General features: G+C 39.2%; 2 protein-coding genes and 1 pseudogene across 2 annotated transcripts; 1 reads left to right on the top strand and 2 right to left on the bottom strand.

Moving 5' to 3' along the window:
• Window positions 1–15,596: 15,596 nt before the first annotated feature.
• LOC140180121 (uncharacterized) lies at window positions 15,597–17,411 on the bottom strand. Its single transcript, XM_072220517.1, has 2 exons — window positions 16,644–17,411; window positions 15,597–16,340 (listed from the first exon to the last, which is right to left on the bottom strand). The coding sequence occupies exons 1-2, from the start codon at window positions 17,409–17,411 to the stop codon at window positions 15,597–15,599; spliced, it is 1,512 nt and encodes a 503-aa protein (XP_072076618.1).
• A 948-nt stretch (window positions 17,412–18,359) lies between these two features.
• Window positions 18,360–19,967, bottom strand: LOC140180120 (zinc finger BED domain-containing protein RICESLEEPER 2-like). The gene has a single exon (XM_072220516.1). The coding sequence runs from the start codon at window positions 19,965–19,967 to the stop codon at window positions 18,360–18,362; it is 1,608 nt and encodes a 535-aa protein (XP_072076617.1).
• A 32,020-nt stretch (window positions 19,968–51,987) lies between these two features.
• On the top strand, window positions 51,988–52,862 carry LOC112757062 (WRKY transcription factor WRKY24-like; annotated as a pseudogene).
• Window positions 52,863–62,196: the final 9,334 nt, after the last annotated feature.

Here is a 62,196-nt window from a genome sequence, read left to right as displayed (position 1 = left end):
AAGAGGCCTTAGAGGACATTCTCTGGCTCCCAGCCAAGTCCGATCAGCCTGATGGTTATTCAAAGGCTGAGGAGGACATGCGCCAGATGCAGTTTGATTGGGATGCCGTCAAGGCACGGATAGCTCTCGACCCGACAGTCCCTTGGGAGATAGGTCAGGACACCACCATGAGGAGAGATCAAAAGAGGCATACTTAAACGATGAGGCTCGTTATGGCATCAGATCCTGAGTAATTATGTGATGCCGAGTACTCACGAGACGGAGATCCCGGACTGCTCTGATCACCCCTCCTTTGGTGTGTGCTGGAGGGTAAGGACCTTTATCTGCCACATTTCATTCGGCACTATATGGCCAGGGTCCACGTCCGAGGCACCCTCCCCTTTCATATCTAGTTACACAGCTTGGCCGTGGAGCTGACGTGCAATGGGAGGATGCCGATGAGAGTACCACCAGCGGCGGATTGCAGGAAGATTATTTCTGCTTCCCCAGTGCATGCAGCATCGTCTTACCCTATGCTCCACCTCTGCACCTCCCACCTGCCACAGAGCCCGTCTATCATCTGGTGACCGCTGTTCGACGACTTGACCAGATGGAGTGTCGCAACAAGCAGCGCTATGAGCACCTAAAGCATGATAACGATCGGTGACATCCCTCCGTCGACACACCGTCCGAGCATCTGAGGAGGGCGGATGTGCCGCAGAGACCCATCCCAGGAGCAGCGCTAGCCGCACCACAGGCAGCGGTCCCACATCAGATTGAGGCTGCGGATCTTGAGATCCCGATCCAATCAGTACCTCCTCCACAGCAGCCAGACCCTCAGCCCACCACACCCACTGAGACTCCAGCTACCATCCCTCCTCAGTGATGACACTCCTTCACACCCGGCTTGATGAGATCGAGGACGATGCTTTTTTAAGGTGGGGAGGTCCACTCTGCGTTTATTTGGTGAACCACTACATACTTTTTTTTATTTTGGATTTTTCTGTATTTTCTCTTTTTCCTTTACTTATTTTCTGATATTATACATTCTTTTATGTATTTTACTCTATTTTTGCATTTTGCATATTTAGTTCATATTTAGCCATTTAGTTTATTTTAGTTATTTAGTTTAGTTTGCAATTCTGATTTATTAGTGGATTAACTAGTATAGCTTACCCCTTTTAGCATAAGATAGTATAGTTTAAAATTGAAAAATATAAAAAGGAAGTAAGCTAGGAAATTGAACATATCAGATTTAAATCCACAAACCTTATATATAGCATTACATGATGTAGTTAAGCTGACAACATTTCATCAAGGAGGAACATTAAAACTTTAAAAGCTACCCTAAATAATTTTTTTATGAGAATAATGGGAATTTTTAACTAAACCTGCATACAATATATAAATGATATATGATGCTTGAGTTAGAGAACACACAGCCTGTGAGTCTTGAGCTTAAATTATATGGTTGCATTCAAACCATAATTTCATTTCTGTGTGTTACATTTCTTTTTATTTTGATGTTCTTTCCTTTGCTTTAATCTATATGTCCAATTATAGAATATAGAATAGATACATACCAAGAGAATGATTGAGGCCATCATTTGATTTTAGCTCACTCACCCCAATTAGCCTACCTTTTACATCACCCTTGTTAACCCCCTTGAGCCTTTTAAAACCCCTTTATTCTATTTAGCCAAATTACTAGCCTTAAGCAGAAAAACAAAAGAAAATCCCAAGTGAATCCTTGGTTAGCTTAAGATAGAAAATCATGAATAGAGTTAAATGTGGGAAACCTTTTGGGAACATGGATGATAGAAACAAAAGATAGAGAAGTAAAAAGGAATAAAATAAAATTTGGGAAGCATGCTCATGAGAAAATCTAAGTGATTCAATTACCATGTGCATTAAAAAAATTATTTTTCAGCATCTAAATAAAAGGGGATACAAAAAGAAATTCCCAATGAAAACAATGCACATGGAATAAAAATAAAAAGTGAAACATGAGCATATAACAATAAGTGGGAAATTATGGGAAATTAGGTAAAGAAATTTTATTTTACTAGATATGTATGTTAGGTGAGATCTTAGTCTAATTAAGGATTCACTTATTAGCTCACTTAACCTTATACATATATCCTTACCTTTACCTTGGCCCCATTACAAGCTCAATTAAAGACCTCATGACTTCTTGGTATGACTATATTCTAAAATTGTTGATTGGTTAGATGAAGAACAAAGCTATAGAAATTAAGAATAAAAAGAAAAATAGAGTGAATAAACCCAATAAACACTGAGTGACTAGAGAGTAAAACACAAAATCCAGTGAGGGTTCAATAACTCATCAACATATATCTGTACTTAATTTACTAATTGTTTTGGCAAGTTTGTACAATGTTTTCTTTCCCATCTCATTTGCTAAAATGCTTTATTATTAAGGGTTGGCTATATATATATACATAACTCCTTGGGAATGTGAATTAACTTGGCTACATGAAAGCTTTATATATGAGTGAATAAATTAGAGTTGCATGATGCATCATTCATTTAGGTAGTTGCATTTAAATTAGGATTGCATTGCATGACATTCCATCACTTTAACCTTAATTATTTACCTTAGATTTATCATGAGGACATGCTAGTGTTTAAGTGTGGGGAGGTTGATAAACCCATATTTCATGAGTTCTTTTGTGCTTAATTTGAGTGATTTATACAATCCTTCACCTACTTATTCACATTAATTGCAAGGTTTTACTTTTCCTTCCTTATTATGTGATGTAAATGAAAAACATGTTTCCTAAGCTTTAAAATTAATTAATTTAATTACCTTTATTTCCATTCGATGTCGTGATTAGTGTGTTGAGTAGTTTCAGATTTTCTAAGGCAGAATGACTTAAAGAATGGAAAAGGAAACATACTAAAATGAAAGGAGAAAGCAAAACGGATCTTTAAGGAAACTAGTATCCACGCGATCGCATGGACGACGCGATCGCGTGCCAAGCACGAATCAGCAGCGATGCGGCCGCATGACTGACGCGACCGCGCGCTTTAAGTAGAACGCACATGACGCGGTCGCATGACTGACGCGACCGCGTGGCAAGGAAAAGCTCCAAATGACGCGACCGTGTGACCCACGCGGACGCGTGACAGAGGCCACGCATCAGAATTTACAGAATACGCCCCCAGCGAATTCTGAAGCCCTTTTTAGCCCAGATCCAAGTACAGACAGCATAGACCAGAGGTTATAAAGTGTGGGAATGCATCCATTCAAAGAGAGCTCGCATATTTTACTTCTCAATGATTTAGATTTAGTTAAGAGGGAGATCTTCTCTCTCTCTTTTAGGATTTAGGATTTCTTCTTGTTTTAAGAGTAACTCTGGATCCCAGGTTTAATGTTCTTTTATTTTAGTTTTACTTGTATTTATTTATTCCAACATTTGAATTGATTATTATAATTTGATTTAAGAATTCTTCCATGTTACACACTGTTATTTGAATTAATGATAATTGAGGTATTTTCAGTTCATGATTGTTCTCTTCGAATTAAGTTACCATTGCTTCCCATCTAAGGATATTTTTATTATTCCAGCAATTTTACTTTTTCCCCTTTTGGTTCTGGTTAAGAATTCAGTAACTCAACAGTTATTAAACTCAACATAATTGATAATCGTTATCTTGCTAATTGAGCTGAACTTAAGTAATCCCAACCTTTTCTAAGGAAATAAATAGGATTCAAAGGCCAGATTAATTAGTCCCTTGACTTTCCTTTGCCTTAGTGAAGATTGACCAAGTGGAGTTTAGATTCAACTTTCATTATAGTTGAGAGAGATAACTACGTTGAACCTCCGACTTCTCTTACCTTGCCAAAAGTCTGCTTTACAGTATTTATTTATTTTAATTTCCATTTACTTTACTTGTCATTTAAATTACTTGCTTCTCATCTTCTAAACCCTGATTACAACTTTTATAGCCAATAATAAGAACATACTGCCTCGCAGTTCCTTGAGAAGACGACCCGAGGTTTGAATACTCGGTTAACAATTTCTAAATGGGTTTGTTACTTGTGACACCCAAAACGTTTGTATGAAAAGACTTTTGAAGGTTTAGAAACTATACTTGCAACGAGGATTTATCCGCAAATTTCTAGACCACGCAAAAATTCTCTCATCAAAATGGCGCCGTTGCCGGGGAACTGCTAACGTGTGCCTTATTATTGGTTATTGTAAATACTTTTCTATTGCTTGTTTATTTATTTTTGTTTTTTTTCCTTTTTATCTTTATTTGCTACTATGAACTCTCACCCCTCTCGCTTTGAGTTTGGTTCTAATGTTGTTAAAGGAAATAGAAGTTACAGCAGGAATGTGTACCAAGGTCAGACCAATCAAGGATGGATGGAACCAAGAGGATCTAATCAACCCTTTTGGCAGCAACACCCTCCGAGATATCCTGGACAAAGACCATTCTACAGTGCATACCCAGCTGAAAGACATGGTGGACAACCTTGTAACTACTAACAAGCCCCACCCCGTGCATATAAACCATCCCTTCAACATAACCTCGAACCACAACACTCACAAGCTTCTCTTCACCATTCGCCACCATATGATCCTTCCTTACCCCAATACCAATCCAATCAACCCCAATCACCACCACTTTCCTTTGTATCATGTCCAAGTCCAGCAACCCGAGAAGCAGAGGATCGCCTAAGGGAAATAGTAATTAAATTTCAAACAACCATTAAACAACTGGAGAAAGCAATGATTCAATGGGCTTCTAGGCGCTCAAATACACAAGGATTAGCTACAGCCCCATGTGAACAGCTCAATGAAGAGCAGAGCATGAAGGAATTGCCAGAAACTCCAGTGGACAAGACAGAGCATGAATTTGTACTAGAACAATTAGAAGAAGCTGTCATTGTTCAAGAAGAAGAGTTGGTTGAAGACCTAGGAGATGCTGAACTTCCATGGGAATCCAGAATTGAGGAAAACTCCGTCCAGGATGCTACAGTTGATGTTAAGGAGGATATTTCTCCAAGGCAGATCGTTTATGAAGAATTAGACGGAATAATCCAAGAAACAAATTCCTTTGATGATGATAGTCACAAGTCTAGCTCTCTGGGTGATGAACTTGCATCCGCAAGTGAATTCTCTGAGATCGAAGAATCTTCCCCAAGCGAATATGAAGATGATGCAGAGGTAGATTTCTCTCAACCTCCAATCTATGACTCAAGTGATGAGGAAGACACAGAAGACTTTGACCAGGACACAGATACAATTGAAGATCTTTGCAAAGAAGTGGAGGAATTCACAAAAGAGCACAAGGAAACGGAACTTGTAGAACCACCAGAAACACCTATCCCAAGGCCATTACCACCTAATACAAGCTTCAAGTGGGTACAATCCTTAACTTATAACTTTACTTATTCACTTGAATATGGTTTGCTTGAAACAGATGGCCAGCTTAGAGCTCTCTGCGGCTTTAAGAGTAAGAGGGAAATGGCTCGTACTCAGAGCTGGTGCACAAGGTTCAATAAGGTTCCACGCTTCACCTCGAAGTACAAGGATTGGTATCATGCTAAATGGCATGGATCACGGAGAACGTTTGGTCACCACGGTGAGATTCTACTTTTTAACCCGAATGGAAACATGCAGATCAAAACGGAGGCGGATTTAAAAGCAAGGCTTGGAATCCTGGACTCTATCCCGACATTCGTCATCCCGAGAGCCTAACAATACATTTGAAGCTGTTTAGAAGCTTTGCATGCCTAGTTTGGGACCCCAGAGGCTATTGGCATTCCAAGCACTGGTGGAGATTTTTAGACGAATTTAAACATAAGCCACCATAACAGGATACTCCTCCAATGTCCAACTTAAGGACTTTAACTAAAAGTGCTAGGTGGGAGACAACCCACCAAGGTATGGTCGCATCTTTTTCAATTTATTTCTTGTTAAATGCTTTCATTTTTCCTTTTTCATTTTAATTTAGTAAACCTGGAATCATGCATAACATTCATGTTAATCTTTGCATTCTGCATTTTTCATGCATATATAAAAAAAAAAGAGGGTGCACGACGCGACCGCATGCCCCATGCGATCGCGTCATATTGCGAAAAACACCACCCGCGCGACCGCGTGACCCACGCGGCCGCGTGATATATATATCGGCGTAAGGATCCAACGAACAGAAAGTTAGGCTGGAATCGTGCGGCCCTTGTGCATTTCGCACAAATTGGCCCACGCGATTGCATGCCCCATGCGATCGCGTCACTTGCACAATACTAATCCCACGCGACCGCGTGAGTGGCGCGATCGCGTCGCATGGATTGCACATCACCCCAAAAGGAGACAGAGAGTTGCACTAAAACGGCGCTGGATTCGTGCGTTTAGCACAAATTCTAGCGACGCGATCGCGCGACCCACGCGATCGCGTCACCCTTCTTTTCCCCCCTCATGCGATCGCGCGCCCCACGCGATCGCGTCACTCCCATTTTCACCCCAACCACGCGACCGCGTGCCCCACGCGGCCGCATGGATTCGAAAATATAACCCCCCAGCCCGCGAACCCTATCAGTCGCGAAGCCCCCCACCCCCAACCCTCTTCTCCCTCTCTGCTCCCTCTCCCTCCAACCACCACCCAGCACCACCCAGCCGCCATCGCCGGCCACCCAAACGCCGCCGCCACCCTGGACACAGCCGCCGCAACCCCCTTCTCTCCCTTCTTCTCCCTTCTTCCTCTCTCCTCCCCTCTCCACCACTGCCTCCGCGACCACCGTCCCCCACCTCCGGCCATCCATCCGCACCCCCCTCTCTCTGCCACCCACCCGCCCCCCTTCTTCTATCACTAACCCAAAACCCTCGCCGCCACTGCCCCCATTAGCCGCCACCGCGACACCGTGCCCTGCCACCGCGCCGGACGCCGCCGCAGCCACCTTCTGCCCCGTTCCACCCCTTCCGCCTACTAGGTTCCGCAAAACGCAACCCCCTTTTATCCGTTCGTCATTTTTCTGTACTTTTTTCCGTTTCTGTTCATCATTAGGATAGATAGATATGCATTATGTAGTGGATTTTTAGGTTGTTAGGTAGCTTAGGCTGTGGTTAGTGGATCTAGGTCTGTTTACTTGCACTGTTGCTGTTTATGTTTTATCATAACTGCAATTTTGCTGTTCCTGTGACCTCGTTTATATGTTGTGATTTCTTGCAATTTCTGCTTGTTACTCTAAAATTTTCCTGTTTCTTTACATTACTGGTAACTGCAGCATGTTTTTAATTCATATGAACTGCTATGATTGCTGTTTATTTTCCGGGATAATCCAATTTTAGCCGGAATGCTGCCCAAATTTTTTTTAAATTTTTTTCATTCATATTTTGGTTTGGCATTTCTGAACTCTATTTTACTCTGCTTTACCCAAACCATTTCATGAATGCTATGGCAGACATTCTTATCCTCTTTGATTTCCTGGTTCATAAATCGTATTTGTGATTCACTGATTCCAATTTTTGCTTTCTCTATTTCTATTCGAATCAGCATCACCCTGTTTTCCTTGTTCGATTATGAGTACTTCTATTCTTACCTGTGAATCCGTGTTATATGGAATTTTTCTATGCCACTTACTTTAACCCGCACTTTACTAACTCTCTAATTTTAATTTACTAATTTCTTTTTCAAATTCTAACCATACTACCCCTTTTAATCTCTTTTCTGATTATTTTCCCTTTCCTCTAACTTTCTGACCATGGCATATTGATTATTTTTCCGTTTAACACAAATTCAATCACATTTCAATTACTCATTTTCCTTATTCTATTTCTCCCTTGCTGCTTTGAGTTTCCTTTGTTTAATTGCCTATTTTCTTTCCCATTTTATCCATATCCTATTTTTTTGTTTTTCAGGATGTCTGCCTCACAGAGGAAAGGCAAAGGCAAAGCTACTGGCAAGCGCAAGAGAGGAGATTCCTCCCAGTCCATCATTGCTCTAATGCATGATTTTTCATGGCGGGAGAAGAACTTCACACAGCAGGAGAAAGCTGACCAGCTGCTCCCTGCAAATGATCCTATCAAATTTTCAAACCGGTACTGTGAACTGAAGTACCCGGCTTTTGCAAACTCCAGAAATCTATACCTAGAACGAACTCTGAAGATTCTAGAAGCCCTCCAGCAGTACACCACTGAGCAAATCAAGCAAAAGGGCTGGTTCTTTCTGGAAAGGACACTGACAGAGGTCAATTCATCTTGGGTACGGGAATTCTACTGCAACTACTATCTCACTACCCTAGATGCAGTGCACCTGAGAGGAAAACAAATTCTGGTCACTGAAGAGGCCTTAGAGGACATTCTCTGGCTCCCAGCCAAGTCCGATCAGCCTGATGGTTATTCAAAGGCTGAGGAGGACATGCGCCAGATGCAGTTTGATTGGGATGCCGTCAAGGCACGGATAGCTCTCGACCCGACAGTCCCTTGGGAGATAGGTCAGGACACCACCATGAGGAGAGATCAAAAGAGCATACTTAAACGATGAGGCTCGGTTATGGCATCAGATCCTGAGTAATTATGTGATGCCGAGTACTCACGAGACGGAGATCCCGGCTACTATGATCACCCTCCTTTGGTGTGTGCTGGAGGGTAAGGACCTTTATTTGCCACATTTCATTCGGCACTATATGGCCAGGGTCCACGTCCGAGGCACCCTCCCCTTTCCATATCTAGTTACACAGCTTGGCCGTGGAGCTGACGTGCAATGGGAGGATGCCGATGAGAGACCACCAGCGGCGGATTGCAGGAAGATTATTCTGCACAGCCGGAACTTCTTAGCCCTGGGCCACAGACCACCACCATTCACTACTGCTGATGCGACAGCCCCACCGTCTGCTGGACCCTCTTCCTCCACTGCTGCACCACCTACCCCTGCTACCACCTCTGCACCTCCACCTGCCACAGAGCCCGTCTATCATCTGGTGCACCGCTTGTTTCGACGACTTGACCAGATGGAGTGTCGCAACAAGCAGCGCTATGAGCACCTAAAGCTGATGATACGATCCGGTGACATCCCCTCCGAGTCCGACACACCGTCCGAGGCATCTGAGGAGGAGGCGGATGTGCCCGAGGCAGAGACCCATCCCCAGGAGGCAGCGCTAGCCGCACCACAGGCAGCGGTCCCACATCAGATTGAGGCTGCGGATCTTGAGATCCCGATCCAATCAGTACCTCCTCCACAGCAGCCAGACCCTCAGCCCACCACCACCACTGAGACTCCAGCTACCATCCCTCCCAGTGATGACACTCCTTCACACCCGGCTTGATTGAGCATCGAGGACGATGCTTTCTTTTAAGTGTGGGGAGGTCGCCATCTCTGGCGTTTATTTTGGTGAACCACTACATACTTTTTCTTTTATTTTGGATATTTTCTGTATTTTTCTCTTTTTCCTTTACTGTTATTTTCTGAGTACTTATACATTGCTTTTATGTATTTTTACTCTATTTTCTGCATTTTGCATATTTAGTTCATATTTTAGCCATTTAGTTTATTTTAGTTATTTAGTTTAGTTTGCAATTCTGATTTATTAGTGGATTAACTAGTATAGCTTACCCCTTTTAGCATAAGATAGTATAGTTTAAAATTGAAAAATATAAAAAGGAAGTAAGCTAGGAAATTGAACATATCAGATTTAAATCCACAAACCTTATATGTAGCATTACATGATGTAGTTAAGCTGACAACATTTCATCAAGGAGGAACATTAAAACTTTAAAAGCTACCCTAAATAATTTTTTTATGAGAATAATGGGAATTTTTAACTAAACCTGCATACAATATATAAATGATATATGATGCTTGAGTTAGAGAACACACAGCCTGTGAGTCTTGAGCTTAAATTATATGGTTGCATTCAAACCATAATTTCATTTCTGTGTGTTACATTTCTTTTTATTTTGATGTTCTTTCCTTTGCTTTAATCTATATGTCCAATTATAGAATATAGAATAGATACATACCAAGAGAATGATTGAGGCCATCATTTGATTTTAGCTCACTCACCCCAAATTAGCCTACCTTTTACATCACCCTTGTTAACCCCCTTGAGCCTTTTAAAACCCCTTTATTCTATTTAGCCAAATTACTAGCCTTAAGCAGAAAAACAAAAGAAAATCCCAAGTGAATCCTTGGTTAGCTTAAGATAGAAAATCATGAATAGAGTTAAATGTGGGAAACCTTTTGGGAACATGGATGATAGAAACAAAAGATAGAGAAGTAAAAAGGAATAAAATAAAATTTGGGAAGCATGCTCATGAGAAAATCTAAGTGATTCAATTACCATGTGCATTAAAAAAAATTATTTTTCAGCATCTAAATAAAAGGGGATACAAAAAGAAATTCCCCAATGAAAACAATGCACATGGAATAAAAATAAAAAGTGAAACATGAGCATATAACAATAAGTGGGAAATTATGGGAAATTAGGTAAAGAAATTTTATTTTACTAGATATGTATGTTAGGTGAGATCTTAGTCTAATTAAGGATTCACTTATTAGCTCACTTAACCTTATATATATATCCTTACCTTTACCTTGGCCCCATTACAAGCTCAATTAAAGACCTCATGACTTCTTGGTATGACTATATTCTAAAATTGTTGATTGGTTAGATGAAGAACAAAGCTATAGAAATTAAGAATAAAAAGAAAAATAGAGTGAATAAACCCAATAAACACTGAGTGACTAGAGAGTAAAACACAAAATCCAGTGAGGGTTCAATAACTCATCAACATATATCTGTACTTAATTTACTAATTGTTTTGCAAGTTTGTACAATGTTTTCTTTCCCATCTCATTTGCTAAAATGCTTTATTATTTAAGGGTTGGCTATATATATATATATATACATAACTCCTTGGGAATGTGAATTAACTTGGCTACATGAAAGCTTTATATATGAGTGAATAAATTAGAGTTGCATGATGCATCATTCATTTAGGTAGTTGCATTTAAATTAGGATTGCATTGCATGACATTCCATCACTTTAACCTTAATTATTTACCTTAGATTTATCATGAGGACATGCTAGTGTTTAAGTGTGGGGAGGTTGATAAACCCATATTTCATGAGTTCTTTTGTGCTTAATTTGAGTGATTTATACAATCCTTCACCTACTTATTCACATTAATTGCAAGGTTTTACTTTTCCTTCCTTATTATGTGATGTAAATGAAAAACATGTTTCCTAAGCTTTAAAATTAATTAATTTAATTACCTTTATTTCCATTCGATGCCGTGATTAGTGTGTTGAGTAGTTTCAGATTTTCTAAGGCAGAATGACTTAAAGAATGGAAAAGTAAACATACTAAAATGAAAGGAGAAAGCAAAACGGAGCTTTAAAGAAACTAGTATCCACGCGATCGCATGGACGACGCGATCGCGTGCCAAGCACGAATCAGCAGCGACGCGGTAGCATGACTGACGTGACCGCGCGCTTTAAGCAGAATGCACATGACGCAGTCGCATGACTGACGCGACCGCGTGGCAAGGAAAAGCTCCAAATGACGCGACCGCGTGACCCACGCGGACGCGTGACAGAGGCCACGCATCAGAATTTACAGAATACGCCCCCAGCAAATTCTGAAGCCCTTTTTGTCCCAGATCCAAATACAGACAGCATAGACCAGAAGTTATAAAGTGTGGGAATGCATCCATTCAAAGAGAGCTCGCATATTTTACTTCTCAATGATTTAGATTTAGTTAAGAGGGAGATCTTCTCTCTCTCTTTTAGGATTTAGGATTTCTTCTTGTTTTAAGAGTAACACTGGATCCCAGGTTTAATGTTCTTTTATTTTAGTTTTACTTGTATTTATTTATTCCAACATTTGAATTGATTATTATAATTTGATTTAAGAATTCTTCCATGTTACAGACTGTTATTTGAATTAATGATAATTGAGGTATTTTTAGTTCATGATTGTTCTCTTTGAATTAAGTTACCATTGCTTCCCATCTAAGGATATTTTTATTATTTCAGCAATTTTACTTTTTCCCCTTTTGGTTTTGGTTAAGAATTCAGTAACTCAACAGTTATTAAACTCAACATAATTGATAATCGTTATCTTGCTAATTGAGCTGAACTTAAGTAATCCCAACCTTTTCTTAGGAAATAAATAGGATTCAAAGGCCATATTGATTAGTCCCTTGACTTTCCTTTGCCTTAGTGAAGATTAACCATGTGGAGTTTAGATTCAACTTTCATTATAGTTGAGAGAGATAACTACGTTGAACCTCCGACTTCTCTTACCTTGCCAAAAGTCTGCTTTACCGTATTTATTTATTTTAATTGCCATTTACTTTACTTGTCACTTAAATTACTTGCTTCTCATCTTCTAAACCCCGATTAGAACCTTTATAGCCAATAATAAGAACATACTGCCTCGTAGTTCCTTGAGAAGACGACCCGAGGTTTGAATACTCGGTTAACAATTTCTAAAGGGGTTTGTTACTTGTGACACCCAAAACGTTTGTATGAAAGGACTTTTGAAGGTTTAGAAACTATACTTGCAACGAGGATTTATCTGCAAATTTCTAGACCACGCAAAAATCCTCTCATCACTGGCCCGCAAACGGTTTAGGCCAGGCCGTAACAGTACCCCCAATGTGCCATCAATGATCATGAAGGTGGTTGGTGGCATGTTATCTCTTATTTCGTGTGTTGTCACCAGGTCGGCCACCCGTGGAGGGGACGTGCCTCTTGCGCGCGGGTCTGTTTGTTGCTGAGGTGACCGTTTGTCGCCTCATTTCCTCGCGCGGAGCATTAAATGCTCATAATGGGTTAAAAACTCCGCGCGCAAAGACTATTTTGCCCCTAGGCCTTTCGCGCTTCTTGAGTGGCAGTTTTAAACAGTTTTGCATTTGTTCTCCTCTCATATCCTCACTCCAACCATCTCCATCATCTTCTCCTTCTGAGTTCCCAGAGTATCATTTCTGTATTCTTGCACAGTCGCTCTTCTTCCTCCTCTTTCGAATCTTCGTAATCGGTCCAGGTAAGCATTCTCTTCGTTCTTTGCTTTGTGTTTATTTTATTGTTCTTCTGCATGCATGCTGTTTGCTTGATTTGTATGATAGATGGCCTTTTAGTGTCAAGTAGGTACGTTAGGGGGGTTACCATTCCAGGATAGGCTTTTGTTTGGATTTTGCTTTTAGACATGCTTGATCTTAGCTGTTGAATAGGACAAATATAGTTTCTGGGCTTTTTCCGGACTCCCGACCTCATAGACTAACGGAGTGGTACCCCACTGTAGGTATGCCTCGCGTCGTTTCATGGGCCTCTCCCTCCGCCGCGAATTACGACCCCTACACCTGGGTGACTTCCGACGTGAAGGAGTCACCGAAACAGATGGGCGAGGAGGAGCTAACGGAGTTCCGCCAAGGCGAGTACTTGTGCGGAGGGACAGACGAGGAAGCCAATTATGACGTCTTTGTTCCTGCCCCCAATGAACGACTATATGAACTTAACTTCCATTCCCCTCGGGTCCCCAACTGGATCTGGTTTTATAAGTCCATGTTCACCCAAGTGGGGGTTCGTATCCCATTTTCTGCTTTTCAAATGGCGTTCCTTAATCGGATCTCCGTGGCGCCGTCGTAATTGCATCCGAACAGTTGGGCTTCTATCCGCTGTTTTGAGATGGTATGTGAATATTTGGAGTTGCCGACGTCTGTTGATGTCTTCCTCTTTTTCTTCAACCTCACGAATCCTTCGAAGGAGGGGAAAGCGAGGAAAGGGTTCATGTCCTTCCGATCTGCCCAGGGTCAGAGGATTTTTGGCTTGTTCGAGGACTCTTATCATGGGTTTAAAGACAAGTATTTCAAGGTGCGTCTGGTCAGAGGTCGTCACCCCTTTTGGCTGTCGTTAGAAGGGGAACGCCTCATCCCGACGTACTAGAGCTTTGGGGCAAGATCCAATACTTTTATTAAGGTGACTTATAAGGGGATGTCCGTTGTGGACAAAAAGGTTGCCGATGTATTGTTGGTTATTTTTGGAAAGAATCATGTGAACCCCCACCTTTTGATGGGTGACCGGGAGGTCGCCAGGAACTATATCTGTGAGTTATTTTGCCTTTTATTTTTTGCGTTGCTATTGCCTTACTTGGTTATGCCAGTTACACGACTAACTTGCTTATTTGTTTGTTGCAGTGGATATGTCTGCCTCAGTGACAGGGCTTGAGGACTTGTATAAGACTTTCTTGGCGGACAACGATGAGGAGGAAGCTGAGAAGGTTGACAGAAAACCAGAGGACCCTCCTGAGAATAAGGATCAGGCGATGCCATCACCCCGTGACACCGGGACGTCGGATAAAAACTCTGACGGGGCGCGCGTTTCTCCTATTCGTGAGGAAACGGCCGGCCCCGAGCACTCGACCTCCACTCAGCAAGAGGATGATGATTTGAAGCTTATCCACACCCCCAAAAGGTAGAGGGCATCCTCTAGTCCTGAAGGGGTTCTCACCGTAATAGAGCGAAACTTCGACGTTGGGACCTTCATAGATTTGTAGCTGCTTCCCGGCATAGAGGATCACTTCCTTGGCACCGAGCTTGCGGGGCAGGCGAGGTGGATGTATCGTACCCTCCTCCGCGGGGCCGCAATAGCTCGAAAGGCTGAATTCGAGTTGTCGGGAATGCAGTCGCTACGCAGGAAGCTCGAATCCGCTGTCAAGGCCAATAATGAATTCAAAGCTCAAGTTGAAATGCTTCAGGAGCAGCTGTCCGAGACGGGGAAAAAGCTTAAGGCTACTGAGGAGAAAGCTGCGTCTGCCGAGGAGAAGCTGAAGGCCTCCAATGACACCGTGTCCCGTTTAACTGAGCGGGAGATGACTCTGGAAAGCCAGCTTAATGCCGCGCAAGGTCGGGTGGTGGCTTTGGAGAAAGAACGTGACGTGGCCGTTTCATTGGCTAAGGCCGCTCAATTTGAGGTTGAGGAGCTCAAGAAGAAACATAAGGTGACTAGAGAGCAGGGAAAGAATGCAATCTTCATGACTGAGGAGGCCCTTAAGGCCCAGGTGAAGATCGTGGCTCCCGACTTTGACACGTCGGCAATTGGGGTTTTCAAGACAATCAAGGATGGCAAGATTGTTGATATGCCAAAGAAATGAGCTCTTGTACCTTACGCTTTTTTATGGATTTGTGGTTTTGTTGTAGAACTTGTGAAGTTTACTTTGTTATACTTTAAGAGTCGCTTGGTTAGCTTGTGATTATCATCTTCTTTGCTTGTCTGGTAGCATTTTCGTTTTGTTTCGTTATCGTTTTGTCAATGTGAGCTTTCCGCTCGTTTTTATTTACCGTCGCTTTGGTAATTCGGCGAAGCCATGTCGTGGCCTTGCTATCGTTGTAGCCATTTTTGTGGCTTTAATTTAGGTGGCTCCCGGGGTGATCAGTCCTGGGATGCCGTATCGTGGTTCAGTTTAATACGTTGTGGAACTTCTTGTCTTGTGATGTGTAAGTAGGAAAAAAAGAAAAAAGAATAATAGAGAGGTAATTTTTTGACAAGTAAACACTAATCAGTAATTAAACAAGTCTATTACCATAGCGGGTACAAAGGTAAATGATTAAGCTCGTTAGATCGCCTGGCCGGCGCGCTTAAGCTAGGAGTAAAACCTTCTCATGTTACCTGCATTCCAAGTTCTCGGGATCTCCCTTCCATCGAGCTTCTCCAGTTTGTATGCGCCCTTGCCGATCACTTCTTTGACTCTGTAGGGGCCTTCCCAGTTCGCCGCCAGTTTACCTTCTCCTTGGGTCGGTAGTTTGATGTCGTTACGCCGTAGGACAAGGTCGTTTTGCTCAAATTCCCTCTTAAGTACTTTAGAGTTGTAGCACAAGGCCATTCTTTGCTTTAGTGCTATTTTTGACAAATGGGCCACCTCCCTAGCCTCATCTACCAGGTCTTTTTCTACCGCTTCCTCTACTCCCTTCAGAAGTAATCGTGGGCTCAGCTCGCCGATCTCTACGGGTATCATTGCGTCCACCCCGTACATCAGGCGGAAAGGAGTTTCCCCTGTGGATGATTGCTCGGTTGTTCGGTAGGACCAGAGGACCGAGGCAAGTTCGTCAGCCCATGCACCTTTTTTGCTGTCCAGCCGCTTTTTGAGGCCCAGCAAGACGACCTTATTTGCGGCCTCAACTTGACCGTTTGTCTGCGGGTGCTCTACTGAGGAGAATTTCTGCTTTATACCCAGGCCGGTGAGGAACTCCACGAATTTCTTTTCGGTAAACTGTGTCCCGTCGTCAGAGATGACGACTTCTGGGATGCCGAATCGAGTTATCACCTGCCTCCACATGAACTTTCGACAATTGGCTGAGGATATGCTTGCCAGTGGTTCAGCCTCTATCTATTTGGTGTAGTAGTCGACAGTGACTATGAGGTATTTAACTTGTCCCGGGCCGACCGAAAAGGGTCCTAGTAGGTCGACTCCCCATTGTGCGGAAGGTCGAGAGGACGTCAGTAGGTTTAGTTCGGTCGCCGGTGCTTTGTGGAAGTTGGCGTTCTCTTGGCACTTGACACATTTCTTTACGAACTCTTTCGAGTCGACCATCATCGACAGCCGGTAATATCCAGCTCGGATGAGCTTTCTTGCTAGGGCTTTGCCCCCGATGTGGTGACCACAGCATCCCTCGTGGACTTCTCTGAGTACGTAGTCCGTTTGGTCGGGATGAAGGCATTTCAGTAAAGGCTGGCTAAGTCCCTTTTTAAATGGTTGGCCTTGTATGATCGCATATCTGGCTGCCTCCCTTCTCAGCACTTTAGCTTCCTTCTCGTCCTCAGGGAGTTTGCCGTTTTCCAGGAAGTTAGTGATGGGGTCCATCCATGAGGGGCCTATCTTTGTCAGGTGGAGGGCGACTGCCAGTTCCTTTATCATTCCTTGAATGAGGGATCTGTTGCCGACTCCTGGTTTCGTGCTCGCTAGCTTAGATAGGAGGTCTGCCCGTGTGTTCCTTTCCCTTGGAACGTGTTGGACTGTGACCTCTTCGAACTGTTTGGCCAGCTCTTTGACCTTCTCCAAATACTTTTGCAGCAGCGAGTCCCTGGCTTGGTAGCTTCTGTTCACTTGCGAGGTAACGACCTGTGAGTCACTGAACACTTCCAACCTCGTAGCCACGACTTCCCGAGCTAAGATCAAGCCGCCCAGAAGGGCCTCGTATTCCGCTTGGTTGTTTGATACGGGAAAATTGAACTTGATTGATTGTTCGTATATGAACCCGGCAGGGCTTTCCAGGATGATTCCTGCGCCTCCCGACGTTTGGTTGGAGGCTCCGTCCACATGGAGCTTCCACCATGTGCACGCTTCCTCGGTCGGGTTTCCTGTTACTTCCACCAGGAAGTCTGCCATTGCTTGTGCCTTAATCGCATGTCGAGGCTCATATCTCAAATCGTATTGAGATAGCTCGATGGCCCAGGTCATCATCCTTCCTACTAAATCGGGTTTTTGGAGCACTTGACAAATTTCCTGGTCCGTTCTCACGACTAGGGCTGGAAGTGAGCCGAGCTAAGCCGAGCCAGACAAAGCTCAAGCTCGGCTCACAAAAATTGAGCTTGGCTCACAGCTCGGCTCATTAACAATCGAGCTTATTTCTTAAGCTCAAGCTCAGCTCATGGAAAGCTCACAAGCTGGCTCAAGCTCACGAGCTTGGCTCAAATAACTGGAACATAATCTATAGTTCTATATAAAAAATTATAATTTTAATATAACAAAATAAAAAACAATGCATCCATATATTTAACAAACTTAAAACATTACATCTTATAGTTATCAGCTATCAAGTTTTAAATATTTATTTGACAACTTAAATTGGTAATGTAATCTCCACATAGCTATCTTCAACCTTAGACTTGTTTCTAGGCCATAAAAAACTCGAAGCCAATCTCCTCCACAAATTAAAGCTTCAAATGTAGTCGGACTTAGTGAGGATCAAAATGTATCAATTACCCTTCCACCAGCACTAAAAATTGACTCTGAAGCCACAGTTGAGATTGGAATAGCAAGAACATCAGCTACCATTCTAGATAATATCCTATATTTTCCACGATTTACCTTCCACCATTCTAAAGCACTGAAGCTAGTTACATCACGTTCTCTTTGAAAATATTTTGGTTCATCCAAGTAAGTCTCTAACTCAGATTTTAAAGCTGGAACTGCTTCTTCATCCTTTACAAAATTTATCATTATTGACCACCCAGTTTGTGAGGAGTTTGAACTTTGTATTGTAGAGTTGATACTACTTTTGCCACTTGCACTCAGTGAAGTTGATTCTTCTTGCTCGTTGGATAGAATGACATATTCTTGATACATTTCTGTCAAGATTTGATGCACCAATGTCATATTTCTTGTAGCTTCTTGCCCATATATCTGCTAAAAGCACATTTTAAGACCTGTCAATTTGCATCTGGGATCTAAAACAGTAGCAATAGCCATGAGAAGGTTACATTCACTCCAATATTTATCAAACTTCAGTTTCATTTTGGCAGCCATTTCCTTGATGAAAAAAGGTCCACTATTAACAACTTCATCCAAAATTAATTTAATGCGAAATACCTCCGCAAGATAAAGGTTGGCAGTAGGATATTCACTTCCAGATATGATATTGGTTGCACAATTGATCACTTGTAGAACTTCAGCTATTTTTTCAACTTTATCCCATTCTTCGTGGTCAAGAAGATATCTATAATTTGGCTCACAATCTTGGAATCGAGGGAAGACTTCCTTAAAGTGCAATGCTGTAGATATCATTTGATAAGTTGAATTCCATCGTGTAGGACAGTCAAGAATCAATTTTCTCCCAGGAAGTTGCAATTGTTGAACAATCTCAGAGAATGTACGCAACCTTGCCTCAGACTGATTGATAAACTTCACACTCTCACGTATATTTTCAATTGTTCCTGCTATTTCCCCCAATCCATCTTGAACAAGTAAGTTTAAGATGTGTGCATAACATTGCACATGAAACAACTTTCCTCCACAAAGCAATTTTCTATGCCTTGAAATCATGTCCTTCAATGTCCTTAAGCATGAGTCATTATAGGATGCATTATCAACAGATATAGAATAAATCTTTGATTCGATACCCCATTCAATAAGACATTTGAAAATGGCATCTGCAATATCAACACCACGTCGAGGTGGAGGAACATGAACAAAACTAAGAACTCGTTTTTGCAGTATCCAATTTGTATCAATGTAATGACCTGTGATAACCATACACTCAATTTTCTGGTTCTGTGATTTCCATAAATCAGTAGTTAAACTGATTTTACTCACATCTTTTAAACTTGCCTTTAACTTCTTCCTTTCAGCTTCATATACTTTGAGACAATCACTTTTCAGGGTTTTTCTACCAATCTTCTCATAAGCTGTATTATTGCACTTCATCATCAATGAAAAACCAAATTCTTCAACAATGCTGAATGAATGCTCGTGCATCATTAACCAATGTGCAGTTGCTTCTCTTTGTCTTGCATGATCATACTTTCCACCAGGAGTTACTAACATAGGACTAATGACATTTGGATGCTCTGCTGAATCGCTTTGAGGGAAGTTCAATTTTTTTTGTTTTGCCAACACCATTTTTCTGTAGCTAGGACAATTGTTCTTCAAATGCCTATTCAATTGACTTGTAGCTTTTGAGTCAGTTATAGCATATTTTCTTTTGCAATGAACACATTGATTCTTCACAACCCCATTAGACAATTTCACTTCTTTAAAATGTTGCCAGACAAAGGAGGTTTTCTTCCTTTTATTTTTGTGAATAACACCCTCATCTTCATTGTCTTCTACCTCTTCATCTTCTCTACTTTGATTTTCTCCTTCATTTTTGTCTAATGCTTCTGCTTCAAGCTCCACTTGTATTTCTGGTGATGATATTCCATCAATAGGAAGAAGTACTTCTTCATTTTGTCTATTATTTGCGCTTTCATTTGAAGCAGACAGTAACAATTGATTTTCAAGTTCAGAAATTTCCATGATACTGTCAGTAGAAAAATAAATGTGTTGAACAATCAATAAAAAAAGAACTCTAAAGATTAAAAAAAATCAACAAAAGAGAAAAACAAAAATTGAAAGAGCATAAAAAATATAACTTGATAATTGATTCCCAGAACAAGAAAGATCAGACTTCAAAGTAATCGAATTTTTCAAAATTGATCGATGAACAAACCAATTCGCTATTTGAGAGAATGAAGTAAATCAATGATTCACTGTAAGTCAAGAGATTTTCTTTTGGGAAAAACTCTTCCTCCTCTCTGGTTCTCTCTGTTCATTATCATTGACCAATGACCATTGTGATTTGTGATTTGTATAAAGGTGCTCTGTACCGCCATACTATATTTCATGATATTTATCCTTTTAGATATCTTTGTCTTTTGGTTTCTAATTTATTAAAAATCCAAATGAGTAGACCGTATAATTAATTATATTTTCTGTTCCCTAAAAAATAGAAACTAGGAACTTGATAAAAATTCATTTTGGGAACTCACAATTTTTTTTGTATTGACGAATAAATCAAAATATATATATAAAATTATATATTATTACTTTAATGTGTATATATAATATTAAAATATAGATTAAATATATATATATATGTATGTATAATCGAGCTAGCTCAGGAGCTAATGAGCTAAGCTTATCCAAGCTCAAGCTCGGCTCATTTAATTTATGAGCTCAATTCCAAGCTCAAGCTCAACTCACCAGCTCACGAGCTCAGCTTATCAAGCTATTATCGAGTCGAGCTCGAGCTGGCTCATGAGCTGGCTTGACTCACTTCCAGCCCTACTCACGACCACCTGGTGACCTTGGAAGTACAACCGCAATTTGCGGGAAGAGGTCAAGAGTGCTAGTGCTAGTTTTTCTAACTTGCTGTATCTCAGTTCTGCCCCTTGCAGTGCTTTACTCACAAAGTAAATTGGTTGTTGAGCTCTCCCTTCTTCCCGCACCAAAGCCGCTGCCAGTTCTTCTTCTGTTATGGCTAGGTACAGGTAGAGCGGTTCTCCGACCTCGGGCTTACTGAGTACAGGTGATGTTGCAAGGATCTCTTTGAAGTGATTGAACGCTTCCTCGCACGCCGAAATCCATTCAAACGCTATCCCCTTTCTCATCAGGTTAAAGAAGGGCAGGGCTTTCGCTGCCGACGCCCCAAGAAAGCGAGATAGCGCGGTGAGCCTTCCTGCCAGTCTCTGAACGTCTTTGACGCAGCCCGGACTCCTCATTTGGAGTATCGCTTGGCATTTTTTGGGATTAGCTTCCACCCCCTTTGGGTTATCATAAATCCTAGGAACTTCCCAGCTTCCATGGCAAAGGCACATTTGAGGGGGTTGAGCCTCATGCCGTTTTGTCGGGGGGCCGCGAACACATTTCCTAGGTCACTTAGGAAGTCCTCAGAGCGAGTGGTCTTGGCCAGAATATCGTCCACGTAGACTTCCACCGTCCTGCCTATGAGGTCGCTAAATATCTTATTCATTAGCCTTTGGTAAGTGGCCCCGGCGTTCTTCAGGCCGAATGGCATTACCTTGTAGCAATATATCCCCCTCGGCGTTATGAACGCTGTTTTCTCTTCGTCAGGTCGGTGCATCGGTATCTGGTTATAGCCAGAGTAGGCGTCCATGAAACTTAGGTATCGATATCACGCCGCTGCGTCGATGAGTGCATCGATGTTGGGTAGGGGGTAGCAGTCCTTGGGGCATGCTTTGTTGAGATCAGAGTAATCTACGCACATCCTTCATTTTCCATTGTGCTTTTTCACTAAGACTACGTTCGACAGCCACGTCGAGTAGTCAAGTTCTCGAATAAATCCTGCTTCGAGGAGACTAGCCGTCTGCCTGGCCACCTCCTCTGCTCGCTCTTGTGACATCTTCCTCCTCCTTTGGGCTACCGGTTTGGCCTCTGCCGTCACGGCCAAGTGGTGTGACATGAGCTGGGGGTCTATTCCCGGCATGTCGGCTGGCGTCCATGCAAATAGATCACCGTTGGTCCTGATCATTTCCATTAGGGGCCCCTTCAGCTCGTGTGGTAGGTTTCTGTTCATGAAGGTGAACTTCTCGTTCGTGTCCCGACTCTAAACTTTTCCAAGCTCCCTTCCGGCTCGGGTCTGGGCTTGTCTTCGACTCTCACGTCTAGGTCGGCGAGGAACACTCCTGCTACTTCCTTGAACTTCTTCCCTAAGGAGAGACTAGCATTGTCACAGGCGACTGCCGTTTCCAAATCTCCTTTTATGGATCCCACGGACCCGTCGTCAGCCACGAACTTCATTATCAGCATCTTCGTGCTGATTACTGTCCCGAGATCGTTGATGGTCTTCCTCCCCAGGATGATGTTGTAGGTTGTGGAGTCACGCAGAACCACAAACTCGGCCATTGTCGAGCCTCGTCCCTGCTCGTGTCCTACTGATATCGGCAAAGAGATTATGCCATCTGGCTTAATGAAGTGGTCGCCTAACCCTACGACACCGTGCTGGTGGGTCTTCAGGTCGGCGTCCCGCAGTCCCAAAGCGTCGAACACGTTGCGGAACATGATATTCGAGTCAGCACCGGTGTCTATGAGGATGCGCTTAATGAGGCCGGTTCCCACTCTGGACATTATGACCATGGGGGCTTTCCGCGACCTCGTCAAACCACTGGTCCTCCGGGCCGAATGAGATGGGTGGTGACCTCGACCTCTTGGGGCTTTGTGTAGATGATGAAGAGATCGCCAGGACTTTGGCGTCTTTCTTGTGTGCCGACTTTGACCTTGGGGGTGCGTCTCTCGTCGTCACAACATTTACTATGGTGAGACCTTGTTCGTTGTCATTCTGATCGTGACGTCGTTTTACCGTACGAGTCTTGTCCTCTGTCTCTCGGTCGCGGTCTCGTCTTCTTGGCTCCCTGATGAGATGGGAGAATTCAGCCAGCTTTCTGTCCTGGATCGCTTGTTCCAGCGCGTCCTTTAGGTCAAAGCAGTCCTGTGTCTTGTGCCCATAGCCTTTGTGATAGTCACAGTAAAGGCTTTTGTTTCCCCTTGTTCGGTCCTTCAGAGGTCGGGGTTTCGACAGAATCCCCTTCTTGGCTATCTGTTGGTACACTTCTATGATGGAGACGGTGATGGGAGTGTAATTAGTGAACTTCCCAACTCTAGGAAACGGCCTAGGTGTCTTGCTCAGACCGGCGTCCCTAGCGTGTTCCTTCTGTCTTTCTCCGCTCCCGTGATGCTGGGTTTGATTGTAGGAGGGTTGCCGTTTGTTGGCAGCCACAACCTGGCTGACTTCTTCATCATTGATGTACTCCCTGGCTACACATTGGATCTCCTGCATTGTCCACACCGGCTTCGTGGTGAGGTGTTTTCTGAAGTCCTCGTTTAGGAGTCCGTTCATCAGGCATAGGCTAGCAACAGAGTCAATTAGCCTGTCGATCTCCAAGCACTCGTCGTTGAACCGATCTAAATATTTCCTTGCCGGTTCTCCGGACCTCTGTGTCACTCCGAGCAGATTGATCGGGTGGTTTGCCTTTGCTATTCTGGTAGTAAATTGGGCTAGGAAGGCGTGGCTAATATCCGAAAACTTGGCCACCGAGCCCTGCGGGAGGCTGTTAAACCACCGTATTGCATGTCCCGCGAGGGTGACTGGAAAAGCGCGGCACCTTACCTCGTCCCCCACTCCCTCCAGGTTCATCCTGGCCTCGAAGGCCGTAAGGTGCTCCTGTGGGTCTTGGGTTCCGTCGTACCTCATGTCTGTTGGCTTGTCAAAGTGTTTTGGCAGCCGGACTTCGAGGATGGAACGATGAAAATGGGTCGCGCCTATTATGACTGGTCCGCGCGTTCTCCTTGTTCTTCCTTCGTCTTCTTCCCGTCGACCGTCTTCCCGGTCATGGTCCGTGGTGCGTCTCCTCCCGCGCCTGGCATATATGATGGGGTCGCGGTGCCTCCTTGTGCGTCCTTCCTCCCTAGCGCTCTCAGGCTCAGATCTTGGGCTAGCTGTGCGTCAGGAGTGGCTTCTCGGGGGGAACGGGAGTAACTTGATTCGGGAGTTTGCTGGCGATGTTCCCGGTCTGCTAGTCGGCGCTCCAGGTCCTGCATCCTGTGACGTAATTTCTGCATTATTCTGGCGCTGTTGTCGCCAGTTCCCCTGAAGGGGCGTCTTTCTTGAGATCGTGTGGTTCGTCGAGGAGGGGATCTCGTGCGCTCCCGGGAGGATGCCACGGAGGCTTCCCCCTAAGATTTCACATAGTCCTTTAGCTTTTTCAATCAATCTTCTTTCTTTTGATTTTATTCTCGGCTGGTTTTGAACGCTAGTTGATATTCCAATACGTCAGTTAGTTAACATTCGATCCCCCTGGAAGACTAAAAGAATTTCGCTTTCCTGAAAAAAGGAAACTTACGGAAGCATCTATCTCTATCACGCACTTCAATCCGCACATGATTCCTCTTTCTATACTCAATTACGTAAGAGTCCAACTAGCTCGTCTCTGTCTGGCAGTTTAAGCCTTGGCCCACCAGCTTCTTTTCAATCCAGGAGCTGCATGATAAGAAAGCTCTCGATCTGGGGATACGAACTATAGCACCGGCAGGTGTGCGTTAGTGAAGCTTGAAGAAGCTAATAGTTCGTATTCGGCTAGCTTCAGTTAGTTAAATAGACCAGGTAACCTAGCATCCTCACCCATTAGTACCTAGCTTCCCTTCGCTCACGTCCGAATCCATCATTGTTGGATTGATATCCAGTTCCACTAGCGGCAGAGACAGTTGGATAGGCCCCGGTTCCCAGGGTTCTAGTATTCCCTATTCTAAGCCTACTCAGATCAGAACTAAACTAGTTGATTCTCTTTCGCCTATCGGCCGGCTTTAAGCCATTTTCTGCTGAGATCCCAAGTCTCCAAGTGGGCCCTCTTGGCCACCCGCGACCTTGGCTTTTTAGAGAATCCCACTCCTGTGTCGTGGGACTTGTAGCTCGCTTACACTAAGTATACCACCGGGTGTGTTTTTGTATCCTTCCAGTTTCGAGTGTCTTCTTGGATAGTTATAGCGGCCCATAGGCGCGAGATGTACCTTGTGGGGGGGGGGGCGGCGGTCCATGGGGCATAGTCCTTTCTTTCAGGCAGTGGCCATTTAGTCCACGGTCCATTAGATGGTCGGTGCAAGGCCAGAAATTTGAACACATTGATTCCGCTCCTTCCTGTCCTTCGCTTCAGGGCCTGTCCCTCGGTGTGGTCAGTACTCCATACTGTCGGGCAGCGAAGCTTACACTTGTTAACTAATTATGACAGTTCGCCAGGGCCTCTTTCTTCCTCCCTTTTCTGCTCACTCGTAAGGGGTTCGGACCCCCACAAAGGGGGAGGGAGTCGACTGAACATCTCAGCCATTGGCGGGAATTTCGCCAGCATCCGATCCCCAATTCTTGTTCACCCCGGATGATCGTCTTGGGTGAATTGTGATCTCGTACGATCGTGTCGGGTGAGCAACAGCCACTTCGTCACAGTACTTACTTATGGGCTAACGGGTCACACTTTGGCCAAGTATCCTACAAAGAGACTCCCGAGAGCCAGAAGTATTAAAGGAATGGCCATAGGAATGGGCGCATCATGACATCTTACAATGTCTCGCCCGAATGAATTAGTTGGTACTAGAAATGTTAGAAAAAGTGAACGAAAAGAGTAATAAGAAGTGAAAAGAACAGACAAACTTTCCAACCAGAAAGCAAAATTCCCACTGATGGTATACTTAGTGTAAGCGAGCTCTAATATCACATCTTTGGAATAAAATCCAGTTAGAAAAGGAAATCCAATTAGAGATAAGCTGCCCCTCTGTGCCCAGCTTCTCGCCCTGTTCCTCCTGAGCCCAGTACAACTTCCATTCAGGCGTTATCCTCACAGACGGTGCCAATGTTCGGTAGGTCGGGTATCGGACGGTTCGGATTGGTAAGCTGTTTGATCGGGGGATCTTGCTTGGTCGAAGGTTACCGGGCTGGAGTAGACGACGCCCCGAGCACTTCGTATGAGGAGGGGGGTGCTACCTGCAAAGACACTCCGACGTTCTCGTAAGCAAAGTGTGCAGGTGAAAAAGGGGTGAATGGTATGTGATGTACCTTGGGAGAAGGGTAGGACCTTCTGCATATATACTGTGTCAGAGGTGGGCCCATCAAGGACAGGCCCACCTTCCTCGATGCTTCCTTCGCACAGTTGTAGCAAAACTGTCAGGGACGCGTGTCCGGATCGGCGACTGAGCGCCTCGCTCCTGGCTGTTCAGGTCGGGTGATGCTTGGGTCGAACCAACCCACAAACAATTTGGGCCAGGCCGTAACAGGTTCTCTCTCTGTTTCGGTCACTCTCTCACTTGGTTTCTCTCTTGCCTTCTTAATTTCCATTCGGTGACCATAAGAATGATCGAAGTAAAAATGATGATGGGGATTAGTAAAACAAATGATGTGTCACGTTGATATATATATATATATATGTATTCATTAAGCCATATTTGGCTTTCTTTCTTTTATTTCCTCAATGGCTTCGGCCAAAAGGAAAGTACTGAGGGTAATAATAATATATAATAATAAGGATAATATAATAATAATATTAGTAATAATAATAACAATAATAATGATAAATCGAGAACTAATAATATATGAGTAATTTTTTGTCCAAATTATTCTAGGGTTAAATATATAAGTTACTAATATAAATGACATCAGTAACTTTAAGAATAAAAGATATTTGATGAAGCATTAGCAAAGCTAAGCTTACCAAAGAGTATCGATATTTACTCATATCCGCGGATTTAGAACTTGATAATAATAATATTAACTAAACTCTATTTTTTAATTAAAAATATCAATTACTTAAATTAAAATATACATATAATTTTTTTATTACTTTTGAATTACTAGAATTAAAGTTTTAACTATGTAAAATATTTCATAATAAAATATATGTATAAGAATATGAATTTGATTAAATTTAAAGAATTATAAAATTAATTCAATTTCTTTTAATAAAGTAATTTCTAAAAATAAGGAACTCTAATTCATAAAAATAAATTTTAACTTATTTATATTTATATTTTAAAAAATGTGGGTCGTTACAGGATTGATTTTGGTTTTCAAGTAAAGATTTGAGAAAAAAGTGACTTATGGCTTGAATGATGATTGATTTGATATGAATTGTTAATGAAGTGCGGAAATGATGATGAATAAATGAATATGTGGCTTTTGCACTTCTTTTATCTGAGACACGAGTTTTCCTGGGTAAAATAACGTGGCTTGCTACCATGTGTTCCAGGTCGAGATTCGATATTCTGTTGACCCTACGACGGAAGATGTGACCGGACACTCTAAATTCCTAGGAAGGTTGATGAGCAGATAATTTATACGCTTTTTTGCATTGTTTTTACATGGTTTTCAGTATGATTTAGTTAGTTTTTAGTATATTTTTATTAGTTTTTAAATAAAAATCACATTTCTGGACTTTACTATGAGTTTGTGTGTTTTTCTGTGATTTCAGGTATTTTCTGGATGAAATTGAGGGACTTGAGCAAAAATCAGATTCAGAGGTTGAGGAAGGACTGCAGATGCTGTTGGATTCTGACCTCCCTGCACTTAAAGTGGATTTTCTGGAGTTATAGAACTCCAAATGGCGCGCTCTCAATTGCGTTGGAAAGTAGACATCCAGGGCTTTCCATCAATATATAATATCTCATACTTTTTCTGAGTTTAGACGATGAAAACTGGCATTCAACGCCAGTTCTATGTTGCATTCTGGAGTTAAACGCCAGAAACAGGTTGCAAAGTGGAGTTAAACGCCAGAAACTGGTTACAAACTGGCGTTCAACTCCAAGAGAAGCCTCTACACGTGAAAGCTTCAATGCTCAGCCCAAGCACACACCAAGTGGGCCCCGAAAGTAGATTTCTGCATCATTTACTTATTTCTGTAAACCCTAGTAACTAGTTTAGTATAAATAGAACTTTTTACTATTGTATTTACATCTTTGGATTGTCTTTTGATCCTTTGATCACGTTTTGGGGGTTGGCCATTCGGCCATGCCTGGACCTTGTTCTTATGTATTTTCAACGTTAGAATTTCTACACACCATAGATTAAGGTGTGGAGCTCTGCTGTTCCTCATGAATTAATGCAAAGTACTACTGTTTTTCTATTCAATTCAAGCTTATTCCTATTCTAAGATGTTCATTCATACCCAAGAATATGATGAATGTGATGATTATGTGACGCTCATCACCATTCTCACCTATAAACGCGTGCCTGACAACCACTTCCGTTCTACATGAAGATGAGATAGAATGAGTATCTCTTAGATATCTAATACAGGGGACCGAGTCCGATATATTCGAGTCTTCGTGGTATAAGTTAGAACCCATGGATGGCCATTCCCGAGATCCAGAAAGTTTAAACCTTGTCTGTGGTATTCCGAGTAGGATCTGGGAAGGGATGGCTGTGACGAGCTTCAAACTCGCGAGTGCTAGGCGTAGTGACAGACGCAAAAGGATAGTAAATCCTATTCCAGTATGATCGAGAACCGACAGATGATTATCCATGCAATGACAGCGCATTGGACCATTTTCACAGAGAGGATGGGATGTAGCCATTGACAACGGTGATGCCCTACATACAGCTTGCCATGGAAAGGAGTATGAAGGATTGGATGAAGACAGCAGGAAAGCAGAGGTTCAGGAGGAACAAAAGCATCTCTATACGCTTATCTGAAATTCTCACCAATGAATTACATAAGTATCTCTATCTTTATTTTACGTTATAATTATCTTTTAATTATCAAATCTCTAAAACCATTTGAATCCGCCTGACTGAGATTTACAAGGTGACCATAGCTTGCTTCAGGCCGACAATCTCCGTGGGATCGACCCTTACTCACGTAAGGTTTATTAGTTGGACGACCCAGTGCACTTCCTAGTTAGTTGTGCGAAGTTGTGACAAAGTGTGATTCACGTTTGAGAGCACCAAGTCTTTGGCGCCATTGTTGATGATCACAATTTCGTGCACCAAAGGTTGACCCCTATTGAGCAATTTATAAATATGAGAAAAAAAGCTATGCATAGACTCTTGGGGATGCGCGTTGGGGGACAGTCCAGGGTTTAGCAGCCAGACTTGTTGGGTTGTCTTGATAACTGACAGATGAGACACATCAGCCATAGGGCAGACATTTATCATATGCATCTATGTGACATTGTTTAGGTATGCATATTGTAATTGGTTTGTCTATGTGAATAATTATGTTTAATTGCTAATTGCTCTATTTGATGTAACTGCTTGTTTGTGTTTGAACCTTCTTACTTGTGTTTGTGATTGAAATTGGTTGAATTTGTGGTGAATCTGCTGTGGATTGATTTGTTTTGGCCTAGGTCCGTAGTTGATTATGAGATAGGCCGAAAGCTGTGTTTGATTTGAGTATTTGCTTTAGAAAAGTATGAAAAACTAATCTGGTGCAGCATAGACTTAATGAACCTATGCCTGGAACAAGTTGGTCATTCATACTGTCTAGTAAAAACTTTTAAAAAGACTTTTGGATTTTTGAAGAATTAACATTTTTCTCTTTTAAAAAGGGTTTCAGATTTTTTATATTAAATCTTTGGTTTGAAAAGAATCATAAAGCGGCTACTAATCACTGTACTCTAGAAACAATTTCATTTTTACATATCCTATTATAGTAATTCTCTAACCCTATAGTGAGAACCAGCGAGGATGATGTTCTCACTCCCCTACATGTCTTTTCTTTTTAGGTTATGGACGACGAAGTTCGAAAGAGCTTAGTTATTTCGTTTCTGTTTAAATGTTGTGATGTGTTGTACTAGTTACTTTTTTCCTCGCCTTTATTGTTACAAGTTTTTTTTGAAGGGGTGGGATTTTTATTATGTAATGCTTGTAAATATTAATAATATGTATATATGTATATGTATCCTTTGTAAGTATTGATATTTGCATGGTAAGTATGGATATATGTTATTTTTAAAAGGTTTTTTGAGCGGTTACCTAGTTTAAGTTTTAAAATACCCGAGTTATCAGAGTGGTGCAAGCGGAAGCATTTTTTATTTGATAGTTAGGATATTACACTAAGTAATTATGCCTAAGGCTAAGGATCTTGGATTTTGATGGTACTAGCATTGTTAGCATATGGATGACTAACTATGGTTGTGTTAGAAATACGTTCCTTTAACCTTTTTGTTTTTCTCTCTTTAGGGATTGTTACTTGTTTATGATACAGTACAATGGTATTGTTTTGATTCGTGTAGTTAGCCCTAGATACAACGGAAAAGAGCTTTCTCTGTATTACATTTTTTATTTTTAGAGCTACTGATTTCCCACTTTGAGAAGTATATTTGATCCGAGTGTTTCTCTTGATGGAAAACTACATGTTTAATTGGTAGTAAGACCAAAAACAACAGTGTCGAAGATTGAAATCTGTTAAGTATCATAGTATAAATAAATTGGATCAATGCTATTTTCCAACTAAAACACCTAATCTAGAATATGTCGAGGAACATACCATGAACTTCGCTTTGATTTATTGACTTGGTTTTTAAGCAACTACTATTAGAAATAAAGGGAACTTGGTGCATAGGACTCTGATATGGTGGATTTAGGGAGAGTAGATATTTGTTGCCTTATTCTTTCGTGTAGAGAGGCTATTTCTAAGATTTGAACCCATAATCTTCAACATTTGTTCTCTAAATAAGTACTACTAGAAATAAACTTAGAATTATTGATTTGGTTATTAAATTAGTAAGTCAAAATGTATGTTATGTATCTGCAGAAAATAATTTGATGGTTTTTTTATTTGGAATTGCACTTTAAAGCATGTTTGTCCTAAACCTCAAACCTAAACTTGCATATCTTTATTTTTTTATTTTTCTTCTTATATTGCAACATTGACATAGGCGATGGTTAGTTATTCCGTCAATTATACACAGATTTAACAAATTTTTCAGATTGTAATATATTCATGCAATTAATTTTTTAGAGAAATGCAGAAATCTGCAAAAGAATTGGAACTCAAGGTGTCTTCAAAAGAGACTCCTAAAGAGGACAAGCACTAGATCTTTATGCAAAGTGATGGAGTTTGTTTTGTGCAGTTGTTTCTTTTTTTGTTTTTCTTATACAGGATTCTTATGAATGCATGTTTTTTTGTTACTAAAATAGATTCTTCATCTATATCCATTGATATAAAATATGAACTCTTTCAGACTCCTATTTTCTCAATCTCATATTTACATATCCATCAATAACAAATTTATAGTTATCCCACATTTTTACATTCTCATTAATTTTAGTAGATTTATTTTAGAATTGAATCACAATTTCAAGATGTTGATTTAAGTAAATCTATGTACCTCCAAAATGAAGAGCCGTAGCAACGGTTTTGCCATCCCTTTATCTACACTCTTTTTGTCTCGAGTTAGGAGTCAAACACTACCTTGTTGACACCATAGTCAAAATCAAAATTTGAAATTATTTTGATGTAACAATAAGATTGCTATGTTTAACCTTATATTATTTGAGATGCGTGAGTTAATCTTAGAAACACAGACTCTATTTGTTAGTTGCAAGAGTAAAGTTGCATTTACTGTTAATGGTGTTATTATATAGAGGTTTTATTTTTTGCTTCTAATATAGAGTTTGTTGAAATTATAAAATACAGAAATATCAAAAAAAAATTTCACTGTCATTTTTTTTATTATCTCAAAATAGAAATTTTGTTTATTTTTATGTTTTTCTCTTTAAAAAATGATATTTATGAGACAATTATCAAACAATTTTAAAGTTTAAATAATAATAATAATAATAATAATAATAATAATAATAATAATAATAATAATAATAATAATAATAATAATAATAATAATCTTATATTTTGTAAAGTATAACGCTAACTTCTCTTATAAATTCAATAACAATAACAATATTGATTAGTATAATAAATCAAAGAATATTATGTGTACTATTATCTAACATTATTATTGATCAATATAATATATTGCAAAAATTCTAACTAGTGCGTATAGACAATGATTAAGATTTTTAAATGATTTTATTTATTTAATAATTGATATTAATATTTTACATGTGACTTGTGAGGCGTGTGAAAGGAATTTTATTATTATAAACAAAAAATTCTAGTATTACCACTCTATATTTTTTTTTATTTATGCTAAGTGTATATACCAGACACTACTAGAAAAAACTTTTTTTTTTTCAACGCCAAATATTGACGGTTATTTCTGCCGTCGATATTTTTCAACAGCTTGCTATTGATATTGCTAAAAAAATAATTAAAAATAAAATATTAAAATCAACAACAAGGTCGTCGATAAAATATTATGATGCATTAGCCTATCGTCACACTGTCAACAAATCTGGGGTTTAAAATACGTTTATTTTAAAATCGACGAAAACAACGTCTATTTTATTAGTTAAAATATCGACAACAGTTGCCGTCGATAAATTTAAATGGTTTAGATCACTTTCTAAAATTAAATGAACGGTGTAGATTTAATGTATAAAATAGACGGCTAGAGTGTTGATTTTTTTTTAAATTAAAATCGACAAATATGCTGTCAATTTTTATCACTAAAAATACTTGCCCCACGTCCACTTCTCGCGTCCAAAGCTCAAAAACACAATTCCCTCCTTTTTTCTCAAAATCCCCCTTTCATCACCAACGAGAAAACTATAAACCCTACCCAGTGGCCAGTGCCTCTGGCGCCTTACTCAGTACTCCGGCGCGGCAGCTAATTGCACGAGCTGACAACAAACCCAAGGTGAGTAGAACTCCAACGAGGGTCAGTTTCCCCTCTTTCTTCTTCGGTTTGTCTGCTGATTCAATTCTTGCTCCTTTATTGCTTATTAGCTCTGAACTCTTCTTTCTCTGTGTGTGGCAGCTTCGAAACCCTAATTGCTAACATTAACAAGTTTTTGTTGCCTTGATGGTTGTGTGGCAGTTTCAAAATCCTAATTCTCTTCCTGCACGTGATGTGAATTTTGTGATGTGGAACGGGTAATATATACTTCTTTGGCCCTATTTCTCCTAATTCAACAACAGTGCTAACTATGAGCATTGAGCTTCAATCACTTTCCTGTTTGGTGTGCTTGGCCAAACTCATATTTGTATACTTCATCTTCTTTAAAATTGATCAAAATTGAAAAAGAAAAAGTGAAAATATCATTAACTTTTAAAGTTATTTTTTTGACAAATTTAAATATAAGATTGATGCAATGCTGCTTCAATTCAAGCAGTATTCTATTAATATAAAATTATTAGCAAACACTAAGAGTGTTTGTGTGTGAAAACAAGAAAGTGACGGAAACTATTTGTGTAACTTCTATCAGCATAAGACTTTGCTTTATTGACCTGTGTGCAAAAGGCAAAAAGGTGAATTGGTAAACCATATAACCTTGCATTATTTTCCCTTAACCATAGGGCTATATATTCATCACTTTTTCTATTCTATTCAAATTGATAATTAATTAATAGTTTACTCTTGCCTTAGGATATGATTTATGGCAATTGATGGAAGTGACTTAATTTGTGTTGATCCTCATAGGATGTAATAGATGATACTGGATATGCTACTTCCAATGGTGCAAAATCGAAAATTATTGTGTATCTTACAACATATGTTGTCTGTGAATGCAAACCTTATATCTTTTCCCTCTGCTCCAACTCAGACTGGTAATAATGTAGTGGTGCTCACAAAATAATTGCAAGTGTTACTTGATTGGCCTAAACTAAATCTCACAATCTGTTTTCCCTCACTTTCCTCAACACCATTATCATCACTTGTTCTGTTTATTATTATAATATAATACATATCTTTATAGATTAATTAAGTATTTAATGGGAGTGATGGTACTTACTTAGTACTACTACTGCTGCTTTGGAAGATAGGAACTGAATAATGGGAATCTCATAAGAAAATGCTTATATAAGAAAGAAGAGATAGATAGAGAGAGTGTGTAGGAAAATAAGTACAAATATTGGTATCCATCTTGGTTTCTTAGTTCATTAGTACTATAATGCTGCAATATAAATTATATAATAAACTAAATGAATACAATGTCTTGTTATTACTGTTACTACAATTTGTTATTACCAAAGCACTAATATGTGTTAATATTAGGCTATGGATTCATGCTTTTTTAAATTAGGCTATGGATTCTCGCTTCTTCAAATCATTGTACAATGCATATTATAGAAGTTTTATTATAATCATTAAAGTCAACTTTATTTTACGCACACAGCCTTCATGTAATATGAAATTAGTTTTTTTTTCCTCCTAATTTCTTATCCATTAGTAATAAGCTGTATTCTTATAAAATTAAGTATATTTATAGTTTAATTTATTTTTAATATATATATTTTATATTTAATATATATTTTATAATATTATTGATTAATTTTAGTATATATTAGTGATTCAATAGATACTATTATATTCGTTTGGCTATTTTTTTTATTGAATTTAAGAAATTAGTTTTATATTTTTTTAAATTATAAATTTAATATTAATAATTAAAAATAAATTATAAAAAATAAAATATGGAGTGCGAAGGAATACTTTAATGTAACACTCTACCACACTAAGCTTTACACTTAAGTCGTAAAACAGAGGGGGTGTGGTATTACGACCTCTAAAATAAAATGAGTATATATATAATAGCAGAAGAATTATAATATGCTAGGAGTCTTAAAGAATAGAGGAAATAAAAATCGCGAAATAAAAGCGCAACGCTCAAGGCATGAGTTAACATAGGTACTAAGAAAATCATAATTATTAAACATAAGATAACAGAAGTAGGAATAGAGTGCCAAATGTATAAAATAACAAGCTCCTAACTCAGCCCGCGAAGTCAAGACTGGCCGGAGAATATTTACACATATATACATACATACCCAAAACCCAAAAGTTCATATACACAGTCCCGCCTCTCCATAAACCTCTAAGAGGATCCCAAAAAGAATAAGTTATGCGGAGAGAAAACTAAGTACATATATATACATCACTGTACAGCAAAGCTACCCATTAACCACTCCGCTTCAAGAGTCCAGACGCCTAACGAGATGCCTCTCGACCTGCATCTGAAAAATAACAACATAGTATGGAATGAGAACCGGAGGTTCTCAGTATGATAAAGGTGCCACACACATAATATATAAGGTCCTGGAAATGCCAGAGGCAATCCTTGAACGCCGGCACTCAGATTATAGAGCTTAAAGTATTAAACAGGAGCCATAAAAGGTGATTTTCTAAGAATATTTAAACCTAACTTAACCTTAAATCTAAGTCCCATACTATCATTTCTCCATACCTCCAACTGCATCATGCATTTTCATAGACAAATACACAGATAAAGGCAAGCACAAGAAGGTTACAAATACTGCAGGGAACAAATACACATTTAACATGGCAAGTACATATAGGCACACCCAATTAAAGCACAAGCAAGTAATTCAAGTAATATGCATATGATGCATGCCTGTCCTATGGCTGATGAGGCTCATCTGTCGGTTATCCAGCCAACCCGACAAGTTTGAATTGAACTTAGACTGTCCCTCGACATGCATCCCCAAGAGTCTATGTATAGCTTTTTCTCAAATAAACGATATTGCTCAATGAGGGTAACATTCTCGAGAATTTATATAGTGCCCGGTCACACTTACGTCGTAGGGTCAACAGAGTTTCGAGTTTTCAACCTGGTACACGTAGTGGCAAGTCACGGCACTTTATCCAGGGAATCTCGTATCTCATATCATTAAATCATTCAAGCCAAATTTCATACATAATCTTTCATCAGAACTTCCAGTCAAGTATCATATATGACTTATCCATAACATCTCATAATCAATTCATCTCTTTTCAACTTTACTTCACCTTCAAGTTATCCCCATTTCCTAGCTTCATCTGATTATCAAGTTTAACACTATTATTTATGACCAATGGAATGAAAATAGAGGTTTTGTAATTTGAAATAGATTTTAAAAACCTTAAAATCATGTTTGCTGGAAAAGGTGCCACGCATACGTGTGGCTTACGCGTACGCGTGGAATTGTAAAAATGCAGCTCACGCGCGCATCCCTTGTCATGCGTACGCGTAGGTGAAATCTTCATGTCAAGCGTGGACATGCTAGTTTACCCCTTACGCGCACGCATGGACTCGTCGCTAATGCATCGCTAAAAATTCACTCCACACGTACGTGTGGGCGTACATTCTTTGAAAAAAAGCCTAAAGCAGATGCAGTAGCAGAGTTGAGGAAACAAAGCTACAAAATCCTGTTAAGGGACAGTTTATAAACTTAATCTTCCAACCAACATAACATATTCAATTTGAAACATTTTTCAACCGTTCTTCAAGTGGCACAAACATTACGAACCCAATTTTCATTTTAAAATAAGTTAGAAACAAATTGAGGGTCCGAATGCCAAGTTATACCTCGCCGAAGTTCGGCCAAAAACCAACTTTACAAAACCTCTTAAAACTCATTTACCTTCCAAAACTTCCATTCCATTCCTTTCTAACCTTGCCAAATCCAACAACACATGTCAATAATAAAGCTCAACGATACTTACACCATTCATCAACCATCAACCATCAATACTATATATATACATCAACAAAACCATCAAGCCTTTAACCACTATGCATGTAACCTATAAAATCATCAACATAGCCATATCTCATTACTCATATCTCATTAAAATGTCCACATAACAACCATCTCTATTACACAATCAAACCACATCATAGATATCAAGTATACTAAGCATTATACCATTCCGTTGCAATTCAGCTTATCCTATGGTCATCTAGCCTAAGTTTTCACAGAACATTATATATTAAATGCAAGAAACCTAAACCATACCTTGGCCGATTTTCACGTAACGACCAAAGCAAATTATTTAAAACCAAGGCAGCCCTTCAGAATTCAACTAATCAGCTTCCTCCAAGTTCCAGTATTCACAATTTCAAGCTCTAATTATTTATTCACAACCTAATACACATTCATAACACATATATATCCAATTTAATACTCAAAGCTCAAATTTAATGAAATTAAAATAAAATTATCGTATCCTCACCTTATCCAAGCTTCACATAAACAAGAGTGAACATTTTCTTCAAGCTAATTGGATCATAAAACATCAGAAATCAAAGAAATTCAACATTATTTCTCAGAATTCGAAAATTGGGAGAAATAAGAGGCTGAGGTGAAAAAGAAAGTTACCTATGAAATTGTTCTGGTAGAAACGTAGAGCTCAATGCAGTGAACGCGTGGCCGTAAACGGTGCGGCGATTGGAGCTCGGACGGAGAAGTTACGGGAGTTGGAAATTCACCGCAAACATATTTCTTTTCTTCTCTTCCCTGGGAAGCTTGCTGCTTCGTTGAGGAAATGAGAGAAAGAAGAGCCCTTGGCTCTTTTTAATAGGTTGGTCCGGTTGGACCGATGGCCTGGTTTGGATCCGGTTCAATCGGTTTGGCCCATCTGGTCTAATCTTGGACCGATTTCTGCGAAATTAGTGTCAACATTCTCGTTTCATTGAGATCTTTCCTAATTTGATATAATTGTCACATATCTAATCCTCCTTATTAAAAACTAATTTATTGATTAATTATCTACTAATTTATCGGGGTTTACATTTAACATGGACTACTAAATTCATCCTTAAAATGTTCATTCATCCTTGAATTCTTTAACATGGACTACTAAACATGGACTACTAAACTGTTCATTCATCCTCAAAACTCTTTCCAAACAAACCCCAGAATATCAAACTTTACATACCTTGAATTCGCAGATCCATGAAGGTACAAAATTTGTGTGTTTCATTGTTCTTTATATATAAGACTTAAATTAGGAAAATTATTCAGCTTCACATAGTTGAATCTTGGAAGCTTCAATTGCTCTTTTTCCTTTCTGGTAATACTGGAAGAAGATATCGGCATAATTTTTCACTGGAGTGTATGATTTTGGCCTTGACTCATTCACTAGTTGCTCAATTGGTCCAATCTCTTTATCTGGATCCGGAGTGAAGAACATAGCTATAGTAAGCCTGTCCTTTTCTTGCTTATATTTGCATCTATTTTTATACTTTCTCATAAATAAAAAACAATTAAAAAGAAAATTGAAAAGGGCTGTATTTTTATACTTTCTTTTAAACTATTAAATACAAGTTTAGTTAATGTAAGTATCTGAATATAAATTGTCCACATTCTTTTATCCTTTTCCTTTTTGCATCTAATTGAGCCTTTTCTTTTCTGCATATTGATGAGCGGATAATTTATACGCTTTTTGGCATTATTTTTAGTATGTTTTTAGTAGAATCTAGTTACTTTTAGGGATGTTTTCATTAGTTTTTATGTTAAATTCACATTTCTGGACTTTACTATGAGTTTGTGTGTTTTTCTGTAATTTCAGGTATTTTCTGGCTAAAATTGAGGGACTTGAGCAAAAATCAGATTCAGAGGTTGAAGAAGGACTGCTGATGCTGTTGGATTCTGACCTCTCTGCACTTTTTCTGGAGCTACAGAACTCAAAATGGAGCGCTTTCAATTGCGTTGGAAAGTAGACATCCAGGGCTTTCTAGAAATATATAATAATCCATACTTTGCCCGAGTTTAGACGACGCAAACTGGCATTCAACGCCAGCTCTCTGCCCAATTCTGGCGTCCAGCGCCAGAAACAAGTTGCAAAGTGGAGTTCAACACCCAAACTGGCACAAAATCTGGCATTCAACTCCAAGAATGACCTCTCCATGTGTAGACTTCAAGCTCAGCCCAAGCACACACCAAGTGGACCCCGGAAGTGGATTTATGCATCAATTACTTACTTCTATAAACCCTAGTAGCTAGTTTATTATAAATAGGACCTTTTACTATTGTATTAGACATCTTTGGACGCCTGGTTCTTAGATCAGAGGGGCTGGCCATTCGGCCATGCCTGGACCTTTCACTTATGTATTTTCAAACGGTAGAGTTTCTGCACTCCATAGATTAAGGTGTGGAGCTCTGCTGTTCCTCAAAGATTAATGCAAAGTACTACTACTTCCTATTCAATTCATCTTATTTCGCTTCTAAGATATTCATTCGCACTTCAACCTGAATGTGATGAATGTGACAATCATCATCATTCCCTATGAACGCGTGCCTGACAACCACTTCCGTTCTACATTAAATTGAATGAGTATCTCTTAGATCTCTTAATCAGAATCTTCATGGTATAAGCTAGATTGATGGCAACATTCATGAGAGTCCGGAAAGTCTAAACCTTGTCCGTGGTATTCCGAGTAGGACTCTGGGATTGAATGACTGTGACGAACTCAAAACTCGCGAGTGCTGGGCGTAGTGACAGACGCAAAAGGAGTGTAAATTCTATTCCAGTATGATCGAGAACCTCCAAGATGATTAGCCATGCAGTGACAGTGCATCGGACCATTTTCACAGAGAGGAATAGGATGCAACCAACGACAAGGGTGATGCCTCTAGACGATTAGCCATGCTGTGACAGAGCATTTGGACCATTTTCCCGAGAGGATTGAAAGTAGCCAGTGGCACCGGTGACATCCTTACATAAAGCCAGCCATAGAAAGGAGTAAGACTGATTAGATGAAGACAGTAGGAAAGTAGAGGTTCAGAGGAACGATTGCATCTCCATACGCTTATCTGAAATTCTCACCAATGATTTACATAAGTATTTCTATCCTTATTTTATTACTTATTTTCGAAAACCCCATTACTATTTTATATCTGCCTGACTAAGATTTACAAGGTGACCATAGCTTGCTTCATACCAACAATCTCCGTGGGATTCGACCCTTACTCACGTAAGGTTTATTACTTGGACGACGCAGTGCACTTGCCGGTTAGTTATGCGAAGTTGTGAAGATATGTTTAGACCATGGTTCTGTGCATCCGTTTTTGGTGCCGTTGCCAGGGAATCAATTTCGAACAACAATTCACAACCTGAGTAACAATTTCGCATACCAAGTTTTTGGCGCCGTTGCCGGAGATTGTTTGAGTTTGGACAACTGACGGTTCATCTTGTTGCTCAGATTAGGTAATTTTCTTTTTGTTTTATTTTCAAAAATTTTTCAAAAATATTTCAAAAAAATTTTTTCCTTTGTTTTTGAAAAAAAAAATGTTTTCAAAAATATATTTTTCTTCAGAATTTTTAAGAATGAATTCTAGTGTTTCATGAAGCATGGCTAGCCGTAAAACCATGCCTAATTCTTCTGGATAGGGCATGTTAGGCGTGTCATGTCTGGATACATACTAAAGCTTGGCTGGCTATTAAGCCATGCCTGACCCTTTGATTGGAGCTTTAGACTAAAGAGCATAAGATTCCTGGAATTCATATTAAAAATTTTGGAATCCTTATTTTTCTTTTTCAAAATGATTTTCGAAAAAAAAAATTTTAAAGAAAATTCAAAAAAAATTTAAAAAATCATAAAAATCAAAAAAATAATTTTTGTGTTTCTTGTTTGAGTCATGTGTCATGTTATAAGTTTGGTGTCAATTGCATATTCATCTTGCATTTTTCGAAAAATTCATGCATTCATAGTGTTCTTCATGATCTTCAAGTTGTTCTTGGTAAGTCTTCTTGTTTGATCTTTGCATTTGCATGTTTTGTGTCTTTTCTTGTTTTTCATATGCATTCCTGAATTCTTTATGTCTAAGCATCAAAGATTTCTAAGTTCGGTGTCTTGCATGTTTTCTTTGCATTAAAAATTTTTCAAAAATATGTTCTTGATGTTCATCATGATCTTCATAGTGTTCTTGGTGTTCATCTTGACATTCATAGCATTCTTGCATGCATCACATGTTTTGATCTAAAATTCTCATGCACTGCATAATTTTCATGTTTTTCTCTCTCATCAAAAAAATTCAAAAATCAAAAAAATATCTTTCCCTTTTTCTCTCTTAATTTTTCGAAAATTAGATTTGACTTTTTCAAAAATTTTTAAAATCTAGTTGTTTTTATGAGTCAAATCAAATTTTCAATTCAAAAATCTTATCTTTTTCAAAATCTTTTTCAAAAAAATCAAATCTTTTTCATTTTTCTGAGTTATTTTTGAAAATTATAAAAATATTTTTCAAAAATCTTTTTCTTATTTTTATCACATAATTTTCAAAAATAACATCATCAATTAATGTTTTGATTCAAAAAATTTCAAGTTTGTTACTTACTTGTTAAGAATGATTCAAACTTTAAGTTCTAGAATCATATCTTGTGATTTCTTGTGAATCAAGTCATTAATTGTGATTTTAAAAAAAATCAAATCTTTTTCAAAACTAATTTCAATCATATCTTTTCAAAAAAATATCTTCTTATCTTACCTTTTTCAAAAATTTGATTTCAAAATATCTTTTCTAACTTCTTATCTTCTTATCTTTTCAAAATTGATTTTCAAAATTTGTTTCAACTAACTAACTAACTTTTTGTTTGTTTCTTACCTTTTTTAAAACTACCTAACTAACTCTCTCTCTCTAATTTTCGAAAATATCTCCCTCTTTTTTTCAAAACTTCTTTTTAATATTGGATTTTAATTTTCGAAAATTACTAACCTTTTTCAAAAACTATTTTCGAAAATCACTAACTCTTTTTCAAAAATTATTTTCGAAAATTCTCCTTCTCCCATCTTATTCTATTTATTTATGTATCTACCAACATCTCCTCATCTCAATTCACTGCTCCTATCCTTACCCTTGTGTTTGGATTCTTCATTCTTCTTCACCCCTATTCCTTTTCTTTTTTTTTACTAACATTAAGGAACCTCTTTACTGTGACATAGAGGATTCCTCTTCTTTTCTTGTTCTCTTCTCTTTCTTATGAGCAGGAATAAAGAAAAAGGCATTCTTGTTGAAGCTGATCCAGAACCTGAAAAGACTCTGAAGAGGAAACTAAGAGAAGCTAAATTACAACAATCCAGAGACAACCTTATTGAAAATTTCGAACAAGTAAAGGAGATGGCAGCCGAACCCAATAACAATAATGCAAGAAGAATGCTTGGTGACTTTACTGCACCAAATTCCAATTTACATGGAAGAAGCATCTCCATCTCTACCATTGGAGCAAACAATTTTGAGCTGAAACATCAGCTAGTTTCTCTGATGCAGCAGAACTGCAAGTTTCATGGACTTCCATCTGAAGATCCTTTTCAATTCTTAACTGAATTCTTGTAGATCTGTGATATTGTTAAGACTAATGGAGTAGATCCTGAAGTCTATAGGCTCATGCTTTTCCCTTTTGCTGTAAGAGACAGAACTAGAGTGTGGTTGGACTCTCAACCCAAAGACAGCCTGAACTCTTGGGATAAGCTGGTCACGGCTTTCTTAGCCAAGTTCTTTCCTCCTCAAAAGTTGAGCAAGCTTAGAGTGGATGTCCAGACCTTCAGACAGAAAGAAGGTGAATCTCTCTATGAAGCTTGGGAAAGATACAAGCAGCTGACCAAAAAGTGTCCTTCTGACATGCTTTCAGAATGGACCATCCTGGATATATTCTATGATGGTTTATTTGAGCTATCAAAGATGTCATTGGATACTTCTGCAGGTGGATCCATTACCCTAAAGAAAACGCCTGCAGAAGCTCAAGAACTCATTGACATGGTTGCTAATAACCAGTTCATGTACACTTCTGAGAGGAATCCTGTGAGTAATGGGACGCCTATGAAGAAGGGAGTTCTTGAAATTGATACTCTGAATGCCATATTGGCTCAGAATAAAATATTGACTCATCAAGTCAATATGATTTCTCAGAGCCTGAATGGAATGCAAGCTGCATCCAACAGTACTCAAGAGGCACCTTCTGAAGAAGAGGCCTATGATCCTGAAAACCCTGCAATAGCAGAGGTGAATTACTTAGGTGAACCTTATGGAAACACCTATAATCCATCATGGAGAAATCATCCAAATCTCTCATGGAAGGATCAACAAAAGCCTCAACAAGGCTTTAATAATGGTGGAAGAAACAGGTTTAGCAATAGCAAGCCTTTTCCATCATCCACTCAGCAACAGACAGAGAACTCTGAACAAAATACTTCTAATTTAGCAAACTTAGTCTCTGATCTATCTAAGGCCACTGTGAGTTTCATGAATAAAACAAGGTCTTCCATTAGAAATTTGGAAGCACAAGTAGGCCAGCTGAGTAAAAGGATCACTGAAATCCCTCCTAGTACTCTCCCAAGCAATACAGAAGAGAATCCAAAAGGAGAGTGCAAGGCCATTGAATTAATTACCATGGCCGAACCCACAAGAGAGGAGAAGGACGTGAATCCCAAGGAGGAAGACCTCCTGGGATGTCCAGTAATCAATAAGGAGCTTCCCTCTGAGGAACCTAAGGAATCTGAGACTCATCTAGAGACCATAGAGATTCCATTGAACTTCCTTATGCCATTCATGAGCTCTGATGAGTATTCCTCTTCTGAAGAGAATGAGGATGTTACTGAAGAGCAAGCTACCAAGTTCCTTGGTGCAATCATGAATCTAAATACCAAATTATTTGGTATTGAGACTTGGGAAGATGAACCTCCCTTGTTCACCAATGAACTAAGTGATCTGGATCAACTGACATTGCCTCAGAAGAAACAGGATCCTGGAAAATTCATAATACCTTGTACCATAGGCACCATGATCTTTAAGGCTCTGTGTGACCTTGGTTCAGGGATAAACCTCATGCCCCTCTCTGTAATAGAGAAACTGGGAATCTATGGGGTGTAAGCTGCTAAAATCTCATTAGAGATGGCAGACAATTCAAGAAAACAGGCTTATGGACAAGTAGAGGACGTGTTAGTGAAGGTTGAAGGCCTTTACATCCCTACTGACTTCATAGTCTTGGATACTGGAAAGGAAGAGGATGAATCCATCATCCTAGGAAGACCTTTCCTAGCTACAGCAAGAGCTGTGATTGATGTGGACAGAGGAGAATTGATCCTTCAAATAAATAAGGACAACCTTGTGTTTACAACTCAAGGATCTCTCTCTGCATCCATGGAGAGGAAGCAGAAAAAGCTTCTCTCAAAGCAGAGTCAACCAAAGCCCTACAGTCAAACTCTAAGTTTGGTGTCAAACCCCCATATCCAAACTCTAAGTTTGGTGTTGGGAGGTCTCAATAAAGCTTTGCACATCTGTGAGGCTCCATGAGAGCCCACTGTCAAGCTATTGACATTAAAGAAGCGCTTGTTGGGAGGCAACCCAATGTTTATTTATATAATTTTATTTTTGTTTTTCATGTTTTCTTAGGTTCATGATCATGTGGAGTCACAAAATAAACAAAAAATTTAGAAACAGAATCAAAAACAGCGGAAGAAAAATCACACCCTGGAGGAAGCACCTGTCTGGCGTTCAACACCAGAACAGAGCATGGTTCTGGCGCTGAACGCCCAAAATGGGCAGTATCTGGGCGCTGAACGCCCAAAATGGGCAGCATCTGGGCGCTGAACGCCAGAATTGCACCCTGGAGAAGAGTTGGCGCTGAACACCCAGAACAAGCATGGTTCTGGCGTTCAACGCCAGAAATGGGCAACAAATGGGCGTTGAACGCCCAAAATGGGCACCAACCTAGCGCTGAACGCCCAGAGTTGTGTGCAAAGGCATTTTACATGCCTAATTTGGTGCAAGGTTGTAAATCCTTGAACACCTCAGGATCTGTGGACCCCACAGGATCCCCACCTACCTCCACTCACTCTCTTCTCTCTTCTCAATCATCCTCTATTCCCAATAAACACTCTTCCCCAAAACCCTTCACCACTCACATCCACCCACTCTTCCCCATAAACCTACCCAATAAACTCCACCTACCTTCAAAATTCAAATCAATTTCCCACCCAAACCCACCCATATGGCCGAACCTTAACCCCCCCTCCCATCCCTATATAAAGCATTCCATTCTTCTTCATTTTCACACAACACAACCCTCTCTTCTCTTCTTGGCTGAAACACACCTCCCCCCTCTTCTCCATCTTTTCTTCTTCTTCTTCTTCATCTCATTCTTTATTTTCTTGCTCGAGGGCGAGCAATATTCTAAGTTTGGTGTGGTAAAAGCATAAGCTTTTTGTTTTTCCATTACCATTGATGGCACCTAAGACCGGAGAATCCTCTAGAAAAGGGAAAGGGAAGACAAAAACTTCCACCTCCGAGTCATGGGAGATGGAAAGATTCATCTCCAAAGCTCATCAAGACCACTTCTATGATGTTGTGGTCAAGAAGAAGGTGATCCCTGAGGTCCCTTTCAAACTCAAGAGGCGCAGGAAGCTTATCACCATGAGATCCCGGAGATGCCTCAAATGCATTTTCCTCCACAAAACTATTGGGAGCAAATCAACACCTCCCTAGGAGAATTAAGTTCCAACATGGGACAAATAAGGGTGGAACATCAAGAGCACTCCATCATCTTTCATGAAATAAGAGAAGATCAAAAAGCAATGAGGGAGGAGCAACAAAGACAAGGAAGAGACATAGAAGAGCTCAAGGACATCATTGGTTCCTCAAGAAGGAAATGCCACCATCACTAAGGTGGATTCATTCCTTGCTCTTATTTCTTCTGTTTTTCATTTTCTATGCTAAGTGCTTATCTATGTTTGTGTCTTCATTACATGATCATTAGTATTTAATAACTATGTCTTAAAGTTATGAATGTCCTATGAATCCATCACCTCTCTTAAATGAAAAATGTTTTAATTCAAAAGAACAATAAGTACATGAGTTTCGAATTTATCCTTGAACTTAGTTTAATTATATTGATGTGGTGACAATACTTCTTGTTTTCTGAATGAATGCTTGAACAGTGCATATGTCTTTTGAAGTTGTTGTTTAAGAATGTTAAATATGTTGGCTCTTGAAAGAATGATGACTAGGAGACATGTTATTTGATAATCTGAAAAATCATAAAAATAATTTTTGAAGCAAGAAAAAGCAGCAAAGAACAAAGCTTGCAGAAAAAAAAATAGAAATAAAAAGAAAAAGCAAGCAGAAAAAGCCAAAAGCTCTTAAAACCAAGAGGCAAGAGCAAAAAGCCAATAACCCTTAAAACCAAAAGGCAAGGGTAATAAAAAGGAGCCCAAGGCTTTGAGCATCAGTGGATAGGAGGGCCCAAAGGAATAAAATCCTGGCCTAAGCGGCTAAACCAAGCTGTCCCTAACCATGTGCTTGTGGCGTGTAGGTGTCAAGTGAAAACTTGAGACTGAGCGGTTAAAGTCAAGGTCCAAAGCAAAAAAAGGAGTGTGCTTAAGAACCCTGGACACCTCTAATTGGGGACTTTAGCAAAGCTGAGTCACAATCTGAAAAGGTTCACCCAATTATGTGTCTGTGACATTTATGTATCCGGTGGTAATACTGGAAAACAAAGTGCTTAGGGCCACGGCCAAGACTCATAAAATAGTTGTGTTCAAGAATCATCATACTGAACTAGGAGAGTCAATAACACTATCTAAACTCTGAGTTCCTATAGAAGCCAATCATTCTGAACTTCAATGGATAAAGTGAGATGCCAAAACTATTCAAGAGGCAAAAAGCTACAAGTCCCGCTCATCTGATTGGAGCTATGTTTCATTGATAGTTTGAAATTTATAGTATATTCTCTTCTTTTTATCCTATTTGATTTTCAGTTGCTTGGGGACAAGCAACAATTTAAGTTTGGTGTTGTGATGAGCGGATAATTTATACGCTTTTTGGCATTGTTTTTAGTACGTTTTTAGTAGAATCTAGTTACTTTTAGGGATGTTTTCATTAGTTTTTATGTTAAATTCACATTTCTTGACTTTACTATGAGTTTGTGTGTTTTTCTGTAATTTCAAGTATTTTCTGGCTGAAATTGAGGGACTTGAGCAAAAATCAGATTCAGAGGTTGAAGAAGGACTGCTGATGCTGTTGGATTCTGACCTCTCTGCACTTTTTCTGGAGCTACAGAACTCAAAATGGAGCGCTTTCAATTGCGTTGGAAAGTAGACATCCAGGGCTTTCCAGAAATATATAATAATCCATACTTTGCCCGAGTTTAGACGACGCAAACTGGCATTCAACGCCAGCTCTCTGCCCAATTCTGGCGTCCAGCGCCAGAAACAAGTTGCAAAGTGGAGTTCAACACCCAAACTGGCACAAAAGCTGGCGTTCAACTCCAAGAATGACCTCTCCACGTGTATACTTCAAGCTCAGCCCAAGCACACACCAAGTGGGCCCCAGAAGTGGATTTATGCATCAATTACATACTTCTGTAAACCCTAGTAGCTAGTTTATTATAAATAGGACCTTTTACTATTGTATTAGACATCTTTGGACGCCTGGTTCTTAGATCAGAGGGGCTGGCCATTCGGCCATGCCTGGACCTTTCACTTATGTATTTTCAAACGGTAGAGTTTCTGCACTCCATAGATTAAGGTGTGGAGCTCTGCTGTTCCTCAAAGATTAATGCAAAGTACTACTGCTTTCTATTCAATTCATCTTATTTCGCTTCTAAGATATTCATTCGCACTTCAACCTGAATCTTTAGTGCTGGGCGTAGTGACAGACGCAAAAGGATAGTAAATTCTATTCCAGTATGATCGAGAACGTCCAAGATGATTAGCCATGCAGTGACAGCGCATCGGACCATTTTCACAGAGAGGAATAGGATGCAACCAACGACAAGGGTGATGCCTCCAGATGATTAGCCGTGCTGTGACAGAGCATTTGGACCATTTTCCTGAGAGGATTGAAAGTAGCCAGTGGCACCGGTGACATCCTTACATAAAGCCAACCATAGAAAGGAGTAAGACTGATTGGATGAAGACAGCAGAAAAGCAGAGGTTCAGAGGAACGATTGCATCTCCATACGCTTATCTGAAATTCTCACCAATGATTTACATAAGTATTTCTATCCTTCTTTTATTACTTATTTTCGAAAACCCCATTACTATTTTATATCTGCCTGACTGAGATTTACAAGGTGACCATAGCTTGCTTCATACCAACAATTTCCGTGGGATTCGACCCTTACTCACGTAAGGTTTTTTACTTGGACGACCCAGTGCACTTGCTGGTTAGTTATGCGAAGTTGTGAAGATATGTTTAGACCATGGTTCTGTGCATCCGTTTTTGGTGCCATTGCCAGGGAATCAATTTCGAACAACAATTCACAACCTGAGTAACAATTTCGCATACCACATATACAAGTTCATCTGGCATCTAATGCTTTTCTTTAATTTTCTGTTTTACCTTTTAATACAGTATTGAGAAGTAGCCCCCACATCAAAAAATTTGAAAAGTTGGAATAAATATGGTTGGTAGAGACGGAGATCGCGACCGTGGTCATGGCCATGGCCGAGGCCAAGGCTGAGGCCGAGGCCGAAAGGGGAGGCCTAGGCTTTCTACCGGTCACCCCCTTGACTTGCATGCGGATCCATACACTCTTGTTGGGTCATCATCAGGCACGACTGCTCCGACCAATGGGAGACCGCCACCTATTGCTACTACTACTCCCTCTCGTCAGGAGCCTCAGATACACATGATGCCTACTCCGGGTGTGCCAAGATAATGCACCCAATAAGCGAATGAACCTTCCAACACTGCCTCACATGGTGTGCAGAGTGATCCAGCTATTGTAGCTCCCAGTCGAGCAGGATCTTGTGGGAAAAGACAAACGACATCTAATGGTACCCAAGATACTCAGTGTCAAGGAACTTTCGCTGCTACTGGTAACTCTAGCACAAGTGCTCCCAAGCTTAGATATGATGGTATCAAATGGTTTGTTATTTGATTTAAATTTTATGAATAGCATGTCTCATTTTTACTAAGTAATATGTCTTTATTATTTTTTTGGTTTTTGATGTAGTTGGCACCCACCTAAGCCTGGCTTGAAGCGTATTTCTCATGTTTTTAAGAAAAACTACAACAAGCCTTGGCTGAGTTTTGATGAGGCAGATGATGATACTCGAAAAATATGGTGGACAGAGTGGAGGGTAAATTTTAATTACTATATTATAGTAATTAACTCAATAAAATTATATGGCTGAGTTTATAAAGACCTGCATGTTTTCATTGCACATGCTAATCTCATTAATTAATTACTAATGTCATAATCTGTTTAATTTAGACGTGATATAGGACTAATTTGTTGTTGATACATTTTTACCTCGGATCTTGTTGTTTAGAATTTCAATGCCATATTATATACTATACCATCTGATATATATATATATATATATATCTTGCTGGCTACTTTAGTTCAAATGTATGAGAGATCTATATATAATTTTTTGTTTAGTCCTCACCATCATTCTTAACCAAATCATTGCACCTAAAAATTAGCTAACATAGTTGATATAATTGGTCAAAGAAAAGAGAGGTGGACTGCATGGGGATTCAGTTTAAGCCACCTGGGTGTTGGGTTCCACTTCCATGTTTTTCCCCCCCAAAAATAATGTCATTTATATTATGCAATCTATTAAACAACATTTTAATAAAATTTCTTTTTATTAAAATAGAAATTCTTTGACATTCTTGACACGGAAGAGGATGATATCTATCAAGTTTGGAGGTTTAGGGCTGCCATTTGCAAAAAAGGTGCCCGTCCATATTGGATTCCACCAGAAGTTCTTGGTGAATTGATGAGACGTTGGGACACTAATGTCTATAGACAATTACAGGCGAGAAATACAGCTGTCAGAAAATTGACTCGAGGTACCTCCCTTCACATTGTAGGAGGCACCACCTTTCCAGAAGCAAGGTTACGCTTGGTAAATTGCTTATAGAACCCTCTTTTTTGCTTTATACTATCAGTTGCCATCATAATTTATACTATCAAAATTTACCTATTCATTCAGCTATATATGCTGCTATGCTATTTCAAAACATGTTAAGACATTCAAGTCCTGCTCTCATAACAATTTAGGCTTTAGAAGTGTCTGGTAAATAGTCATAACATCGATGAGATTTTGTGACTAAACCTACACTAGTCTCCATGTCTCTCTACTTCAAATTGCATGAGTATCTGTCTCCTGTGGCTACTTGCCATCATCAAAATATGTCACAGGAAGGTTTATTATATACAAGAAAAGAAATTGGCACTACAAGAAAAACACCCATTCAGCCACACTTTTTTTAGACTACATTTGAAAAGCGTAGCCTATTCATAGAATAGGCTACGCTTTTCTCCGTGTTGCCTTTTTATAAGAGAAAAGGATACACAAATACGGCATCATTTAAAAAGCGTAGCCTTAGATATTAAAGATATCACTTATAAAGCGTAGCCGTAGGTTGATATCTATAGGTTCACTTTTCGTATCAAAGGAGACGCTTTTAAAGGATAACCTATTTATTAAGTTTTGGGTGCGTTTTAAAAGTGATGCCTAATGTCTCTAGAGCCAAAAACTTAACACTTAGTAATTTTTTTCCTTGTTTTTCTTAAAAGCAAACTGATCACCTTAACACTTAGTAAAACTTAGCAAACTTCTTGAGTCTCAGTCACCTTCGATAGCTCAGTCACCTTCATCCTTGTAAACCCTCGATAGCTCAGTCACCCTCGATAGCTCACCATCGTCGCCCCCCACTCACTCTCTTCACTCTCACCATTGACCTTCTCACTCTCGGTCTCGCCATTGACCCTCTCACTCTCGCCATTGACCCTCTCATTACAAGCGGAAACCCTCTCACTCTCGCTATTGAGAGTCGTCGCCTCCCACTCACGACTCACCTGCACAACTCTCCATGTTGACCGTCGTCACTCCTCTTCGCCATCGCTTGCACTAATCGTCGCTGTGCCGCCTCACCATCGTCGTTGTGCGGCCTTCACCATCGTCGCTGCGCCGCTCTCACCATCGTCATCTCCGTGCTTCTCATCATCGTCTTCGCTGTGCTCACATCATTGAATAGATATGTATTGATTTCTATTTGCTTCTGAAATTGATCAGTGGCTTAGGGTTCCTATTTTAGGGGTTTTAATTTGGGGCTTTTAATCTCTGAAATATGGGTTTGTGAACTGTAATTTGATAACATGCATGCTGTTGTTGATGAATATGTGTGGTATTTTAGGGTTTGTGAACTGTGATTTAGCTTGTCTATTTTCTCTGTATTTTTGTTTCTGAAACTGAATCCAAATGCAGCGTTAATAAGCTTTTGTTTCTGTGATTTTTCAATGAATAAGTTGGCTTCTGTTTCTCTGTTTTCAGCTTCCTATTTTCAGCTTCCTGTTTCTAACAGAGTTCTTGCAGTTTAAACGGTTTCTTGGTTAGCCAGAAATAGAAATGGTGTGAAGAATGTAAAGAATGAAAAGAAGACAAGGAGTAGAGAAGAAGTAGAAGAGGAAGAAGAAAGGTAAGCTGAATTGTAAATTGAATTGAAAGAAAGAAATCTGATTAACATGAAAACAAATCATATACAATCCTGTTTATGTAGCCATATCAGGTGAGCCTTCAACAAAGGCAATAACCTTGTAAATACCAATAAATATAAAAAGACTATGTTATTTAAGCTATAATATATATAATTAAAATTAATAATTAAAATTTATTAAAATATTGATATACTGATATATTTAAAAGCCTTTTAAATTAATAATTAATACAGAACATAGTATAAGAAATTAATAATATTAATAATAACAATTCTTGTTTTGTACAGAAGTGATACAAAGAGTTTGTGGACTTTGTTAAGGAAATTTCTGATTCCTTTCTAGTTTTATGGTGTCCTCATCAGAATAAATATTATCTTAGGTGCTTCTCAGCAATAACCCCAAAGAGAGTTTAATTTGTCTTCTGCAACTTTTTCATCTTTTTCAAGCACAAGATCTTCTACTTCAGGTATGAATTGGGTTTAGGATGCCTCAGTTGTAGAAACCTGATTATTTGACATCTCCATTGTAGAAATCTAGGTATTCATCTATAAAAATGGGGACATTATAGTTACTTATACCCCTTTTGACTAAAACTACAATTTTTCCCTCAGTTGCTGATTCTTATGGTAATTCTTTTCTGAGACTAAAGTTGATTTCTTGAATAGGTGAATGATTTAATGTGTTATGTGTGTAATATTGAAACACTTGTTCCAACCAAAACAACAATGGGTTCCAATCAGATTACAGCAGCAACAACAATTACCAGCCACAATCTCAGACTCTAAGCAGAAGATCAGATGATGGTTACAATTGGAGAAAATATGGTCAGAAACAAGTGAAAGGTAGTGAGAATCCAAGAAGTTACTATAAATGCACATTCCCGAATTGCCCAACAAAGAAGAAAGTTGAGAGATCCTTGGATGGACAAATCACAGAGATTGTTTATAAGGGTACTCATAATCACCCTAAGCCTCAGAATACTAGGAGAAACTCTTTATCTTCTTCTAATTCTGCTGCTTTTGCAATTGCTCCCTCCAATCAAATGAACAACTCTGAGGTGACTGATCATCAATCTTATACACATGGTAGTGGACAAATGGATTCTATTGCCACCCCTGAGAACTCCTCAATTTCAGTTGGGGATGATGATTTTGAACAAAGCTCTCAGAGGTGTAAATTAGGTGGAGATGATTATGATGATGATGAACCTGATGCCAAAAGATGGTAAATTTTTAGTTCCATCCTTTTTATTATTATCATTATTATCCAAAGAATTTCAACTCTGTTAGAAATACTTCTGATTTTTTGTTGCTGTTTTTGGTTTTAGCCTGATCTTAATTATATATTATTATCTACTTTATGTGGTTAATAACCCAAAGTTCATTTCATGGTCTAATGTTGTTATAAATTATGCAGGAAAATTGAAGGGGAAAATGAGAGAATATCAGGAGGTGGAAGTAGAACAGTGAGAGAAGCAAGGGTTGTGGTTCAGACAACAAGTGACATAGATATCCTTGATGATGGCTACAGATGGAGGAAGTATGGCCAGAAAGTATTATGGGCAATCCAAATCCAAGGTAAAAATATTTTTAAGTCACTTCTTTTGATTCATCTTTTTGGGAAATTCTTTCAACTTCTTTTATGTTCTATCATGTCACAGTACTTTGATAAATTCCTTTTTTCCTTTTCTCTTGGATCAAACATCGCATGCACATCATAAAAGGACATAATATGTTGCATACTACTACTTGATTCATCTTTTTTTAAATTTGCACTGTAACATGGGTGTACCTATTATTCTGGTATAAAATTTCTTGGTCAAATTAGGCTTTAGGCAACCCCCCTTCTCTTCTTTTCTTTTTCCCTAGTTTGTGCATGTGACACTAGAAGAATAAAGGATACTTATATAAAATCGACTATCAAAATTACTTTTTTGTATCAAATGGAATTTTAGTTAGAAATCATAAGTTAGTTTATTTGTTTCAAATTTTGACAATTTGCTGCACTATATCTATTAGACTAGCATCTGTTATAACAGTTATTTTAGTTTCAAAAGTTAGTGTCGATTAGTTTCAAATTCTGATCATTGTAGAACTCGACAGGAAGGAATTTGATTCAAGAGTTGTACCCTTGCATGTTTATAAATTCTAAGTAGCCGGTTCAGTCCCCTATTGCAGCTCTTTCCCATTTCTTGAAGATAAGTATTGCTTATAAGTGTAGCAATGGTCATATGAGCTTGCTAATTTTGTTTGAAATTTAAAATCAATAGTAAAAATATGTGCATGATAAGCAGGTCTTTCCCAGTGTATTTTTTCTTCTTATGCTTATTATATGTCATTCTGTTTCCTAAATTTTGATATCAATTAAAAAGCAAAATAGAAGATTTGCTAATGACTTTTAATATGATGCTACAATTTACATTTTACAAAACACCATATATGAATGAGTTGTTGATCCTTTTCTATGTTCTCGGAAGTTATATTATTTTAAACACCAACTGCCAATGTACGTTCAGCTGATTTACTCGGATCAGTGTCACATTGGAACTAACCTTCTTTCTTTTTTTTTCAGTCTAACTCAACTGTGTCATCATTTGGATTATGAAACAGATCTCAAGGATGTGAAGTATTGGAGTTGGCACAATGAGGTTGTTGGATTTTGGGTGCCTGGTTGCAGTTCTATGTGGTATTCTTATGTCTGTGAAAGCTGAGATTAGCATGACTCTTTCTTTTAGTTGCATTGTCATAGCTACTAGTATTCTTGTGTCTGTGAAGAGAGCTATAACCAAAGCTATTCACTGCCTAAAGTCCTTCAAATTTTAATGGTTGAGGCCATTGTTGGCATAGTTAGAGTTGGTCAATTGGTTCTAATAATTGCCAGAAGATGCAGCTTTAATATGTCCATTTTTATTTTGTTCATTCCAATTTAAGATTCCGATCGAACATAATTCTCTATTAATGAACTAAGTTTGATTGAGTTGCAAAAGTAATATATGTAATGTAATATAAATGCAGGCAATAATTAGGGGTGTGACATGGCTTCTACATTATTTTTGGAATGTACACAATTAGCATGTTTATTTGATTCTCAATTTGGTAGTGAATTTGTTTGAATTTATTTATTATGATGATGAATTGTTGATTTGCTGCAGATTGAGCATTAAGATCCAGTTGCATCTGATGCATTCCATGAATGGTAACCGCCGATGATTCAGATCGAGTCTCCATTTGGAACTGGAAACACTGCCAATGCTGCTCTACTCTCTGCTCGCCCAGTCTTCATCAAGAATTTGCTTCAATATATGTTCAATTCAGTCGCAAATGTTAGGTGCTCTATTTGACATCAATTTGTTTTTTTCTCTTCTATCAGAAGATTAATAACTTTTATTAGAAGATACTTATGTAGGATACAATATTTTGGTTTTTTATAGTTTATTAGTAGTAAATTCTAAGTGATCTAATGTATATTTTGATATGGGTATGTTTAATTTAGTGTGAGATATATGAATACTCATTTATGATCATCCCAATATTTTTAGTTCATTAAAAATATATTTTGTTAAAGGATAATTTTTATTATTTAAAGAATATTGTATGGTATTATTATGTATTTATTTTTATTTTATAATTTTTGACTAATTTAATTAAAAAAAATAGGATTATATATATAATCATATTACTAAATATTAGGTTTTAGAAAAAAAATTATTAGAATATATATATATAGAAAATAAAACAAAACAATGAGGGACCTAAGGCTACACTTATATATAGTAGCTATAGTATACAAAAAAAAAAAGAGGGACCTAAGGCTACGCTTATAAAAAGTAGCTATGGTATACAATGTGCCTACGCTTTACAAGTGATGTAGTAGCGTTGAAAAGCGTAGCCTATTCTGGAAAAATGAAAGCTGAAAAGCGTAGCCTTTGGTCCTAGACAGCATCACTTGAAAAGCGTAGCCTATTCCCAAATGCCAAAAGCGTAGCCCTTGGTATAGAAAAGCGTAGCCTTTGAGAATAGGCAATGGCCGAATAGGAATCACCCCAAAAAGCGTAGCCGTAGCCCAAAAAGCGTAGCCGTAGCCTAAGGCATCATTTTTTTTCACTTTTGGCTACACTTTTTAAGTGTACCTGAATGGGTATTTTTCTTGTAGTGTGGGAGTAAAATCTGCTTCCTTGAAGGTTTATGTCAGTTGTCACTGCTTTGCTTGACAGAGCACAAAACGCTGCCAAACATGCAGATGGTGGCTGAGTCTATAATCCTATTCTGCTAGGAGAGTGAAACTACATCTTCTTAATAATTTCTCATGTGCGCTCCCATGCATAAGTGGTGCACGAAATTGTGATTACACTTTTCACAACTCCACACAACTAACCAGCAAGTGCACTGGGTCGTCCAAATAATACCTTACGTGAGTAAGGGTCGATTCCACGGAGATTGTCGGCTTGAAGCAAGCTATGGTTATTTTGTAAATCTTAGTCAGGAGATTAATAATAAGAGTGATTGTATTTATGAAAAATAAATAACATGAAATAAATAGTACTTGTGATTCAATAATGAGAAACAGGCTGAGGTTCCGGAGATGCTCTGTCATCTGAATCTCTGCTTTCCTACTGTCTTCTTCTCCAAACACGCATGGCTTGCTTCAATGGCAAGTTGTATGATCCTCTTGGATGAAAAATACCAGGTACGATCTCTGCACGGCTAATTAACTGACGGATTGCTCGTCTCGGATGAAAAATACCATGTACAGCTACCGCACGGCTAATCATCTGTCGGTTCCCACTAGCGTCGGAATAGGACCCTTGTCCTTTTTCACACTGTCACTGCGCCCAACATTCGCAGGTTTGAAGCTCATCACAGTCATCCCTTCCCAGATCCTACTCGGAATACCACAAATAAGGTTTAGACTTTTCAGATCTCAGGAATGCTGCCCATTTGGTTCTAGCCTATACCACGAAGGTTCTAACCTCCGGACTCGGTCCGTGGATCAGAAACCCAAGAGATACGCACTCAAGCTGTCGCCCAATGACTATGTTGAGCTCAGATAGAACAGAGTGGTTGTCAGGCACGCATTCATGGGGTTGAGGATAATGATAGTGTCACGGATCATCATGTTCTCCATGTTGAAGTACGAGTGAGTATCTTAGAATAGAATCAAGCGTGATTGAATAGAAAACAGTAGTAATTGCATTAATCCATTGAAACACAGCAGAGCTCCTCACCCCCACCTATGAGGTTTAGAGACTCATGCCATCAAGATTACAATATGAAGTGTAAAAATGTCAAAAGGTACAAAATGAATCTCTAAAAGTAGTTTTTATACTAAACTAGTAACTTAGGGTTACAAAAAATGAATAACTGAGTGCAGATAGTGCAGAAATCTACTTCTGGGGCCCACTTGGTGTGTACTTGGGCTGAGCATTGAAGCTTTTTCATGCATAGGCTGTTTCTGGAGTTAAACGCCAACTTTGGTGCCAGTTTGGGCGTTTAACTCCAATTCTGGTGCCAGTTTGGGCGTTTTACGCCAGAAATTTTTAGGCTGGATTTGGACGCCAGTTTGGGCCATCAAATCTCGGGCAAAGTATGGACTATTATATATTGCTGGAAAGCCCAGAATGTCTAGTTTCCAACACAATTGAGAGAGTTCCAATTGGACTTTAGTAGATCCAGAAAATCCACTTCGAGTTCAGGAGGGTCAGAATCCAACAGCATCTGCACTTTTTTTTCAGCCTCTGAATCAGATTTTTGCTCAGGTCCCTCAATTTCAGCAAAAAAAAATAGCTGAAATTATAGAAAAAGACAAAAACTTATAGTAAAGTTCAGAAATGTGATTTTTAAATAAAAACTAATAAAAATATAATGAAAAGTAATCAAAACATACTAAAAACTATGTAAAAACAATGCCAAAAAGGGTATAAATTATCCGCTCATCACAACACCAAACTTAAATTGTTGCTTGTCCCCAAGCAACTAAAAACAAACTATGATAAAAAGAAGAGAAAATACAATAAATTTCAAAATATCAATGAAGATTAGTTTCAATTAGATGAGCGGGACTAGTAGCTTTTTGCTTCTGAACAGTTTTGGCATCTCACTTTATCCTTTGAAGTTCAGAATTATTGGCATCCATAGGAACTCAGAATTCAGATAGTGTTATTGATTTTCTTAGTTCAGTATGTTGATTCTTGAACACAGCTACTTTATGAGTCTTGGCCGTGAGCCTAAGCATTTTGTTTTCCAGTATTACCACCGGATACATAAATGCCACAGACACATAATTGGGTGAACCTTTTCAGATTGTGACTCAGCTTTGCTAGAGTCCCCAGTTAGAGGTGCCCAGCGCTCTTAAGCACACTTTTTTTGCTTTGGACCACGACTTTAACCGCTCAGTCTCAAGCTTTTCACTTGACACCTTCACGCCACAAGCACATGGTTAGGGACAGCTTGATTTAGCCGCTTAGGCCAGGATTTTATTCCTTTGGGCCCTCCTATCCATTAATGCTCAAAGCCTTGGATCCTCTTTACCCTTGCCTTTTGGTTTAAAGGGTTATTGGCTTTTTCTGCTTGCTTTTTCTTTTTCTTTTTTTTTATTATTTTCGCCCTTCTTTTTTGCAAGCTTTGTGTTTTTCACTGCATTTTCTTCCTTCAAGAATCAATTTTATGATTTTTCAGATTATCAATAACATTTATCTTTTTTCATTATTCTTTCAATAGCCAACAATTTTAATATTCATAAACAACAAATTCAAAAATATGCACTGTTCAAGCATTCATTCAGAAAACAAAAGGAATTGCCACCACATCAAAATAATTAAACTAATTTCAAGATAAAATTTGAAATTCATGTACTTCTTGTTCTTTTACAAATAAAAACATTTTTTATTTAAGAAAGGTGAAGGATTCATAGGACATTCATAGCTTTAAGACATAGAAATTAGACACTAATAATCATGTAATAAAGACACAAACATAGACAAAACATAAAGCATAGAATTCGAAAAACAGAAAAATAAGAACAAGGAAATTAAAGAACGGGTCCACCTTAGTGATGGCGGCTAGTTCTTCTTCTTGAAGATCCCATGGAGTGCTTTAGCTCCTCAATATCTCTTCCTTGCCTTTGTTGCTCCTCTTTCATGGCCTTTTGGTCCTCTTTGATTTTATGGAGGATAATGGAGTGCTCTTGTTGAGGTCCTTGAGTGGGCTCTCTTGTTTGCTCCATCCTCTTTCTAGTGATGGGCTTTTGAGATGAATCTCTCCATCTCTCATGACTCGGAGTTGGAAGCAACTGCTTTCCCTTTCCTCTTCCTAGAGGTTTCTCTGGCCTTAGGTGCCATTAGTGGTTATGGAAACCAAAAAACTGAGCTTTTCCACACCAAACTTAAAAGCTTCGCTCGTCCTCGAGCAAAATAAGTTAGAGGGGAGTAGAAGAAGAATGATACAATTAATTTTGAAAACTTATTACTGTATACAAGAAAAATTAAGAAGATTTGAAAAGAATTTGAAAAGATATGTAAGTTTTGAAAATGTTTTGGAAGGAATTGAAAAGAATTAAAAAGAGAATTAAAAAAGAATTGGAAATATTATTAATTTTTGAAAATAGAAATTGAAATATGAAAGTTTAAAATATGTTTGACGCAAAAAATTATGAATTAAAACATAAAAAATTGAAAAAAATCAAATTAGAAACAAAATTATCTCCCTTGTGTCATCCTGGCATTAAACGCCCAGAATGCTATTTATTCTGGCGTTTAACGCCCACTTGTCTGCCTATTTGGGCGTTTAACGCCCAGCCAGATACCCTGACTGGCGTTAAATGCCAGGAATCCTTCTTTACTGGGCGTTTTTCTGAACGCCCAGAATGCTGCCTGCATGGGCGTTAAACGCCCATTCTACTATCCTTACTGGCGTTTAAACGCTAGTAAGCCTGTCCTCCAGGGTGTGCTGTTTTTTATGCTATTTTTTTTTGCTTTAATTCTGCAGCTGTTTTTATGACTTCACATGATCATCAACCTAAAGAAAACATGAACTAACAATGGAAAATGAAATGAAAAAGTAATTAACATAGATAAATGAGATTGGGTTGCCACCCAATAAGCACTTCTTTAATGTCTTTAGCTAGATCTTTACTGAGATTTTTAATTTAGTCTCAATTTTGAGCACTCTTGCTCAACATTGCCTTCAAGATAATGTTTGACTCTCTGAGCCTAGAGTTGAACAGCAGGACCTTCTGTCCTGCCTCAAAGACTCTAGAAGACAGCCTTTTGTCATGCCATCTTTTTGCTTTCTCTTTATAAATTTTAGCATTTTTGAAAGCATTGAGTCTGAACTCTTCCAACTCATTCAACTGGAGTAATCTTTTCTCTCCAGCTACCTTAGCATCAAGGTTTAGGGACCTGGTTTCCTAGTAGGCTTTGTGTTCTAGCTCCACTGGCAGATGACAGGCTTTGCCATACACAAGCTGGTATAGAGAGGTCCCTATAGGAGTCTTGAATGTTGTTCTGTATGCCCACAGAGCATCATCCAGACTTCTTGCCCAATTCCTTCTATGGGTACTTACAGTTCATTCCAGGATTCATTTTAGTTCTCTATTCGAGACTTCAGCCAGCCCATTTGCCTGTGGATGATATGGAGTTGCCACTTTATGGTTAATTCCATATCTGACCAGAGCAGAATCAAGCTGTTTATTGCAGAAAAGAGTGTCTCCATCACTGATCAGTATCCTAGGGACACCGAACCTTCTGAAAATATGCTTCTAGAGGAACTTCATCACTGTCTTAGTATCATTAGTGGCTGTTACAATCGCTTCTACCCATTTGGATACATAGTCTACTGCCACTATAATATAAGTGTTTGAATATGATGGTGGGAAAGGCCCCATGAAGTCAATACCCCATACATCAAACAACTCAATCTCTAGGATCCCTTGCTGAGGCATGGCATGACCGTGAGGCAAATTACCAGCTCTCTGGCAACTGTCATAGTTACGTACAAACTCTCGGGAGTCTCTATAGAGAGTAGGCCAGTAGAAACCACATTGGAAAACCTTTGTGGCTATTCGCTCACCTCCAAAGTATCCTCCATATTGTCATCCATGGCAATGCCATAGGATATTCTGTGCCTCTTCTCTAGGCACACATCTGCGGATAACTCCGTCTGCACACCTCTTAAAGAGATATAGTTCATCCCACAAGTAGTACTTTGCATCAAAAATTAATTTTTTTCATTTGTTGCTTGCTGTACTCTTTGGGTATGAATCTCACAGCTTTATAGTTTGCAATGTCTGCAAAGCATGGTAATTCCTAAATGTCAACGAGTTGCTCATCCGGAAAGGTTTCAGAGATCTCAGTAGGAGGGAGGGATGCCCTTGCTACTGGTTCTATCCGAGACAGGTGATCAGCTACTTAGTTCTCTGTCCCTTTTCTGTCTCTTATTTCTATATCAAACTCTTGCAGAAGCAACACCCATCTTATGAGTCTGGGTTTTGAATCCTGCTTTGTGAGGAGATATTTTAGAGCAGCATGGTCAGTGTACACAATCACTTTTGATCCTACTAAATAATATATGAACTTGTCAATGGCATAAACCACTGGAAGCAACTCCTTTTCTGTGGTTGTGTAATTCTTTTGTGCGTCATTCAAAACACGACTAGCATAGTAAATAACGTGCAGAAGCTTGTTATGCCTCTGTCCCAATACTGTACCAATGGCGTGGTCACTGGCATCACACATTAATTTGAATGGTAATGTCCAGTCTGGTGCAGAAATGACTGGTGCTGTGACCAGCTTGGCTTTCAGAGTTTCAAACGCCTGCAGACACTCTGTATCAAATACAAATGGCGTGTCAGCAGCTAGCAGATTGCTCAGAGATTTTGCAATTTTTGAAAAATCCTTTATAAACCTCCTATAGAATCCTGCATGCCCCAGAAAGCTTCTAATTGCTTTAACATTGGCAGGTGGTGGTAATTTTTCAATTACCTCTACCTTAGCTTGATCCACCTCTATTCCCTTATTTGAAATTTTGTGCCCAAGGACAATTCCTTCAGTCACCATAAAGTGACATTTTTCCCAGTATAAAACTAGGTTAGTCTCTTGGCACCTTTTCAGAACAAGTGTTAGATGGTCAAGACAGGAGCTGAATGAGTCTCCAAATCTGAGAAGTCATCCATGAAGACTTCCAGAAATTTCTCTACCATATCAGAGAAGATAGAGAGCATGCACCCCTGGAAGGTTGCAGGTGCATTGCACAGACCAAATGGCATCCTTCTGTAGGCAAATACTCCAGAAGGATATGTGAATGCTGTTTTCTCTTGGTCCTGAGGATCTACTGCAATTTGGTTGTAACCTGAATAGCCATCCAAAAAGTAGTAGTATTCATGACCTGCTAGTCTCTCTAGCATCTAGTCTATGAATGGTAAAGGAAAATAATCCTTTCTGGTGGCTGTATTGAGTCTTCTGTAGTCAATACACATACGCCACCCTGTAACTGTTCTTGTAGGAACCAGTTCATTTTTTTCATTATGAACCACTGTCATGCCTCCCTTCTTGGGACAACATGGACAGGGCTTACCCAGGGGCTATCAGAAATAGGATAAATAATCCCAGCCTCTAGTAACTTAGTGACCTCTTTCTGCACCACCTCCTTCATGGCTGGATTCAGCCGCTTCTGTGGTTGAACCATTGGCTTGGCATCATCCTCCAATAGGATCTTGTGCATGCATCTGGCTGGCTAATGCCCTTAAGATCACTTATGGACCACCCAAGAGCTGTCTTGTGTGTTCTTAGCACCTGAATTAGTGCTTTCTCTTCTTGTGGCTCTAAGGTAGAGCTTATGATTACTAGAAAAGTGTCATCTTCTCCCAGAAATGCATATTTCAGAGATGGTGGTAGTGGCTTGAGCTCGGATTTAGGAGGCTT

The sequence above is a fragment of the Arachis hypogaea genome, chromosome 16 (assembly GCF_003086295.3).
Source record: "Arachis hypogaea cultivar Tifrunner chromosome 16, arahy.Tifrunner.gnm2.J5K5, whole genome shotgun sequence".
Classification (NCBI taxonomy): domain Eukaryota; kingdom Viridiplantae; phylum Streptophyta; class Magnoliopsida; order Fabales; family Fabaceae; genus Arachis; species Arachis hypogaea.
This window is presented reverse-complemented; position numbering and strand designations above follow the sequence as displayed.

Bases quoted from the DNA above. Each gene is read 5' to 3' on its own strand.
- LOC140180121 (XM_072220517.1), bottom strand. From the start codon at position 17,411: ATGACCTGGGCCATCGAGCTATCTCAATACGATTTGAGATATGAGCCT. The intron at 16,341-16,643 runs GTACTCAGAGAA...TACACCAAATAG, and splicing joins ATCCCGACCAAACGGACTAC to ATAGAGGCTGAACCACTGGC.
- LOC140180120 (XM_072220516.1), bottom strand. From the start codon at position 19,967: ATGGAAATTTCTGAACTTGAAAATCAATTGTTACTGTCTGCTTCAAAT.